The sequence below is a fragment of the Acomys russatus genome, chromosome 24 (genome assembly GCF_903995435.1).
Source record: "Acomys russatus chromosome 24, mAcoRus1.1, whole genome shotgun sequence".
NCBI lineage: Eukaryota > Metazoa > Chordata > Mammalia > Rodentia > Muridae > Acomys > Acomys russatus.
In genome coordinates this window covers 682,273-747,950 of record NC_067160.1, presented here as the reverse complement: position 1 = coordinate 747,950, position 65,678 = coordinate 682,273, and the positions used below count along the sequence as shown (strand labels likewise).

The 65,678-nt window shown below is 35.2% G+C and overlaps 4 protein-coding genes and 2 pseudogenes across 5 annotated transcripts; 1 reads left to right on the top strand and 5 right to left on the bottom strand.

The window, feature by feature from the left end:
- Positions 1–6,795: 6,795 nt before the first annotated feature.
- LOC127207369 (olfactory receptor 10AG1-like) lies at positions 6,796–7,718 on the top strand (annotated as a pseudogene).
- Positions 7,719–17,584: 9,866 nt separating this feature from the next.
- LOC127207391 (olfactory receptor 5W2-like) lies at positions 17,585–18,517 on the bottom strand. Its single transcript, XM_051166783.1, has one exon. It carries the CDS (start codon positions 18,515–18,517, stop codon positions 17,585–17,587), a length of 933 nt encoding a protein of 310 aa, XP_051022740.1.
- A 15,517-nt stretch (positions 18,518–34,034) lies between these two features.
- Positions 34,035–34,970, bottom strand: LOC127207377 (olfactory receptor 5W2-like). Its single transcript, XM_051166772.1, has one exon. It carries the CDS (start codon positions 34,968–34,970, stop codon positions 34,035–34,037), a length of 936 nt encoding a protein of 311 aa, XP_051022729.1.
- Positions 34,971–43,352: 8,382 nt separating this feature from the next.
- On the bottom strand, positions 43,353–49,041 carry LOC127207604 (olfactory receptor 5W2-like; annotated as a pseudogene).
- Positions 49,042–51,283: 2,242 nt separating this feature from the next.
- Positions 51,284–52,243, bottom strand: LOC127207376 (olfactory receptor 5W2-like). Its single transcript, XM_051166771.1, has one exon. The coding sequence runs from the start codon at positions 52,217–52,219 to the stop codon at positions 51,284–51,286; it is 936 nt and encodes a 311-aa protein (XP_051022728.1). The 5' UTR covers positions 52,220–52,243.
- A 7,892-nt stretch (positions 52,244–60,135) lies between these two features.
- On the bottom strand, positions 60,136–63,079 carry LOC127207374 (olfactory receptor 5W2-like). 2 transcript variants are annotated; one of them, XM_051166770.1, is made up of 2 exons: positions 62,193–63,079; positions 60,136–60,139 (listed from the first exon to the last, which is right to left on the bottom strand). In XM_051166770.1, the coding sequence occupies exons 1-2, from the start codon at positions 63,077–63,079 to the stop codon at positions 60,136–60,138; spliced, it is 891 nt and encodes a 296-aa protein (XP_051022727.1). The 2 variants fall into 2 exon arrangements, with proteins under 2 accessions (XP_051022727.1, XP_051022726.1); XM_051166769.1 differs by lacking the exon at positions 60,136–60,139 and having other exon boundaries at positions 62,186–63,079.
- Positions 63,080–65,678: the final 2,599 nt, after the last annotated feature.

Sequence of the window (65,678 nt, the reverse complement as noted above, 5' to 3'; positions counted from 1 at the left end):
CAACAGGAAAAAAAAAAAAAAAAAAAAAAAAAAAAAAAAAAAAACAACAACAACAACAGCAAATAGTGCCAGACAGTTGACGGTTTCAACGCATAATTACCAGACCTTCAAGGAAGAGATAATACCAATACTTTCAAACTACTTCACATAATAGAAATGGATGGAACATTACCAAACTCATTCTATGAGGTCACAGTCACTTTGATCCCTAAACTTCAGAAAGACCCAACAAAGAAATAGAATTTGAGACCAAGTTCCTCCCATGAGCATTGATGCAAAACTACTCAATAAAATACTTGCAAACCAAGTTCAAGAAAAAATCAAACATACCATTCACCATAACAAGTTGGCTCCATCCCAGACATGCAGGGATGGTTCAATATATGGAAATCCATCAGTGTAATTCACCATATAAATAAACTAAATGAACAAAGGAAAACAAAACAAAAAACAAATAACACATGATCATCTACTTAGAAGCTTAAAAAGCAATTGACAAAATCCAAAACCCATTCATGTTTAATGCCTTGTAGATATCAGGGATTCAATGCACATATTTAAACAGAATAAATAATATATAGACCAAGGCAATAGCCAACATCAAATTAAATGGAGAGAAACTCAAAGAAATGACATAAAAATTAGGGAGTAGACAAGGCTGGCCACTCTCTCAATATCTTTTCATTATAGTTCTTGAAGTTCTAGCTAGAGAAATAAGACAACAAAAGGAGGTCAAGAAGATCCACATCATAAAAGGGGAAGTCAAATTATCCCTATTCACAGATGATAACATAGTGTATATATGTAACCCCCAATATTTCACCAGAGAACTCCTCCAGTGGATGAACACCTTCAGCAATGTGGCTGGATACAAAATCAACTCAAAAAAGTCAGTAGCCCTCCTGTATATGAAGGAAATCATACTGAGATAGAAATTAGGAAAACTGCACTCCTCATGAAAGCCACAAATAATTTAAAGTATCTAGTTGTAATTCTAACCAAGCAAGTGAAAGATTTGTATTGAAAAAAAAAAAACTTCAAGTCTCTGAAGAAGGAAATTGCAGATGATATCAGAAGATGGAAAGACCCCCTGCATATGAGGTTGGGAGAATTAACACAGTTAATATGGCCATCTTACCAAAAGCAATTTAGAGATTAAGTGCAATCCCATAAAAATACCTACGTAATTCTTTTTTTCTGAGTTGTAGGCATTTTGTTAAATCTATGTGCTAACTTCATCAGTGTCCTCCTATATCTTCTGGCATGGTGGAATCCATTTTGTTTAAATCAACAACTACCTGTTTTACACCCAGTGTGTAAGCCAGGTGGACATGCTTGCAAATCTGCCTATTCTTGGAGAAACTAGCTTCAAATTTTACATCTCCAGTACCAAGAACATTTTTATTATCATCATCAATCAAAACATCATCATCATCATGAATACTCTTTCTCTTGTGCAAGAGTGACATAATATTTATTGGCCTGAAGTTTTCACAGTGAAATGTCAATAGCAGTACCACGATCATTGTCAACTTTGTCCAAAATGCAGGCATAATTGAGGGCATATGTGGCAGCCTTTCCTCACACTTTTGAATGTTTTGTTTGTTTGTTTGTTTAATTTGTTAAGTATTTTATTCAGATTACATCTTGATTGTTGTCTCCTCACTTATATCTTCTTTTATCCTCCTCCCTTCCTCTTTCACCCTGTCCCCTCCCCTAGGCCTCTGACCGAAGGGGATCTCCACACCATATGAAGTTGAGAATTCATCTTTCATGGTCTTTAAAAATTGTGTATGGAGAGGAGGTCCCCTAAACTATTTTTAAAGACCTTAAAAGATCAATTCTCAACTTCATATGACAAAACAAAAAACTCAGAGTAGCTAAAACAATCCTGTACAATTAAAGATCCTCTGGAGGAGTCTCCACCCCTGATCTCCAGCTGTACAATAAGGCACAGTACTGGTATAGCAATAGGCTGGTTGACAAACTGAATCAAATTACAGTCCCAGACATAAATACAAGCACATACGGACACTTGATTTTTGACAATGAGACCAAATCTATACAATGGGAAAGGGATAGCATTTTCAATAGATGGTGCTGGACAAACTGGATATCTACATGTAGAAAAATGCAAGTAGATCCATATTTATCACCATGTGCAAAGAACAAGTCTAAGTGGATTAGATACCTTAACATAAAACTAGGCACACTAAACCTGTTAGAAGAAATAGTGGGGGACTCATTGGCACAGGAGACAACTTCCTGAACAGAACACTGTCCCTCATCCAAAGAATGGATATAGAAACTGTCTATGATGCATGCTTCTCCAAGCAGCTAGGCCAGGGCAACTTCATGATTCCTTGAAATTACCCATGTGATGCACTGTGTGGATGTAACATACATGAGACAAATCTAATGCAACACACAATGTCTCTTTACCTAATATTTAGTTTCAAAATTAAAATATTATATTTCTTTGTACTAATATTAAATTTTAAAAACTGAGCTGTATTGGGGTTTTAAAATGAAAAAAGGAAAAGGAAAAGAAATAATGCTCCCAACCAATAAAGATATTACATTAATACAATTGGGAAGCATTCAGAACAAAGTAGAAATTGGTTCAGAGTAAATGTCACATTAAGTTTTTTTTAAAAATGAGGGTGAGAAGCAGAATGTTTTGCTTTTCTTCTTTCACAATTATAGCTCTCATCAGTTGGTCATAACAGTATTTTGTAGTTTCAGCAGGATTTGTTTGTGGACCATCACCCACTGCCAGGGTCCACAGTATGTATGTTAAATGTGTCCATCTTCTTTCCTATGGTTAGTATAAATTTTCACCATGAGGATAAGAGCATACTATATGACCCAGCTAGGAAATCAAAGAAATATACAATGTGTTCTCGGGTGTATAATAAATTTTAATATTTATCTTCTGGGGCTAGTGACTGATTTGGATGTGTCTGGGGGCAGCGCAGCATTCTATGGAGACATTACTGAGTGTGTAGTCTGTTATACAGGGATTGTTTATAACAAACTTACCAAACTAATTGAAAACTAGCAGCTAATGTGACAAAGGTGGATAAGTATCCCCACGGAAAAGAAGTGTTTTCTCTATAAGTGGGACTGGCTGATTAGGAAACAAATCAGGTTCTGATGTAAATGTGATATAACCTCTTACTTAGATAGATTCAAAACAGTAACTTAAGCAGAACAGAAAAAAAGGTAAGTTGCTAATGTTATTTCTCTCAGAAGTATGAATGTGTGGATCATGAGTCAATACTTCATATCAAACATCTGAAATCATGCATTTTATCATATTGAACTTGGGGTTTTATTGTTTGATTATTCCTGGATTACTCTTACTGTATACTTTAAATGATGAAATAATATATGAAATAAGACCCTAAATATTTAGTTCTTAACATTTTCCTCTATCATTATGATAAAAATATTAAAAATCATAATGACAGAATGTCTACATTTTGCTGATCTGGTAATAATAAATCACTATTATTGTAACTAATGGCGTCTTAGAAGTGCCTTTCCTGTATTAAAGACTCTTCTGGTACAGTGGAAAACTTAAGAAGTTGTTCCATCCATGTTACAAGTGTCATCATTGGTAAGTAGTAGCTGATTTGATTGTTATGATTTATGCCTTAATAATGCATATAAAACTTCTAATCAAAATCATGGCAAAATTTGTAGACAATATGTGTCTGCAAGTGCTTATCATGGTAAAAGTTATTATTTCTCCATGGTATAATTAATATACAAGAAAAAGTAAACAATAATATGTTAGTCTAATAATAAAGAATAAAAATCCCAAATGTCTATTATTTATGCAATACTGATCATTTTAATATAATCTTCAAGAGTTAGTAATATAATTTAATATAAAATTGAACTTTAAGTTTTTATATGCTCATTGATTCATTCCACTAGAGTCGCATGAATCAGCCAACACTAGTGATAAATTCTAGTATTTTTAAAATTTGAAATAACATACCAGATAATATAATAGAGCAGAACTTTTTCTGTATCCATAATATAATTCATCATCTTACATAATATGTAGATGACTGAAAAGACACAAACACATAAGCAGCAGCTCTGGGGGTGTTCAATAGTATACACTGGTAAGCTTTATGCACCAGCCTGGCAATGGGCTACACAGACTAGAAGTTTTTTCAGAAGCCAGACAGTGTGGTTAACAATTAAGTCAGAAATTTGTCTTTGCCAAGTACTCTCACACTTTGAATCTCAGAGCAGTAGGCAAATAAGTACTTTGTGTTTATGTGTCTATACCTATCACTGTTATGTTTTCCTACCATAAAAGACACGTTGTAATCTATGCATACATTTTTTTCCTTTCTTGGGTGGGAAACCAACAAATACCAATTACTATAACATTGGTCTCACTTTCCAACCCCCTTTTCCCATATATCTATTTAAGTACACACCTCATTTAACAAGAAGAACCCCAATAAAATAAACAGATAAAAAGAACAAAAACTTTTTTTTAAGAAAAGAATAAAATCTGAAAATATGACAGAGAGAAAAAAAGTTCCAAAAATTTGTTTTTTTTTTCCATTGTTGTTGTTGTTGTTGTTTGGTTTTTTGAGACAGGGTTATTCTGTGTTGCCTTGGCTGTCCTGCGCTCACTTTGTAGACCAGGCTGACCTCAAATTCACAGAGAGTCACATGTTTCTGTCTCCTGATTGCTGGGACTAAAATTTTAAAACAAAGAAAATGATGTTTAAACAAACAAGAACTTCAGAGAATGTTTTATTTCATTTGACAATTATGAATCTTAGAACAAGGGTTGACTTAAATTCACACCAATACTTTCCTCAGCCTTTGAAAAATATAGATTATAGAACTCCATTACAATACATTGCTGCATACAATCTTTCTATTCTATTCCTTCCTGTGCAACAAGAAATGGGGGCATAAACAATTTATATTTGTTACATAAGATGATAAAATTTAATTAATAAGCACTTAAGTCATCTCTATTAATGCAAATCAATGACAATTTTCCTCCTAAAAAGCAACATGGCTGGACATACATTCACTTCTACATATTTAGTAGTAATCATCATGGAAAAAAAACAAACAAAATAGCAGACTTTAAGCTTGACATTCATAGGACTCTACACTACAAATCAGTATTAAAAACAATAGATCAGTGGATTGAATACCTAGGATAAGGTAGTTATGTAAAGAATATTTAGGGGTGAGGTCTGCATAAATGACTCAGAGATACGGTAAGCTGCTAGTCGGCTTGATGACTTAAATTCAACCCCTGGATTCCACATGATACAAGAAGTTATCCTATGACCTTCACATGTGGCCTATGGAATTTATACAACCCCCCTTAGAACTGTCACACACACACACACACACACACACACACACACACACACACAAGAGAGAGAGCGAGAGAGAGAGAGAGAGAGAGAGAGAGAGAGAGAGAGAGAGAGAGAGAGAAGAGGAAAGAGAGAAGTATAATAAATATCTAGGTTGGACTGAAATAACCCTGTGTATTTCATCAATGCAGGGAATTAAATATTTCAGATATGAGAAGTGAGAAAATATTTTTAATTCAGATTTAAAATAATAGTTTCTAAAGCACTGTTTGTCTTTCATGATCTGGGTATTTTATGCAAGGTACAATTTTATAGTTCTGCTCATATACTGGCAAACTTCATGATTCCATTTTGTCATTACAGCTAAATTACTTCATAGTATATACATACCATATTTTCTTTATCCATTTATTACTACAGAGATATTTAGCTTTGCTGCCAATCTCCTCACTATTGTGAATAAAGTGACAATGAACAAAACTGAGTATTTGTGAAGTAGGACATCACATCTTTTGGACTTATGCCATAGCTCTATCATATGAGAGATTATTTATATTTATTGGTTGGCTGAAATTATAATATAATTACAATACGTATTATTTTTTTATTCTACAGCACCCTTTTGTTATCCCACTCATTGAAATGATCATATGATGGCTGAAAGTAGTTATAAACTGATAAAAACAGAAATATTAATGTTTAATACATTTTAATAATTAATTAAAATGGGTACTGAGATTATGATTAACAACAATAGTTATTTATTACCATAAAAGTGAAAGAAATTTGTGTGAAAGATTGCTAGCCTTAATGGTTTACATATTTAAAGAGAAGAATTAATCCCACACCCAGAAAGGAAAATAGACACTCTTATCCAGTCATTGGCAGATAAAACAAAACCTTAAGTACCATTTAGCTCAGACTGCATGTGAGATTGGAAGTTGATAAGTAAGTTAAAATAAGAATTAAGCCTCCAAGGTATCAAGCTCATTTTTGAAATTCAAAGATAAATAATTTTAAATAATAATAAATATTTTGAGATCTTTGAAGTTTTTTAAAGGTAGCAACTAGCTAAATCAAATTCTGATGCTATGAAAAGGGAAAGAGCCAGGTAGGCTACCAAAGTGACATAACAGTGGAACATCAGGACCAAATCCATGTGTATTAATCCTTTTGCTATGGCAAGTGAATAAAAAAATATACAGTTCTATGAACTTTGTTGATACATTAGAATATATATTTAACATGGTCACTTTATTTGGAAGACGTTATTGGCAAAACTGGTTCTATTTTTATTCTTGTGAATTCATAACTTCTAGTTTCAGAGTACCTCACCCACATGAACAAACTGCAAGATACAGAAAGAAGCTTAAAACTCAAAAAGACTAAAGCACACATCCCAATCAGGATCGAGGAGAGGAAAATGCAGTCCAGACATGTGAACCCACAAAGACCTAGCAAGCTTAAAATCATACAAACAAATCTTACCCTACCTACAGAATTTATTCTCTTGGGATTTTCTGATATTCCCAGATTGCACAGGTTTCTCTTTGGTATCTTCCTGTTCATCTACATGATTATCCTGCTGGGGAATGGCATCATCATTCTCATCACGAGGGTTGAGCCTGCTCTGCAAACCCCCATGTATTTTTTCATCAGCAATTTTTCCTTGCTAGAAATCTGCTGTTTCTGTCACTCTTCCTAGAATGCTTATGGATCTTTTCACAATGAAAGGAAATATTCCCTTTTTTGCCTGTGCTACACAAATGTGCCTATTTCTTATACTGGGGGCCTCTGAATGTGTCCTTTTGGCTGTCATGGCCTATGACCGTTATGTGGCCATCTGCAACCCTCTGCACTATCCTGTAGTCATGAGTCACTAGGTGTGCACCCAGCTAGTGGTTGCTTCCTGGGTCATTGTAATCCCCATTCAGGTGGGACAGACATATCAGATTTTGTCTCTGCCCTTCTGTGACTCTAACCAGATCAATCACTTCTTCTGTGACATACCTCCACTGCTCAAATTAGCATGTGGAGACATCTTTGTAAATGAGCTTGTGGTCTTTATATTTGCTGTGCTGGTTGTCACTGTTCCGTTCATGTTGATCCTTGTGTCTTACAGCAGAATCATCTCAACCATCCTGAAACTGCCATCAAACACAGGAAGGGCCAAAGCATTTTCTACCTGCTCTTCCCACCTTATAGTTGTGTTTTTATTCTATGGATCGGGCAGCATCACCTATTTAAAACCTAAGTCCAATGTTCAATCCCTTCATATATAGCCTGAGAAACAAAGATATCACAGGGGCACTGAGAAAACTATTTACCAGATTGTTAGCATTATGAGACATTTAAAGTCAGATAAATTTACATTTAATAAGAATATAATTTCATTTTGAAAATGAGAAAATAAATTGATAATATGGTTACCTCTTATTTGCTCTTTTTTAAAATTTTTTTATTAATTTATTCTTGTTACATCTCAATGTTTATCCCATCCCTTGTATCCTCCTATTCTTCCATTCCCCCCCCCCCATTTTCCCATTATTCCCCTCCCCTATGACTGTTCCTGAGGGGGATTACCTCCCCCTGTATATGCTCATAGGGTATCAAGTCTCTTCTTGGCAACCTGCTGTCCTTCCTCTGAGTGCCACCAGGTCTCCCCCTCCAGGGGACATGGTCAAATGTGAGGCACCCAAGTACGTGAGAAAGTCATATCCCACTCTCCACTCAACTGTGGAGAATGTTCTGACCATTGGCTAGATCTGAAATTTGTGAATAAATGGATTGAGCTAGAAATGATCATAATGAGTGAGTTAACCCAGAAGCAGAAAGACTCAAATGGTATATACTCACTTATATCTGCACACTAGCCCAAGGGGCATGTCCCATGAATGCCTTCACTTACCAGGAAACTGGGACAGAGGGGAAGACATCTTATTGGGACTCTAAATGAGAGAAGCATGGGAGAATAGCAAAGTAGAAGGATACAGAGGGTCCTAGAAACCTACAAGTAGAACATGATGATAGGCAGATTTGGGCACAGGGGTCCCACTCAAACTAAGGCACCAGCCAAGGACAATACAGGCTGTAAACTTTAAGCCCCTACCCAGATCTAGCCAATGGTTACCTCTTATTTGATGCTATGTTTCAAAACTATCTGCCAAATCCTTAACAATGTTCTGCTTTTAAACATGTGTTTCTCCTGCTCTATATTGGTAAATAGAGCTATGTGAGTCAGCCAAAAAGGATTGTGTTTTGGCTATGACAAAATATCCTTACAAAACCTCTGTTCTTGGGTTCGTTAAATTATTTTTCTTTTACTCTTTTACCTGTTCTTGGGAGACTTTACTCCTAGTGGTTGCCTCCTCCAGCTGGATGTGAGGGTTTGTGCCTTGTCTTATTGCAACTTGTTATGCAGTATTTGGTTAACATCCCTGGAAAAACTGTTCTTTTCTGAAGGGAAACAGAAAAGGAGTGGACCTGGGGCAGAGAAGAAATGGGATGAAGGGAGTGGGAGGGGTGGAGGGAGGGGAAACTGAGGTCAGGATGTAAAACATGCAAGAAAAATTGTTTAAGAATTCCTTCATTTTGCATATAGTTTGCTACTGTCAGTGCAAGGTTGTGTTAAGCATCAGGACTTACTTTTTCTAAGGGAAACTTTTCTATGAGGGAAAATCCTCTCCCTAGGCTTTTTCCAGACAATAAGAAAGTATACAGAAAGAAGCTGCTGTTTGGATAAACAATGGGATTAAAATATGATGTAATCAAGTTTGTAATATAGTATCCAAGTTATTGATATGATTTCTTCCACATTGTGTAGTGGTTCCGTGATATAAATTATTAACCTTTGAATTTTGTTTATACTTTCTAATAGCACAATATAATTTATATTTTCTAAGATGCTTTACAGAGTTATTTTCTTAGTTCTTCACACATTTGAAGATTTATTTTACCAAATAGAACACTTCAATTTGAAATAAATATATTACCTTCATCAATAATGTAGACTTAATGTGAAAAATAGGCATCTATAATAAAAATTCTTATATCTTGCCACTAAGAACAAAACACATGGGTTAGGTAGTTTTAATTAAGCACTCCAAGCAATACTATATTTATAGATTAAAGAAAGTTACTCAGTGTAAAAAAATAGTAATTTTATTATCAATATTTTATAAAACCTAAGATATGATACATTATTTTGCTATAGAAAAATAAATTGTTTTAATTTCAATATTTGGGATTTGAAGGGAAGAAACATGAGAAAATTTCTGGTGAAATGGACATTTTGTATCTAGACTACATAAGTAATAGTACACACACACATGTGTCCTTAGAGGCAGGTTAAACAAGCCATAAATAATGACAACTTATCAGCAGCCTAATTTGTACACAGAGGCTTATATTTCAGATATTATAAAATATTCCTACCTGATGAAAGCTAATCATGCATTAGACAAGACATTTGAAAAGACTTCATTTTCAAACTTAGTATTCTTTCGAAATCTTCATGGATATTTAATAATAAAATCCATCTAATTATTGGTAAAAAATCTTTCCTTATGAATTAATTAATTTATTTACTTTACATCCCGATCACAGCTTCCCCTCCCTCCTCTTCTCCAAGTCTTTCCCTCTCACCTCCTCTTTACCAATTATCCCTCCTTAAAGTGAGGGGAGGCCTCACACATATATCAACAGGCCTTGCATATCAGGATGCAGTAGGACTAGGTACTTCTTCTCCTACTGAGGATATAAAAGCAGTCTAGCTAGGGGAAAGAATCCAAGACAGGCAATAGAGTCAGAGACAGGCCTTGCTCTTGGTGTTATAGTTCCTGCACGAATGCTTTCTGTTTGGAGGTTCAATCACTGTGGGCCGATATGGGCTCAGATTAGTTGATTATGTAAAATTTTCTTGTAATGTCTTTGACCTCTCTGAATCCATCAATCTTTCATCCCTCATTCCTAAGGGCACTGCCTAGTAGGTAGCTGTGGGTCTCTATGTCTGTTTTCATCATTACCTGCATGAAGGTTCTCAGCTACACTCCTGTCAAGTCTGTCTTTCTGGGTTTGGGCTACCTCACTCAGGATGACATTTTCTATATAGAGAATTCAACCATTCGATATTCCTTTGTTGAGAATTCTTTGTTTAGCTCTGAACTCTATATATTTCTTTTTAAAAATTATTTAAGTAATTTATTCAGATTTTTTCTCAATTGTTATCCCCTCACTTGTGTCTTCCCATTTCCTCTCCCTCCCTCTTTCATACTATTCCCCTCCCTTAGGTCTGTGACAGAAGGGGCCCTTCCCCCACTATACGATCACAACCTGTCTGGTATTTTACTGCTAGCCTGTTTGCTCTTCATCTGAATCTTACCAGATCTCCCCACCAAAAAGAAATGTTCAAGTAGGGGTCACCAGAGTTCATGTCCAAGTCAGTCCCTTCCCACCACACAATTGTGTAGAATGTGGTGTCCATTGGCTAGATTGGATAGGGTCTCTAGGTTTACAGCATGCATTGTCATTGGTTGGCACAGTAGTTTGAGCTGACCTGACTGGGTACAGATCCTCCAGCCTTAATGGTTTTCTAAGATGTTTCTAGGGCCCTCTGGATATTTCTATTTCCTCATTCTTCCTTGGCTCTCACACCTAGAGAGCCAATAGGAATTCCCAGTATCTATCCCTTTCTGCAGCTAAGTGAAGACTTTCAGGGGACATCTCTGTTGAGCTAGTGTCCAAATATATGTGAGTATATACCATGTGCATCATTCTGGGTCTGGGTTAACTCACTCAGGAAGATCATTTCTAGTTCCATCCTTCTGCCTGCAAATTTCAGGATTTCCTTGTTTTCAATAGCTGAGTAGTATTCCATAGTGTAAATGTAAGACAATTTCTTTATCCATTCTTCTACTGAGGGACATATAGGTTGTTTCCAGATTCTGGCTGTTATGAATAAGGCTACTATGAACATGGATGAGCATATGTCCTTGTATGATGGAGCATCTTTGGGTATACTCTAAGGTGTAGAATAGCTATGAACACCATTTCTTAATTGGGTTATTTGGTTTAGTGGTGTTTAATTTCTTGAGTTCTTTGTATAATTTGGATGTTAGCCCTTTGTCAGATGTAGGGCTGGTGAAGACCTTCTGCCAGTCTGTGGGCTGTCATTTTGTTCTGTCCACAGTGTCCTTTGCTTTACAGAGCTTCTCAGTTTCATGTAGTCCCATTTATTAATTGTTTATCTTAGACCCTGAGCTATTGGTGTTCTGTTAAGAAAATTTTCTCCTGTGCCAATGAGTTCAAGACTCTTCCCGAATCTTTCTTCTAATGGATTTTGTGTCTCTGCTTTTATCTTGAGGTCTTAAAACCACTTAGACTTGAGTTTTGTGTGTAGTGACAAATATGGATTTACTTTCATTGTTCTACTTTGGACATCCAGTTAGACCAGCACCATTTATTGAAGATTCCATCTTTTTTCCATTGTATAGATTTGGCTTTTTGTCAAAAATAAAATGTCCATAGGTATGTGGATTTATTTCAATGTCTTTGATTCAGTTCTATTGATCAACCAACCTATTCCTATGCCACTACCATGTTGTTTTCTCTCTTGCTCTGTAGTATAGCTTGAGATCAGGGATGGAGCTAACAAAGAATTCTCAACAGGGGAATATTGAATGGCTGAGAAACACTTAAAGAAATGCTTAATGTCTTTAGTCATCAGAGACATGCAAATAAAAACGACTCTGAGATTTCATCTTACACCAATCAAAAACTCAGGTGGCAGCACATGTTGGCGAGGATATGGAGAAAGGGGAACACTCCTTTATTGCTGGTGGGAATGCAAACTTGTACAACCACTTTAGAAATCAATCTCATGCATTCTCAGAAAATTGGGAATAGGAATACTACAAGGCCCAACTATTTCATGTCTTAGAATATACCCAAAAGATGCTCTAGCACACAACAAGGACATAGTTCAACCGTGTTCATAGTAGGCTTATTTCTAATAACCAGAACCTGGAAAAAAACCAATATGTCCCTCAGTCAAAGAATGGATAAAGAAACTGTGGTTTGTTTACATTACGGAATACTACTCAGCTATTAAAAGCAAGGAAATCTTGAAATTTGCATGCAAGTAGATGGAACTGGAAATGATCCTCCTGAGTGAGTTAACACAGAACCAGAAAGATACACATGGTATATACTCACTACTAATTGGACACTAGCCCAATATGGATGTCCTCTGAGAGTCTTCACTCAGTGGGGAATTGGGACAAAGGCTGGGACTTGCTACTGAGGCTCCAGGTGACAGAGGTATGGGAGAACAGTAAAAACAGAAGGACCCAGAGCATCCTGAAACCCTACAAAAAGACTGTCAAGGCTGGCCTGCACAAACTACTGTACCAACCAAGGACAATGCATGCAATAAATCTACCCTCCTATTCAGATCTAGCCAATGGATGGCACATTCTTGACCATTTTGTGGAGAGTGGGAACAGACTCAGACATGAACTCTGGTGCCCCCTATTTGACTACTTCCCCTTCTTTGGGAGGCCTGGCTGCACACAGAGGAAGTGGAAGCAGGCTATTGGGATGTGACCTGATAGGCTGTGGTCATATGGTGGGGGAGGAGGTCCCCTTTTGTCACAGACCTAGGAGAGGAAAATAAGGTGAAAGGGAGAGAGAGGGGAAACGGAAAGGTACAAGTGGTGGTATAACAATTGAGATGCAATTTGAATAAATTATTTAAATAGTAGAAAAAGAGAGTAAAACTTAAACCACTAAACTTAGGGAACAAAGAAAGAACATTAAAAACTACTAGTGGAATAAGATGAAGTAACATATTAACATAGACCTTCTAGAATAATTTATTCCTCAGTGGACACTCTAAAAGCCAACTGGGCCTCACAGATAGTCTACAAAGTCTAAGAGGCCATAGACAATAGCCCAAACTATATATCTTGCAAAAGATTTAATGACAATGCAATGTAGAGAAAATGTTACCTGATAAAACCAAATTTAAGCAGTATATATCTCCATAGCCAAGCCCATAACCGGGAATAGAAGGAACAATTCAACCTGACGAGCCTATCTATACTCAAGGACACAAGAGGAACAAACAATTACAGAAAAGCAAATCAAGTGGGAACACACACACACACACACACACACACACACACACACACACACCAATAGAATAACAGAAATCGACAAATTCTCATAATTGATAACTCAGTATCATTTGTGTCAATTCCCCCAATAAAAGGTATGTACTAAAAGAATAGATAAGAACAAATCCATCCTTCTGCTGAATCCTGAATCCAAGAAATAGACCTTACCATTGAGGACAGACATCACCTCAGTCGGTAACAATGGAAAGGACATCTAATCAAATTAATTTTTATAAAGTAATCTAGTGTAAATTTTAACATTTGAAAACAATAGACTTCAAACCAAAACCATTATAATAGGTAGGGAAGGATATTACATGCTCAACTCATTTTTAAATATTTATGCTATGCATATACCACAATTCTTAGCATCTATTACCAAGCACAAGAGCACTGAAATTTGTAAAAGAAACACTAGTATAGCTTAATCACAGGTTGACCCTCACCAATAGACAGGCTATGTAGACATAAATTAAACAGAAAAAAGCTGAAACTATCTTAAATTATAAAAGAAAGAAAACATAACAGATATTTATAGTACATTTCACACAAACATACAAAAGTGTATGTTCTTCTGAGCATGTCATAAAAGTCTTTAAATTTTACCACATAGTCAGATATAAGGCAAGTCTCAATAGAAGAAAACGATAATAACACTATGCATCCTTTCACACCACTATATTATATAATTGGATATCAACAACTGAACCTTAAAAACTTACAAAAAAATGACCACTCACTATTTAATGAAAAATTGGTAAAGACAGAAAATAATAAAGAAATGAAAGGCCTTCTAGTATTAAATGAAAATGGATATACCTATCTTATGAGAGACAATGAAGGTTGTTCTAAGATGCAAGTTCATAGAACTAAGTGCCTACATAAAAAATATTGAAGACGTCTCACACTAGGAACTTAATAGAACACCTGAAAGATTTAGAAAAAGAAAGAAGAAATCACACCAAATAGGAGTAAATAGTAAGAAATCATCAAACTCCAGGATCAATCAATAAAATAGATGCAATGGCATAAAAATACCAAGAATTAATGAAAAAAAAAAAGAGTTTGTTTTTTTTAAGGAAATCAATAAGATTGAGAAACAATTAGCCAAATAAAATAATAGGCAGAGAGAATTTCAATTAGCAAAATTAGAATTTAAAGGGGAATATTATAACAGAAAACAAGAAAATCCAGAGAATCATGAAGACCTATTGTAAAAATCTACACTCAACCAAATTGCAAAACCTAAAATAAATGGATAGTATATACTACCTACAAAAATTAATTCATTATTTCATAAGCAATTTAAATGGATCAACAATACATGTTGAAAAAGAAATAATAAATAAGTACATAAAAAGATTTTAGAACTGATTTAGATTTAGAATTCTACTAGCCTTTCAAAGAAGAGAATAGTTAATACCAATACTCATCAAATTATTCCATAATATAAAAACAGAAGGATAGTTGCCCAGTTTTTAAAACCATGGTGACCTTGATTTCTAAATCACAAACCACAAATTTCAACAAAGAAAGAGAATTATAGGCCTATTTTCCTCATGAACATAGTTGCAAAAATTCTCGATAAAAAATTTCAATCTGAATCCAAGCATATATGAAGATCATCCACTATGATCAAGTAGACTTCAGTCTAGACATATAGCAATGGTTCAATATACATAACTTAATAAATGAAATCCACCATATAAACAAATCTTCAAACAAACAAACAAACAAACAGTCTTCCCATTTGAGGCAGCAAAGGACTTTGGCAAAATCAACACCCTTTCATGACAAAAGTCCTGGAGAGATTAAGGATGCAAGGAACATAATCACCATAATGGTAGTTTATAGCAAGCTCATAGAAAAGATCAACTTATATGGAGGGAAACTCAAAGTACTCTCACAAAAATCAAGAACCAGTGAATGCAGTCCCTCTCTCCTTACATATTCATTATAGAACTTGAAGTCTTAGCTAAAGCCAGAAAGCAACCAAAGGAAATCCAGGATACACAAAGTGTAAAGGAAAAAGTCAAAGTATATTTATTCAAAGATGATAAAACCATGCATAAGTGACCTTTAAAATTGTATTGGGAACCTCTACAGTTGACAAACAATTTAGCCAAGGAGCTGGATAAAAAAAAATCAACTCAAAGACAAATAGCCTTTCTATATATATTTAGAATACAGACTAAGAAAAAAATCATGTAAACAGCCGCCCTTCACACTCTGCTTCCAAGCCCATCATAGCATGATCAACTTATGATTGTAACTGATTGTGACTGGTAGATCCTGAGGGAGGAGGAAAGGCTGAATGGCCAGAGAAGGAAGAGATCTCAGGGGGCTGTCTCAGTGAACACACATTAGACTTCATGGTTAGAGGAGAAAATCCATTGACATATAACACTAAGGTGTTGGGGTTTTGGATTTCTGTTTGTTTGTTTTTTTGGTTTTGTTTTTTGTTTGTTTGTTTGTTTGTTTTGTTTGTTTTGTTTTTTGAGGAATCCATATTTACTTAGTTAATGCTGCTTTCTCTGCTATGTCCACTGTCATAGGTGTCTTGTGTTTGTATTGAAAGTCTCTGTACAAGATGCAAATTCCCTAAAGTTGGGAAAGATGGAGAGACTGAATCTCATTCAGCTGTGTAGTCACCATGATGTTTTAGCAGGGATTACAAATAGGTACTCAGGGAGCTAATTCTATTCCTTCTCAAGTCTCTGATGGGATTGAAGACCAGGTAGTTTAGTTTTACAATGAAGCTTAGTTGTTTAGGTATTAAAGTGTTTTAGGTCTAGATAGATGGTTTAAGTTGATAATGATGAGGTATGATAGATATTGATTTACATTCAGAATTTTAGACTCATCAAGATAGGAAAGATGTTTCCTTCAAGTTTGCCAAATATACATAGCCAAAACACTATGAATGTAATAGCTATATATAATTCGTGATTGTTTCATTGTTCCTCTTGCTGTAGGTAGTTTACTGTGTATATGTGTAATACTATAAATGCATATGTAAAAATATTTAATGAAAAATTGTGGAAAAAAGGAACACTGGAAAATATACTCAATGAAATCTTGAGAATTAAAAATAAAAAGATGCTCTAAGGTATTTTATTAATTTTCTTAATTACTGATAAGGAAGTTTCCAGCCCATTGTGGGTAGTGCCATCCCTGAGCTGGGTTCTATAAGAGAACACGCTGAGCAAGCTGTGGGAAGCAAACCAGTAAGGATCCCGCCATGTGGAGTTTCTATCCTGACTTCCTTTTGTGATAAACAGCAATGTGGAAATATAAGATGAATAAACCCTTTCCCCCACAATTTGCTTTTTGGTGATGGTGTTTTGTTGCAGCAATAGAAACCCTAACTACGACACGTAGCTCTATTTTTAATGAAAATCTGTCAGTTTTTTTTTTCATCATTTGATTCCAAGTATCATGAACTTGTCCACATTGAGACTATTTCTTTAATCATGAACTATAACACATATCCAGATATTTAGATCTAAGAAGAGGCAACTCACATTAAAGTCATTTTTCTTTTCCTGAAAAGTAGACCATCTCTCTCTCTCTCTCTCTCTCTCTCTCTCTCTCTCTCTCTCTCTCTCTCTCTCTCTCTCTCTCTTAAAATGGGATTAAATTAAACTTCAAAACAAAGTTTAGAGTACACACTTTAATTCCCCTGGCACATAAGCATAGCCCTTAAAAAACTACTTGGTTTGTGAAGAAATTCAGAATACACAAATGTAGAAAACTGCAAATAAATCACATTATAGTATATTTAAACTTGAATGACACAATAGAGAAAAAATACAGTTAAACTGGTAACAAAAACTTCATAACATGAAACTTCAATATTAGAAAAATACACCAGTATTGTAGGACATATTTAGAATCTAAACCAATAATTTTATTATTAGGCTATGCTACAAAAATGTCAGATTATTTAACAAACTGATGCTATTGCTTAATGTAAATGGTAAAATATAAAAAACTGCAACTATGAAAAGTATGTTTGTGTACATGTGAGACACCTTCTTAAAGCCACCTTTTGTTTCTGAATCTGAACAGGGCTTCTTTGACATCCTTGTTTCTTAGGCTGTAAATAAGAGGGTTCATCATGGGAATAATGAGGAGGTAAAAGATTGAGGTCATTTTGTCTTGGTCTAGAGAGTAGGCAGAACTTGGTCTGAAATACATGAAGAGCATGGTCCCCTGGAAAATCCCAACTGCAGTCAGGTGGGAGGCACAGGTGGAGAAAGCTTTGAACCATCCACCAGTAGAACTGATCTTTAAGACAGATGAGATGATGTAACAGTATGAGACAAGCACTCCAGAGATAGTGCTCAGCTCAATGAATCCAAAAAGAATGAATAATACAAGCTCATTAACCTGCGTATCAGAACAGGAAAGAAGTAAGACTGGAGGTAAATCACAGAAAAAATGATTTATCTGAGTAGAGCCACAGAAACATAAGCTGAATGCCAGCGAGGTATGTATGAAACCATCTATAGTTCCCAGTAGGTAAATCCCAGTTAAGAACTGATAACAAACTCTACTGGACATGTCCACAGCATACAGCAGGGGGTTGCTGATGGCCTTGTACCTATCAAAGGCCATCACCGCCAGCAGCATGCACTCAACATCTATAAAAACAGAGACAATCAAGAGTTGGAGAAAACAGCCAACAAAGGAAATTGGATTATTTTCTGTAAGAAAGTCTATCAGCATCTTTGGTCCAACTGCAGTGGAATAGCAGAGGTCAGAGAAAGAGAGGTGGCTGAGGAAGAAGTACATTGGGGTGTGAAGCTGGGGATCCATTCTGATCAAAGTGATCATCCCAAGATTTGTTAGCAGTATAGTGAGGTAAACAAGCAGAAACACTGTAAAAAATACTCCTTTCATCTCAGGTTTGTTGATAATTCCCAACAGAAGAAATTCAGGTACAGATGAGCAGTTTCTCTTGTCCATTCTTCTGTGTTCATGACCTAAGTAGTTAAAAAGGCTTATTAAGGACTTTTAGGGTTTGATTTTTTTCTGGATACATGATGCAGAAATAATAGCAATGTACTAGTTATCCAATCAAACTAAGAAAATAGCTAATAAAAGGTACAGTTTTAATGTGGTATAACCATGGAAAAGTAGTCACAGAGAATATTTAAACTAAATTTTATATATCTTTGTCTATGTCACCTGGCTATCTGCCTATCTATCTATATTTCTAACTCATGATGTATCTGACTTACTCTATCTCCGTCACCCGTTATTCAGTAGCATATTTGAATAAGCAATGATAATCTATGATAAACAATGGTATAAAGGAAATGACAAAGTATAGACAAACCCTAATATAAGCTGTATTTTATATGTTTTCATTATAGACTCTTAATTCCTACATTATATTTTTATACTACTCACTATAATATGTATATATGAATCAATTAATATTATCAGACAATAAATGAGTACAACTGTGGTACTATTTCAGATTCTAAATTCTTTGCATAAAAATGAAACACAATTTATTACAATTTCTATTACTCTTCACTTCGGATTTTCTATCCTCTTTTATTACTTTTGCTCAACTACAAAACTTTTGCAAATCAAACTAGAATTGGCCAGAAATGTGATGACTTATTACTGAAAATATTAGTATAGCTCTTAAGCTGGAATTTTTCATTTAAACATGAATAAAAAGCTTTTGTGTCCAGCGTTAGCATAAGCAGTCCAAGTGAACATTGTGAGATTTCTTTGTGTTCCATTGTTTTTGCCTAAAAGGGGAGAGAGAGAGAGAGAGAGACAGACAGACAGACAGACAGACAAAGAGACAGACAGAGAGACAGATAGACAGACAGACAAAGAGACAGACAGAGAGACAGATAGACAGAGAGACAGACAGACAGACAGATGAAGGAGAAATTAAAAGAGGGATATAGAAGAGCTGAAAGAAGAATGAATCACAGAATAACATTTTGGGGGAAAATGTTATTGAATAACATTCCAATTGAAAGGTGAGAGTATATCAGAGAAAAAATTTTGCACAGTAATAATTAAACATAATTGAAAATCTACTTATCCATAAAACAATTAGAGACATTTTTCTTTCCAATGTATGTCATTTTTTTTGAAATCACTTTAGTTGTTGATAGAACACATATTTTTGAATAGTGCTAAATATATTTATAATGAAAGTTTTCAACTAACAAAGGCATGTACGTATTGTGATATATATTTCTTCAACACAGTATGGCTTTTTTTCTTAATGGACTTGAATGTACACATATTGCTTTATGTAATGTGTAACATTCATTATTTTGGGGACAAAACTAGATGAATTATAAATTTGCAAGTACCACATGGTTTATAGATTGATTTAAAATATTTAGATATTTTAATTAAAACATTGTATTTAAAATTTTACAGTCCTCACACATGACAAATCAAGAGTTAAATTTATTAATCTTAGTAAGAAAAAGTTACCTATAGATAAATGGTAGAATTTACTTCATATAAGCAGGAGAAAAGCTATTAATTCATTCTTGAAGTTTAGTTAGTGTCCTAGAAAAATATATTTGCCTTACATTTTTTATTAATAACCATGTAGAAACCTACCTGTGATGAGTCTTTCTGTCTTTCCAATGGTACTTCAAGATATGTTTATCATATTTCTTTTCATCTAAAACTGTTGAGATTTAATTCTCTCGAGGATCATATTTTTTCAGTTGCTCTAATGTGATTAATTATTCTCCTTACTCATTATTTCCTTGGGAATATCCAATTATGTCTCCATATTGATCATCTTTATTCTTTATCCTTGATTCCATATTGATGAATGACAGACATTGTCCAGGATTTCTAGTAAAACCATACATTAAATGAAACTGAAATTGAATTTTTAAAAAATGATGCCTACATTATTCCTTATTTTCTTAGATTCCTCAATGTCCATGGTAATCTCATCAATACCCAATTTTTTAAAATGCTAGTTTTACCATCTGCTTTTGTTTTTTTTTTTTGTATTGAGATTATAAAATAGATATATCCCCCCTTTCTTTTCTTCCTTTAAACATTGTTTCCATGCATTTTTCTCACTCTTTCAAATTAAAGGCCTGTTTTTCTTTAATTCCTGTCACAAACACAGTCTCTCTCTCTCTCTCTCTCTCTCTCTCTCTCTCTCTCTCTCTCTCTCTCTCTCTCTCTCTCTCTCTCTCTCTGAACATTCCTTAGTTACCTGTATTTCTCTGTTTAGTGTTGTTGAGGTCTTTTGTGCTTTCCCTGTCAACATTTGCATGTTTATTGGTGTAGCCCTTGTTCAGATCATGTTTATGCAGTCATGTTAGTGATACTTTATGAGTATAGTTCTTGATGTTTTCAGAACACACATCCTCACAGAAAATTTGTTTATTCTTCTGCCCCCTTTTCAGTCTTCCTATCACCTTAGTACAATGGTCCCTGAACCTTAGATGCAGACATAATGTTTCAGTTCTATCAGTTGAGACAGGGTGCCACAATTCTGCTTATGGTTTTTTGTAATAATCTATGTTGCAGAGTGTAAAGGAATTTTAATTCAACAACACGGCTGCTATGACAAGGAATCACATCCAAAGACCCCAGATGTCTGTGTAATCCAGTTGGAATGCAGGCACACTATGGATTATAGATGATATAGTTGGAATACAGAGATGTCCTCTGCACACACTTTTAATCCCAAACAATGAAGGTAAGTTTAGTTAATCGAAGGAAGCAGCCATTTTTGGAAATGTCATCTAACTGAGGGCAGACAAAGTGATGATTAAGAGAAAAGTTTGACAAAATGAGTCAAATATCAGGAGAACAGTACAGGAAAGACAGATGACTTAAGAACACTGCCGGAAGAAAGAAGACTTTTTACTGAGAGTTTCTTTCCAGGAGAGCTTTGAAAAAGGGTTGCAGAGAGAACAAACTAGATGCAAGTTAAGGCAGAATTAGACTGCCAGAATCAGATTGAGGCCAGGCAGAGCAATTCAGTCAGAAGCCAAGAAAAATGGGGTTGAATCAGTCATATTGGAGAAGAGTTTAGGCCAGAACAGCTGAGTTGGACCAGCAGTATGAGCACAGATTTGGAAAGTCTTGATACTAGCTCTTATCTCAGCCCCTCACAAAAGGAAATTAAAACAGCATTTACATCACAGAGAAGTAACCCTTTCCAAATACTTTGTTTTATTTTTACTTTTACATTTCTCTGTCTAAGAAGCCAGGCACCTTGATTTGTAGTTCTATTTCAGAGCTTATGGTATGAGAACAACCTAAAGAGTGTCTGATAATGATTCAGCTTGGCAAGGCTGAAAAGCATTGAGTCTGGTAGCCATAAGTAATGACAGCTTTCATAGAGGCACTCACACAAAAATATACACCCAGGCCTATATTACTGTCTTTTCCAATTTTCTTTTATATGGACACCTAGAGCACTGGGAGACAGCATTCATATTCAGAATGAGTCTTACCTTCTGCCAAGCAGTCTCCCATGTGTCAACACCCTCCTTAAATGCTGCCTAAAAACACTAATAGAAGTTTCCAAAGGTTTTAGAAAAGTCTAGAATCTAGTTAAATTGATATCAAATGGGCAACATCTCATATTACTGCTGAGAATAGGTAAAGAAAATTATTTTTCCTCTCACTGGAACACCTTTACATATGAGCATGATGTAACATATTCTCAAAGAAGAACCACTTCGTTAAAAATATAGTCGATGGATATGACTAATGCATCCACCTCTGTATTTGAGCAAGATGGCAAATACAAAGAAGTGACATGACAGCCAACAAAACAAAAGCAAAAAAATAAATAAATAATCTGGTTAGATTTCTAGAAGCAAAGTGGATGCTTCCTATTTGTAATAAATACTATTCTTAATTTAATCATAAATACTAGAGTTATAAGCCAGTATTTTGGACATAATGAATTTATTCACCCACTTCAAACTTTTCTTGATCCACTACAATGATGAGGTTCCATGATATTATAATACCAATTTATACATATAAACTGTGGTGTCTGAAAAAATGTAAAACACTTACTACTCAGATACTGTTTTGTAAAATAAGATTGGAATGGACTCTGATGTTCATATGTCCAAATAGACCATAAGATATGTTTTCGTTCTTACATTTAGCAGAGAATTATAAAGTTAACCCCAAACCTTTGAATAGATTGAATATTTTGACATTTCAATCAACTTCTTGATACATATAAAAGATGTTACTTTAGAGAATAAGCATGGAAGGAAGTAATAATAGCTAAAATGAGTGACTTAATGTATCACAAAGCTTGTTATATTCTGAACCACAGAGCAGAGGAGTAGGACACCATCTGTCAGAGCTACCACTTCAGTCATCTGTTCTCTAAAAAACATTAAACAATACATTTCTCAATCTAAAAAATTCAAAGAAATTAGTTTACAAATAAATTGTTCTTTGTTTTGGAGTTTAAACCCTCTTTTCACTTATTCCATAATCACCACAATGGATAGTCTTCATTACCACATGACTGCGTCTAGAATCAACTAAACCTCAAGAAGCTGGGTGCACTTATAGGGTATTATGTCAATCACACCACATGAGGCCTCAAAGCCGCCATAATTTGGGCCACACAGTCTCATGACAGCCAACACAAAAGAGCAATGATGAAGGAAAGTATTTTCCTGCTTCCCTCATTGTTGATGGCAAGTTTGTTTATACTGTTGCTGAGGGAATCCTTTCCTGTCACCAGGACCTCCTTCTTCAGATTCCAGTGTAGACTGAAGACATGAAGCTGGAGGTCAGCTGAGTGAGACATTCAGCCTTGTAGAATATACAACTAATGGAATTCTGCTTTTATGTCAGTGGAACCCATTGTTGGACATACCAGACCATAACCTATGTGTCATTAATAAAGCTCCATTTTTATATAGGTTTTATAAATTATTTTTCTCTACCTCTAAAGAAGTCAGATTAATGAAGTCACTTTGACAGATCCATGGTTACACATATGTGGATCCAAGTACAGTTAGCATGTAATAATAAAAAAGGATGTCCTAATGGGATGTGAGTTATTTATATGAATATAATATCTTCTAAATTAGTGACAATCCTTTTCCACACCCATAGTTAATATTCTAATTTATTACATTTAGTGCTTTCCACCAAGAGTACCATAATTCTCACCATATTTCTATGAGTTTTTTTTTTTTTTTATCAGAAAATACCACAGTTGAGGTCCATTTCCAGATATAGATCACAATTCTGAAAGGTGGCATTCCAAAGTCAGGAGTCTTTGGATAGTATCTGGGAAAGTCCACACTGTGGTTCACAGACAACCCATTTCTTACTATCTATATTTGGAATAAATAGGCAAGGTTCTCTTCTGTTTTTCATATGGGCAGAAATATGTTCATAAAGTATTATACATTCATGACTGTTCTGACTTCTCAGATATTATATACTAATACCATAGCTCAGGGATATAAATCCTCCACCCAAGGGGATATTAATGTGAGTTTAGGTAAAAAAAAAAAAAAAAAAAAAGCACAATTTTTTTTTAAAATATTTTTTTCAGTAAAATAATTTTTTTTATTAATTTATTCTTGTTACATCTCAATGTTTATCCCATTCCTTGTATCCTCCCATTCTTCCCTCCCTCCCATTTTCCCATTATTCCCCTCCTCCAGTATATGCTCATAGGATATCAAGTCTCTTCTTGGTAACCTGCTGTCCTTCCCCTGAGTGCCACCAGGTCTCCCCCTCCAGGGGACATGGTCAAATGTGAGGCACCAGAGTACGTGAGAAAGTCATATCACACTCTCCACTCAACTGTGGAGAATATTCTGACCATTGGCTAGATCTGGGAAGGGGTTTAAAGTTTACCGCCTGTATTGTCCTTGGCTGGTGCCTTAGTTTGAGCGGGACCCCTGGGCCCAAATCTGCCTATCATAATGTTCTTCTTGTAGGTTTCTAGGACCCTCTGTATCCTTCTACTTTGCTATTCTCCCATGCTTCTCTCATTTAGGGCCCCAATAGGATGTCCTCCTCTCTGTCCCAGTTTCCTGGTAAGTGAAGGCTTTAGTGGGACATGCCCCTTGGGCTAGTATGCCAGAACATGGAAATAGCCTAAGTGTCCCTCAGTAGAAGAGTGGATAAAGAAACTGTGGTACATATACACTATGGAATATCACTCAGCTATTAAAAACAAGGAATCCCCTAAATTTGTGGACAAATGGATTGAGCTAGAAATGATCATAAAGAGTGAGCTAACCCAGAAGCAGAAAGACTCAAATGGTATATACTCACTTATATCTGCATAAAAAGCACAGTTTTAAAAGTTGATGGCTATGTGACAGAATACAGCATGATAGAACATAAAAGTCCTTCCCTACCAGCTATTTTAGAGGTCAGGGTTTTTAAGTTATTTCATGAAGAGACTATTGTATATTACTAGAAACAATAAATTAATGGGACACATTTTGTAGTCTCATATTGTTTCTTCTTATTAGACTTTGGTACAGATATTTTTTAGTAAGCTAAAATTGTGATAGTGTTGGTTTTGTGTTTTTAAGTACAAAGCCAACAGCCATTATACCTATCTGTATATTCAATACATTTCCTTAAAGCCACCTTTTGTTTCTGAGTCTGACCAGGGCTGATTTGACATTCTGTTCCTTAGGCCATAAATCAGAAGACTTTTTCATGGGAATAATGAGAAGGGAAGACTGAGGTAATTTTGTCTTGGTCTCAAGAGTACACGGAACTTGGTCTGAAATACATGAAGATGATGCTCCCTTGGAAAATTCCATCTGCATAGGGTTTTTTTTTGGGGGGGGGCATCTGGATGGGTAAATCATAAAGCAAAACATAATACCACTGTAGTAATTTATTAAGTGTATGTATTATACTGAGGAAGCAGCCCAGAGAAGAGGCACTGTGTCCACTTAGAGAAAACTTCTATGGTAAAAATTTGATCCACATTGAGTTAAAAATGTGCATATGATTGATTATCTCTCTGACTTGACTAAGAATTTGCCACTCAGTATTGGTGAATGTATTTGCAAGAAATAGAAGCGCATATAGATACAGCATAATAGAAAGGAAATATTTACTGACTTGCACACTGAACTTCTCCCAGAGCCAACAAGGTCAGAGTTACTGCATTTAAGAACCTTAATTTTATTATCTACATTATTTGATTAAATTAATTATGAAACAAAGCCAACTTTTCACGTAACAAATGAACTTTATTCTAGCATTGTTTGTGGTTACCAGAATTTGTCATGAATGAAAAAGGGTTCTTTGAAAGTTCGATTTTACATTTTGTTAAAAACTGTGAACAGAAAAAGGTCTTGTTCATTGTATGTTTCCTATCTTAACATGTGATTTTGTGTGTTCACATCATGAGGTGTCATTCAGTTTTTTTCTGGTGGCATGAGGAGCCAAATGGATATTGTGCTATATAATCCCAAAATAATATAGGCAGTGATATATAGTCTTGATTTCTTACATATTGCTATTTGTAAATGTGAGTGTACAAAAACATTCATACATACACACACATTTCCATACTCATTATATATTTAAGAGGTCATGTTAAAAACACACAGAGAATATTTTGGTAAATATGAGTGAACTGGGTACATATTTTCAAAGAAATCTTCATGCATTGGTACCTGCCATTTATAAGTCTATCTTTTTCAATCTATGCTGATTTGGTTCCTTTACTGACAGAAACATGGATTGAGATTTTGAGAAAATGTGGATAATGTCTAGACATATTAGACAATCGGTTAGCTGTTGTCATTATAGAAGCTGAATGGTGCTGAGACTACAAAATCCATGTCTGTCTCTTTGGATTTTTGTTATCTTTCAAAATAGAAGAAATGTCTCACCTTTCAAGTTAATGTGACAATGGAGCTAGAAAGAACAATATATCTACACATTCACAAACACACATGTGTGTTCTTGTACAACAAATACACTCTAATGTAATCATGTTTAAAGAACTTCAACTGTACAATTAAATTGCTGTTTACTTGAAATTTGCATATTTTCCCAATTTGTCAAAGGTATTTTGGTAACTGACACCATGCTCCATCTTTGAGACATTTTTAAACCCCAAAATTCTATTGAAGCTTTATTTTGAAGAAGTGCATCAAATCCCTGAACAATCATAAAACAGCCAACTATATTTTTAATTTAGATCTTAAATGTTGTTCTAGCTCTCAGAATTCATCAGATAAGGTTACTTTTGTTGTTGTTGTCATTCTGTGTTTGTCTGTGTGTGTGTGTGTGTGTGTATGTGTGCACGCGTGTGCAAGCGCATGTGTGCACAAGAAATTAATTAACCACCCTTCCCCAGTGACTTTATGCTGTATCAAGCTGACAAGAAACTAGTCATCAGTGTATTTAAGAACAAAATGAGTGACTTCAGACGTTCTGGACTGAGATGGCCTCTTGGTGTACTTCTCCTTTGATGAGTATCAAATGTACTTTCCTGCCTCTGTTGATTAAGTCTCTTTTAAAGCATGTTTTAACAGATAGTGGAGTGGGTCATTCAGCTAGGGTCTTGGGTCTGTTTGCTTGGAATACCTTTTCAGCCCTTTACTCTGAGATGATGTCTATTTTCATTGCTGAGGCATTTTTCTTGTCTGCAGCAGAATTTTGGGTCCTGTTTTTCCATCCATTCTGTTATGCTGTGCCATTTTATTGGAGAGTTAACACCATTGATGTTAAGAGATAATAATGACCAGTGGTTATTAGTTCCTATTATTCTGACATTGCAGGTAAAAGTGTGTGTGTGTGTTTTGTTTTTGTTTTTGTTTTTTGTTCTGTTTTGTTTGTGTGTGTGGTGTGCTTCTCTTCATTTGGTTTTTGCTGATGTGCAGTTATTTAATTCTGTTTCCCTGGATGAACTTAGTCTCTTTGGGTTGGGCTTTCCTTCTAGTATCTTCTGGATTTTTGTATAGGTACCATTTAAACTTGTTTTTGTCATATAATCTGTTGTTTTCTCCCTGGTTATAGTAGTCAGGGCTGATATCTGTGGTCTTTTAGTGTCTGTATGATATCTGCTCAGGTCCTTCTGGGTTTTAAAGTTTGTGGTGAGAAGAAATGTATAATTCTGATAAGTCTACCTTTATCTGTCATTTGGCCCTTTCTTCTTGCAATTTTTAATATTCTTTCTTTGTTCTGTATATTTGATATTTTGATTATTATGTGGAGGGAAGATTTTTTTTTCTGGTCCAATCTATTTTTGTGTTAGGTAAATTTCTTGTAGGTTTATAGACATCTCATAATTTTGCTGAAAATATTTTCTGGGTCTTGGAGCTGGGTTCCTTCTTCTATTCCTATTATTCTTACTTTTTGTCTTTTTATAGTGCTCCAGATTTCTTCGCTGTTTTGTGTCAGGAGTATTTTAGATTTACTATTTTCTTTGACTGAGGTATCAAGTTTTTCACTCGTATCTTCTACAGCTCAGATTCTCTCTTCCATATCTTGTGTTTTGTTGGTGATGCTTATGTCTGTAGTGCCTGTTCTCCTCCCTAGGATTTCCACCTCCTGGATCGCCTCAGATTATGTTTTCTTTATTGCTTCTATTTTCATGCTTAGGTCTTGAACAGTTTTATCCATGTCCTTTTCTTGTTTGATTGTATTTTCCTGTGTCTTTTTGAGGTATTTGTTTTCCTCTTTCAGTGCCTCTACTAATTTCATAACATCCGATTTAAGATAATATTCTTGTGCTTCGGGTTTTTTAGACTATCCATGGCATGCTGAAGCAAACTACTTGGATTCTGGAGGTGCCAGATGGCCTTTGGTTTTGTTGCTTGTGCTCTTAAACTACTCTCTAGCCATGTGGTTAACATTGGTGTTAATAAGTCTGTGGTGCCTGATAGTGTTACAGGATTATAGGTACAGTTAGTGGTCCTAGGTGGTATCAGAATTCTAGTTATCCTTGGTGAGTCCCGTTTTTCAAGGCCACCAGAGACACAGAAAGAACTAGTAATCTCTGATGGCTGCTAGTCTTTGGGATTGGAAGTGAAGACGGGGTCCAGAAAAAGACTGATGGTTTTCTGTCCTGCTGCTCCCTGATGGTTGGTGCTGTTCTCTGATGGCTGCTGGTCCCTGGAACTGTTGTTTCCTGATGTTTGCCTGATTCTGAGACTGTTGATCCCTGATGGTTGCCTGTCTCCAGGACTGCTGTTGCCTGATGGCTCCTTACCTCAGGACTGCAGATGGAGACGGGGCCTGGAACATGCAGTGTGCCCAGGAGATGGAGAATGGCACACACTCAGGAGCACGGGTGGGTGGGTGATTCTGGAAAAGATGGCCTGGAGAAGACCATGCATCTGATGACAGGTTCTCTTGTTACCTGATGGCTGCTGGTCTTCAGTACTGCAGGTGGGATGGGGTCCCAAGAGGTGAAACACACTTGGGATAGAGCAAGGAGGGTTTTGGAAGATCCTGCTTTGGCAATCAGGCTCTTGTAAGCCAGAAGTTGGGGGAGGGCCCTCACCTGTTGTTCCCTGATGGCTGCAGGCCTGCTGGACTGCAGGAGGAGATGAGGCCCAGGAAATAAAACAAGCCTAGGAGATGGAGAGTGGAGCACACCCCAGCACAATTCTTTATAGACCTTGAGAGCAATTATCAACTTCATTTGGAAAAATTAAGCACCCAGAATATCAAAAATAATTCTGAATAATAAAAGAACTTCTGAAGGTATCACTACCTCTGATTTCAAGCTGTACTACAGAATAATAGTATTAAAAGCCCATGGCATTGGCATAGAAGCAGACAGACTGATCAATGGAACTTAATCTAAGACCAGACATAAACTCACACACCTGTGGTCACCTGATATTTTATGAAGAAGCCAAAACTATACAATGGAAAAAAGAAAGCATCTTCACAAATGGTACAGGTCTAATGGGATATATGCGTGTAGAAGAATGTGAATAGATCCATATTTATCACCTGCACAAAACTCAGATCCACATCTAAACAGACCCTGAGACCAACAGCTAGATATTAGAAAAAGCTTGAGTCATGTAGAGTAATGGAGGTAAGAGTATAAGGACCCAGAGTAGAGAAGAGCTACTCAAGAATACAACCAGTGTCAAGTAACCGGACCAACAGGGACTTACTGAGACTGAAGCACCAGCAAAAGAATATGCATGGATAGGATCTAAGCCCAGGAAAGCTATGTACCTGATGGGCAGCTTGGGTTTACATCAGTCCCCTAGCAAGTGGAGCTGGAGCCACATGTGATGTGGACTCTGCTGCCTGCTTTGCAGTCACTTTCCTCTAGTTGGGATGCCTTATCTAGTCTCAGTGGAAGAGGAAGTGCTTAATCCTAATGCAACTTGATTTTCTAGGGTGGATTTGTAGGGGAAAAGGGGTCCCGTTTTCAGAGGAGAAGGAGAGGGGCTAAAGAAGGAAGAAGGCGGAAGGGGCTGTGATTGGGATACAAAATTACTAAACGAATAAATTTATTCATATTTATAAAGGAAAGAAAAGGTCATGATAATTGAGATTAAATCTTCTGGGAAGAGTTTTCTCAGAATCAGTACATGCAATCTGTATTCCAGAGGTAACTAAGGTTGTACATCATGCTGGCAGCAAGCATTTATAAGAGCCTCCCAGATTGTAATTGCTTTGAAGGAATGAAGTGATTATTTAGAATATAGAATCCAGGAAAGGCACCAGGTAGGGGGCAGCTGGACTAGTAGTAGAAGCCATGGATAGAAGGTGTCATGGAACAAAACTGAGGCTTTGTACCAGGAAAAATGCTCAGGAAAGGTGAAAATATTGTAGGAGATGACCCCAGATTTTAGAAGATACCAGTAACATTGCTGGACAACCAAAATGAAATTAACTGTGGGGTAATGCCATCCAGAGCCTCGAACACAAGCTCTGTGTTCTGAAGGAGGCAGAGCCGGAGAAATGATCCAAGTCCTTTGGAAGAGTCCAGAATATAATTAATGAATCCCAGATATTGAGCATTTATACTGTTGGAGTATGTTTTTTCATTCAGATTGTAACGTTGGCCTAGTTCTTCCCTCTTGTAGTAAGAAAAGATATTTTATTGATTTGAATAGGAGTGGTTCCCATAGACTCATGTGTTTGAATGGTGGGTCACAGTGAGTGGCACAGTTAGGAGTTGTAGCATTGTTGAAGTAGGTTAAGCCTTGTTGGAGGAGGAAGTGTTACTGTGAGGGCAAGATTTGAAGTCTTCTATACTCAAGCTCTACCATGTGGAATCCAGTCTACTTCTGCTGCTTTTGGATCAAGATTTAAAAGTCTCTATCCCTTCAGCACCATGTCTGCCTGTACACTGTCATGCTTCCCACCATGATGATAACGGACTGAACCTCTGAAACTGGAAGGCAGCCCCAGTGAAATGTTTTCATTTATTAGAGTTGCCTTGGTTATGGTTTTTTTTCACAACTAAGGAATGTCTGATTTTGAAGATGAAAAGATACAAAAAGATTGTACTTTAACAGTGAGAAAATGTGTGTCAAGTTGAGAAGGAATCCATTGTGCTGGTTAACCTTACATAGACTTGGCAAATCGTACAGTCATTGAAGAGAAGAGAGCCTTAATTGAAATATCAATTACATATGAATGAACTGTATGGGAGCTTTTAGGGTGTTTTTTAAATTAGTTCTTGCTGTAGGCAGACCCAGTCCCTTGTGAGCAGGGCAATCTATGCACAAGTGGTCCTGGGTTCTCTAAGAAGCAGGCTGAGTAAACCAGGGGAGCAAGATAATAAGCAGCTGCCCCCCATGCTCTCTGGATCAGCTTCTGACTCCTATTTTCTGCCATGCTTGTGTTCCTGTCCTGACTTACTTCAATGATGGACTACAATGTGGAAGTGTGATCCCAACAAACCCTTTCCTTCTAACTTGATTTTGACCAAGGTTTCATCATAGGAATAGAAACTCTAAGTCATAAACCACCAAACAAGATAATGAGAGCCTAACTCACACACATACACACAAAAAAACAGCAATTAAAAAGGGTAATAAAATCAATCTAAAGACTTTTTTCTTTTAAAGCAAAGAATGAAATAGAACGTGTATCATATAGTTATAATTGTGACATATCTATCACTTGTGTACTTAGGGAATTTAAATATCAGTTCAGAAAGGCTATGTCAAGCATTAGAAGCACAGAAAGCAATAGCATTATGCTGAGATATATTCAATAGCATAACAGCAATTCAGGAATTATATGTGTACAAGCTCTTGGGTGACATGAAAAGAGAATAATTTCATGTCCCATCTGGTGATAGAAACAACAAATATCAAATTACACAGTTGATGTAGGAATGAAGTCAGTATTGGTACTTTCTTCCACATTTAGGTTGGATCCCAAGGCAGAAGAGTAATAACAACTTCTATTTCAGATCTGAGTACCAAACTGGTGCATATTTAATAGTATGTATTTGGCAAATTGAAGAGCACACTTGATTTAATATGTTTATTTTAGCTTGTGGCATTTTATAAGGTTTTGAATTTGTTCCATTTTGATTCATATCATAGTGTAGTAACAATGTGGATGATATAATAAAACAATATATGAGAAGAAAATATGTTCAGGACTGGCAATCCATTATCACATCTACATTGTCTTACATTAATACATACCTATCAATGTTTTCTCATACGTTGCTATCTTGTAAAATTTTTAATTACATAAAATTATATCAAAGACTAGTTGGTATCCCAACTATAGATTTTTATATAGTGGAGTATATTGTATTCCCACATGCAAAATGAACAGGATAAATGATGAGCTCATGATTTTAAGGCAGCAACCATATCTAGATAACTACTTAAGGCCACACTGCAAGAGAGCCAAGGAGAAAGCTACAGAGACACAGAGACAGGTACAGTGACAGAGATAAAGAAGGGAAGGTGGAAGATAAACAGAAAGAGAGAGAAAGATAAAAGGAGATAGGGGAGGAAACAGAGGGATGGGAAACAAGTGAGTAAGGGTGTAAGATAGAGACAGAAAAAGGAGGAGGAGCAAATGGGAGATATAGGGAGTGAGAGGAGAAACAGAGAGCAAAGAAGCAAGGATCTGAAGAAAAAAGGACAGAAACAATCATGGTATGGTGACAGAAAACCTTAAATTATATAATTAAAAAACAACCATGCTCACACATATTTTTAACCATGTCTTAATTCACTATTCTTCCTATTTTAAACTTGTTCAGTTTGTTATAATTGCAAGCCCTGTGATGAAGTCACTTCTTTCCATATATGTGTACACACACACACAACCACACATACACATACATACATACATACATGTGTCCCTATTTTTATGCAAGATTATTCTGTGCATTGGATGTATAGACTTTTTCTGGATTGTAAAATAATTATTGCAGAAAATACTATCTTATTGTTTCCTAAATATTATGAGAATTTGGTGTGACTGTTTAGGCTGCAAACTGTCTCTAACATCTTCTCATTTGGGAAGCTGCCAACCTGTACTCCCTGTACACTCAGATAGTTAATTTTATTCCTTCTCAAGTTTCTGATCAGGTTGAAGAACAGTTAGTTTGTTTTTACAATGAAGCTTAGTTGTTTATGGGTTAAAATGTTTTTAGGTATAGATAGATGTTTTAATTCGATAATGACAAAATATGATACATACTGATTTTCATTCAAATTTTTAGACTCATCAAGATAGGAAAGATGTTTTCTTCAAAGCTGCCAAATACAAATAGCCAAAATACTATGAATGTAATATTTATATCATTCCTGATTTTTTCATGGTTCTTCTTCCTGTAGGTAGTTTATTGTATATATGTGTAATAATATAATTATATATGTAAAAATAATTAATAAAAATATGAATGTTCTGAGTACATAGTTTAATATCTACATTGTTCACATGAATAAAATATTCATCTTTAATAATCTAAAGGTTTCTCTGAGATTTCATAAAAAGAAATAAAATATTAAAAAGGCAACCATTAAAGTTCAGGAAAGACTAATGCTACTAAAATGGAATAAAAAAATAAGTACTATTCTCTTTACAATGAAATAATGAGGAAAATTTTCTCAGACATGTCCTACATACAAATTAATAAGAAATAACGATACCCTATGATCATTAAAAGATGAGGAAGTCCCCTTCAGACACAGTCATTGGGGAGGGGAATGAGGTGAAAGTGGGCGGGAGGGAGGAATGGGAGGATACAAGGGATTGGATAACAATTGACACAAAATGGGAATGAAGTAATAAAATATTAATAACTAAAAATATATAAATTATATTACAATAAAATTAATTTACAACTCAAAAAAAAATAATGATGCATAAATTATTGGTATATTCACATTGTGTTATCTCTAAAATTTATCGGATATATGTATTATAATCCATGAAGTTAGAAGACACTGCTTTCTTATGATTTGTGCAATATAATTTTACACCTATCACTATGATAATGTGCATATATACCAAAACTATATAATTATTTAAATGACCATTTATTTCTCAGTTTATAGAGGGCTTCTTTCACATCCTTGTTCCTCAGGCTGTAAATCAGAGGGTTGAGCATGGGAATCACCAGGGTGTAAAACAGTGAAGTTATCTTGTCTTGATCTAGGGAGTAGGAAGAACTTGGCCGGAAATACATAAAGAGCAGAGTTCCCTGAAAGATGGCAACTGTAGTCAGGTGGGAGGCACAGGTGGAGAAAGCTTTGAACCTCCCCTCAGCAGAGCAGATCTTCAAGACTGAGGTGATGATGTAACAGTAAGAGACAAGGAGTCCCGAAATGGTGCACAGCTCAACAAACCCAGATAACACAAATATTGCTAGTTCACTGGCATATGTATCTGAGCAAGACAGTGTCTGGATAGGAGGAATATCACAGAAGAAATGATTAATCTCATTTGACCTACAAAAACATAACCCAAAGGTTGTTATAGTATTCATCAGAGTATCTGTCATTCCTAGTACATACACTCCAGCAAGGAGTTGGTAGCAAAATCCCCTGGACATGTCTGCAGCATACATCAGGGGATTGCTGATGGCCTTGTACCGATCAAAGGCCATCACTGCCAGCAGCACACACTCAGCATCTATAAAGACACAGGTGAAGAAAAACTGCAAGGCACAGCCAAGAAAAGATATAGATTTTTGTTTCGCCATTAGGTCCACCAGCATCTTTGGTCCAACTGCAGTGGAATAGCAGAGGTCTGAGAAAGAGAGGTGGCTGAGGAAGAAGTACATTGGTGTGTGAAGCTGGGGGTCCATCCTGATTAAAATGATCATTCCAAGATTGGCGACAAGAATAATGATATAGATGAGAAGAAATATGATGAATAGAACTACTTCCATGACAGGATTACTGGTAATTCCCAATAAAAGAAACTCTGTGAATGAAGAGCAGTTTCTTTTGTCCATTCTCCTTACTGTTTGTCTTAATTGTTACAAAATGCATTAAAAACAGACGGGGATTATTTTATCTAGGCCAAAAAGTTATAATCAGTATTCAGTTTAATTATGTTAAAAACATTCTCTCTATTCATAAATAGTCTAGAAACAAATCATTTTAAGGGAGCCGCTCACCAAAACTTTCCTCAAATACTTAAAAGGGACAGCCTTTTATACTAAATATTATAAGCTTATTTAATAACATATTAATAATATTAATTCTAAGGTTTGAACACCAGACTCCAAGCACTAAGTCCTTATAAAGGAAAGTGATTAAGACAGTGTTACAAAATGCCTTCATATCATTGGTTTGTAAAGAACCTGAAAATGGTGAAAACATAGAGGTTCTGACAAACTTGGTTCTGTCTCCTTTCTTTATCTTTGTCAGAAAAATCTTGTTCATGTCCATTCATGAATGTATATACATTTCTATACTGAGTCCTTTCTATGTGTAATTTGTATGGATTGGAATTTTCTGGGATTTTGTTTTGAAATGCTTTGATTTTATTATTAATTGTGCAACTGTGGAAGAAATAAGATTGTATATGCTTATAATATTACTTACACTGTCGATATAAAATGAATTTTTAATACTAATTGAATCGATGAAACTTTTTCAAATTTTCATAAGTGAAAAATAAAGTCAGTAAAACTCACAAAATTATACCAAGAAAACACCAGGGGTCACTGGATTTTAGAGTGTGAACCTCCTGGTTCATTCTAAGCATTCCTACATTTTCCAGCAGATTCATGACATAAATAAGCAGAAATACGAGGAATTAATGTCAGGCTTACTAGAAATTAACAAAAGATAACATTCTGGAAATGAAGAAAAGTTCTCTTTATTCATTGTTTTGTTCTTGGTAAAAATATCAGAAAAATTTTTCAGTGCTCTATTAAGATAGTGTATTTTCCTGAATAAGGGAAGTTCTTATCCATAAATCAAGACATAATGGCATTGTAACGTAATGTATTAAGGATTAGTAACTGAACTGCAGAGCAGCACAGGTAAGGGCAATTTTGCAAACTTGACAAGTTTCTATTGTAGAGGTTTACCGATACGGAGCTACAAATGTAGATATCATTCATGATTTCTCTGACTTGTCTAATTCTCAGCTAACTATTATCTGCAAACGTATTTGAATGAAACAGAAACTCACCCTAATGGAATACAACAGACAGGAAATGCCAAATTAACAGGCAAGCCATACAGAGCTTATTGTTATCTTACCCGAGAAGGTAGGAGCTGCTGCTCTTCAGTACACTAGCTACATATGTTACAGTATTTGCTTAAATTAATTATGAAACACAGATATCTTCTCAGATATTTAATGAAAACATTTGGGTACTGTTAGTAGTTTTATACCATTCACTGAAAATGAAAAAAAAAATGTATCTAAAAGTTTGACCACTCCTCTTTAATGGTACATAATTTCTAAACTCCTAGGGTTTTGTTCTTGTTCTTGTTTTAACCTTGGAGCAACTTGTGAATCTTCATAAGATTTAATTACCAAGAAAAATATTTGGTTACAACAGAGTTTAACCAAAAACACTGATTACTTTGGCTTAGAATTGCTTCATTTCTCAGGAAATGAGAACAGAAAATAAAATCTATCACATTGCCTGTCTCCTGTCTTAGCATGTGAATTTTTGTGTTCACATTGTAAGGTGTCTGAGTTTCTTTCTTATTGCCTAAAAAGAGAATGTAGATTGTGCTGTATAATCTCAAAATATTGTGGCTAGTAATACATAGACTTCAGTTGTTATATATTACCATCAGTAATATGGAACATTTATTATTGTTATTTAAATGAAATTACAGGAAAACAATAAATTGCCCATACCACATCATGATGCACAGCTTTGCAAAGAGAATTGTGCACTAATAAAATATGTCTTAATAAATTTATAAAACTGTGTGCTGTGTGTTCTCATTTGTCAAGTATGCCTCAATAAAACTGGGCCCAAGTTTATGCAGTCAAAAAAAAGTATAAAAATATCATCTACATTTATCAACCTTATACAAGAAAATGAAGGCACTCAGATTCACAAAGACATAAAAATATAAGTCTTTGATCATTAGCTGGCCAGATTTAAGTAACTATATAAGCAGACAAGCCATGTACTTTTTATTGGTCAATTATATTGATCAGTTTTTAAAAATTTTTTTGATGTTATTTTTCTAGCTTTGCAACCAGCTGTTCATAAACCTACCTGAGCCGAGAGACCTTTCCTTCTTTACAGGCAGTGTGAGAACAGCCTAAATGATTACATTTATTTTCAACCGGGGCTGCTGGGACACAATTCTCTTGAGGTCAAGCCTTCCTATTTTGCTTTATCCTAATCTGGCATTTAATTGGTTTCTTGGCTCAATGTTTTCCTGGGAATAGTCAACAACTGCATTCCTGGTTGTAATACACACATTTTATGCTTGATGCTATTGATCAGTGATAGACACTGACTTAGAATTATAGTGAAACTCAATGAGACTGAAATTTCTATGACCTTAGTATCTTCCCCAGCCCACTAACTCCTTAGTGTGTTTAAATACACGTTATCTAACGGTCTGAGTGTACTCTCAACTCCATAGTAACTATATTCATTTCAATTATTTTATGAATGATCAGACTCTTGAACATAGGATACATTCCTTGTGGTTTCTCATATCTCACTAATCAGCTTATCTAATTTTTTCAGAGCTATATTACTGCAACAACAAAGTTCTGTATGAGCAATGGGTCATTAAAAGTGTTTTGTTACATAATATTTTGATTAACTTTGTGGACATTCAAAGGTTGTTATATTTTCATATTTTTCATTTTTAAAAAGAAAGTCTTCTATATTCTTATAGATTTTAGTGGAATTAAAGTAAATTAAATTTCTCATTTAATTTGATGTTGGCTATTAGGATGCTGTATATTTCCTTTATTGTGCTTAGATATGTTCCTTGTATCACTCGTCTCTCCAAGACATTTAACATGAAGGCATGTTGGATTTTTGTCAGTCCTTGTCAGCATCTAATGACATGATCATGTGTATATTTTTCCTTTCAGTTTGTTTATATGATTTTTTTTATAATTGAACCACCCCAGCATCTCTGAGATGAAGCCTACTTGATCATGGTGGTTGGTGTTTTTTATGTGTCCTTGGATTCAGTTTGTGAGTATTTTATTGAGTATTTTTGCATCAATGTTCATAAGAGAAATTGGTCCAAAGTTCTCTTTTTGGGGGGAGTCTTTGCTTGGGTTATGTATCAGAGTGACTGTCATCTCATAGAGTAAATTTTGCAATGCTTCTTCTTCTTCCATTTTGTAGACTAGTATGAGGAGCATAGATACTTGCTATTCTGTCTGGTAGAATTCTGCATTGAAACCGTGTGGGCCTAGGTTTTATGTGTGTGTGTGTGTGTGTGGTGTGTGTGTGTGTGTGTGTGTGTGTTTGTGTGTGTGTGTGTGTGCATTGAAACCATGTGGGCCTAGGTAGTGTGTATGTGTGTGTGTGTGTGTGTGTGTGTGTGCATTGAAACCATGTGGGCCTAGGTTTTGTGTGTGTGTGTGTGTGTGTGTGTGTGTGTGTGTGTGTGTGTGTGTGTTTCTTCATTTGTTGTTTTGTGCATTTTGGAAGTTTTGTTTGTTTTATTTTTGTTGTTGTTTGGGGTTTTTTGTTGGTTTTGGTTGGGAGGCTTTTAATGACTACTTCTATTTCCTTAGAATTTACAGGATTATTTAAATTGATTAACTGATCATGAATTAAATTGGCAAGTGGAAATCACCTAGAAAATCATCCACTTCCTTTGAAGTAGGACTTCATGATTCTTTGCATTTCCTCAGTGCCTATAGTAAATTATTGATTCAGTTAATTTGGATGTTTTCTTTCTGCATTTTAGTTAGTTTGGCTAAGGTTTTGTTTATCTTATTGAGTTTCTTAAAGAACCAGCTCTTAGTTTCATTAATTCATTGTATTAATCTCTTTGTTTCTTATGTTTTGATTTCAGCCTGAGTTTTACTGTTTGCTGCCATCTACTACTCTTATGTATGCTTGCTTCTCTTTTCTTCTAGCTCCTTCAGGTATGCTGTTGAGTTGGTATTATGAGATCTCTCCAATTTCTTTATGAAGGCACTTAGTGCTATGAACTTCCCTTTATTCCAGTTAACTGCCATTCTATGATGCTGAGTCCATATCCTTAGAGCAAATTTTAAAAAACAGTCTTTTATTGCCAGTTAGGAAAAAACAATGCATGATTATATAGTTAAATATCATCAGTACCTTACTTAACAAAATTTTAAGTTGATTCTTAGGAATATGGGTAAACTTTTTAATTATATTTTATGCAGATACTCATGCCCAGGCACACAGTGAGGGAACTCTGTGGCTTTTGTTTTTGCATATGATTTGGAAGACCAATAGGCCGCTCATAAGGTACAAATTGTTCACATTGCTACCAATATGTTACTTGGGCATAATGTTCAACTCCAATTAATGAAATGTATAGTGTGAGAAGTTATTCACTGGAAAGTGAAGGGAATATTTAGGATGGAATCGGACATGATAGTGAAGGTACATAAAGGCCTCTTTACACTCATTTGCAATGGCTTTCTCTGAAATATCAAGTTAGGAAAGATTTAGGTATCATATGCGCTAGCCCCTAATTTAACCAGAAATGTCAAAAGGTTCTCTTAAGCATACATAGGCCATCTCATTGACACATTTAGGAACAGATCCTATACACATTTTATAAGGGAATTTATTCTGGTTTTTTTTTTTTGGATGTATAAATGTGAAGAATCTACTAATAATTTTACTTTCCTTTCGTTTTTATAAATATGTCATTGAATTCAATTTAGCTAACCTATTAGAAACACTTTGCCATGTCAGAAACAATATATAATTAAGATACAATAAAGATATACCTCAATAGCCTTATGGAAAGCAGTACATTAACACAATTGAATACATACACACACACACAATTTCCATGTCTTCATACATACAAATATGCCTGATTTCCAGGGTTCACTGTGGTTTAGCTTGCCAGTAGACACCCCTCCTGGTTTACTATGTAGTGTTTATTCTACCTTACTGTAGAAATCCCAAAGGCATGGCAATATTTGGGAAAAGATGATGATCAGGAAAGTCATCACCCTAGCCAATTGTTTCCTACATCTAGCCATATATCATTTAAGAGCTTTGAACTTACAGTGCCTGATATTGAACACTGTGAAATTGATTGTACATTGATAATACGCTGCCTTATAAAAGCAACTTTACAATTCTTGATTAAATTCACATGATGCCAGAAAAAGTATGGTACACATATTGTTTACGAATACTAATGCATGACTAGAACATGGAAGCCTGGCAAACTACCACTCTTGAAATTTTCCACAGGAAGCTAGTACAACACATAAACAGCAGAAATAAAATGAGACTGGGAACCAGGCCTCACGGTATAGGCATTTACTATAGGATAAGTCAGGAGGATTGCAAGTTCAAGCCTTAGTTTATCTACAGAATGACAACAACCCAAGCTTAGGAAATATTTAAGGGTCTATTACAAGTAAGTGAAAGAAAACAAACAAAAACTAGGCCATGAGTACATTAGTGGTAGATAGTTGCTTTATCATGCATGAGGCCCTTGAGTCTCTACTATTGTAGAGGTGGGTGAGGGCAGGTTGGGGGGAACATGGTAAGAAGAAAACATGAAAGGGTAAAAAAAACAAAATTTTTTTTTTTTTTTGCGGTGATCTAGAGATTACAAAGTGATCTAGAGATTTCAACACAGTTGTAAATAAAAAGAAGTTACTTGATTTGCTTATAAAATATGGTACTGAAAGAGTACAAAAATGAATATCTGCACGCTAGAGAGGCAGAGGTCCAATGATAGCCTTGTTAAAAATGTTAAACACCTAAGTAATCACATTCCATTGCTGAAGGCCGGAAAGCACCCTGGAGACTTGGTGATGTTGATCGACTCCAGGTGGAAAGGCTGAGACATATGGAATCATATACCTGCAGGTAATGACAATCACCAAAACAAAACAAAACAAAACAAAAAAACAATGCTCACAAAGTATGAAGTGACTTATCCTCGGGCACATGCTGCCTTCTTCTTCCTAGTCCTCCAGTTTACACTGTCTCTGTCTGCATTCCTCGTTACCTTTCATCCCTCCAGTCATTATCCCCTTTAACTCTCACTGGAACTCCTCTCAATCCACACTCCTATGTGTCTTTCACTTAATTTAACACTGGATAAGTTAACCAGTAACAACCATGTCATGAAGAAACATGAGGAGTAAAGACAAACATTTGAGAATCCCTGCTCTGCCAAGCATGGTCGCGCATGCTTTTACTCCCAGTACTCGGGAGGCAGAGGCAGGCAGATTGTTGTGAGTTCGAGGCCAGCCTGGTCTACAAAGTGAGTCCAGGACAGCCAAGGCTACACAGAGAAACCTTGTCTTGGAAAAAAAAAAAAACAGAACAAAACAAAACAAAACAAAAAGTAGACGAAAATCCCATCCCCAGAGTAGTTATCACTGGCAGGATGAAAAATAATAAGAAAAAAACTCATCAAAAAAATACCAACTCAATGGAATTAGACATGCTGAATACCACTAATACTACTTACCTTTATATTTGAGAAAGACAACAAATGGAGAGAAGCATATAGAAGAATGAAAAATATGGTTAAATTCCTAGAATCTTAAGTAGAAAACTCCATAGTTTTATTGAACATTATTTTTATTTCATGAAGGAAGAAACAGGAAAATAATGCAGCATTATATAAGGACAAGAATAAGTATCATAATTTTCAAAAGCATGCAATTTTTGTTATGGTTTTGCAATATCGATATACACAGATAATGTGGTAGCTGAAAAATATATTAATGGCTATATATTCAGATCCATGAAAAAAGATTAAAAATAAAAAACTGTACTATAAATATATCCGATAGTGTAATTTTTTCAATTTTTTTATATTTAGTATTATCTTTGGTGAGGATAAAGGGCAGGATAAGATACAAAATCACAATCTTCTAATAAACATACTCTGCCAATTCACTAACATAAGATTTAGAAATTATGACATGGAATCAGTGACTGCACAACATAAAAAGATACAGCTCTTGAGGTTAAGAATGGAGGGAAACAGTGAGGATTAAAATGCATATTTAAGATATGTTGAGTCTTATAGTATTCTGTACCACAGGTTTTTTTGCCACCACCAGGCAGATGACTCAGATACCACCTACATAGCTTGAGTTATGAATGTCTTAAAATAATGCCCCAAAATGTGAAGTCAGACATCAAATATTCAGGGAGATGAACTATACAATCAAATAATTTTACTGTGTTTTAGGACATTCTTGGTAGTTTTCTAATGGTTGAAACTGCAAAGACAAGGGACAAGAAACTCTATTGCCAATTGCTGATTCACTCTCTTGTTCACAGTCAACTTTTCACTGTGCTGATAGGGCATAAATGTTCAGAGATCTCTCCTAATCATTTTACATACATATATGCATGTCTGTGTGTTTGGGTGTATGTGTAGGTTTATAAACGTGTGTGAGTACAACCTGATCAGTCTGTATCATATTACTTTCATGTATCTATTCCATATTGACAGTGTGATACTGGGTAGCTAGTTGTGGTCTCTACCTAGGGGAAAAACCTTTCTCCTACTCTGAGCATTCCTTTCTTGCCTGTAATTCTTTGTGCAGCACTGAGTCACTGTGGTCTTTCCCTGATCCATTCTAGCTTGTCTATCATTGTTGTCCTGGTTCAGCTCATGTTTAGATAGTAATGTTGATGACATTTGTGATATTATCCTTCAACATTTATAGGAGAAAGAGTCTCAATGCAAACTTCTGAATCTCTAACTCCTCTGTATATCAATACAGAAAGCTACAATCAATCACGATGCAGAATTCTGAGGGCCACTTACAAAGGATGCATCTGCAATTCTACAGCCCAAAAGAGATCATTGTGAAAAATATCAGCATAAAGAAGGTAAGAACTACTTTATTTCTGGATTTTTACCTCTACATAGGAGCAAAACTAACAAACAGCACTCATAATGTAAGTCACCACTTACAAAGGTTAAAAACACTTCAGAATGTGCTCTGGTGGAAATACATATATTGTGTTTTAGTACTTTCTTATTTTGCTCTAATCTGTTACCAATTACACTTTAAATGAAATGTAACTTAATATATACATGGTCTCCAAAGCAGTTTCTTATTATTAGGTTTTAGTGGATATATTCAATTTAATAAATATTAAATGCGACATTCATGACTATTTTGTTTTGTATGCAATATAAACAACAATAATTTGTCATTGTAAACATTTATATTAAAGACACATTTTATTTCTGAGCCTAACCAGAGAGCCTAACACATCCTTGACCATAGGCTGTAAATCAGAGGATTTATCATGGGTATAATGAGCAGGTAAAAGACCGAGGTCATTTTGTCTTGGTCTAGAGAGTAGGCAGAACTTGGTCCGAAATACATGAAGAGCATGGTCCCCTGGAAGATCCCAACTACAGTCAGGTGGGAGGCACAGGTGGAGAAAGCTTTGAAATGACCCCCAGCAGAGCTAATCTTTAAGACAGATGAGATGATGTAACCATAAGAGACAAGAACTCCTGAGATGGTGCTCAGTTCAATGAATCTAAAAGGGGTAAATACAACCAGCTCATTAATTTGTGTGTCAGACAGGAAAGGAGGTAAGGTGGTGGTAAATCACAGAAGAAATGATTAATCTCGGTAGAGCCACAAAAACACAACCTGGATGCCAATGTTGCATGGATCAAACCATCTACAGCACTTGCCAGATAAATTAAAGTTAAGAATTGGTAGCGGACTTTGCTGGACATGTCCACAGCATAAAGCAAGCGGTTACTGATGGCCTTGTATCGATCAAAAGCCATCACTGCCAGCAGCATGCCCTCAACATCTATAAAGATATAGACAAACAAGAGCTGCAAGAAACAGCCAACAAAAGTAATTGAATGTTTCTCAGCAAGTAAGTCCACCAGCATCCTTGGTCCAACTGCAGTGGAATAGCAGAGGTCAGAGAAAGAGAGGTGGCTGAGGAAGAAGTACATTGGGGTGTGAAGCTGGAGATCCATTCTGATCAATGTGATCATCCCAAGATTTGTCAACACATTAGTGAGACAAACAACTGAAAACATAGTGAATAAAAACATTTTCATCTCAGAGTTACTGGTAATTCCCAAGAGGAGGAATTCTGGCAATGAAGAGCAGTCTCTTTGTTCATTTTTCTCTTGGTCAAAATGATCAGGAATATTATCAGTGTAGTTTTAAAGTAAGTTTTTGGGTTTGTTGTGTTTTCTTCTTTGTTTCTTTGTTTTTTGTTTTTGTTTTTTGTTTTTGTTTTTGTTTTTTTGTCTGATGGGTAAACAAAATAGCAAATCATAATACACTTTTAACAGAATTATTAAGTATATGAATTATACTGAGGAAGTAGCCCAGACAAAGGGCATTCTGTCTACTTAGATAAAACTCCTGTGGTAGAAATCTGATCCACATTGAGTTAGAACTGTGCATATAAGTGATTATTTCTCTGACTTCACTAGTTCTCTGCCACTCCATATCAGTAAATGTATTTGAATGAAATAGAAGTGTGGCACCCGCGCCACCGGGTACCGAGTCGAGTGAGAGGGACTGCGGATTTAACACACACACACACACACACACACACACACACACACACACACACACACACACACACACACACACACAGAGAGAATAACACAGCGGGTCCTTCGTGCTAAGAGAGAAGCAGCCGCAGCAGCAGCAGCCACGGCAGCGGTTTATTATTCTTCTCCCAGAGTTCCAAAGAGCCTTCTCACAGGCAGCAAAACAGGAATCCTCCTCCCAGGTGAAATCTATCCTCAAGAGGTGATTGCACACAGGAGGAAAAGTCTCGAGGAAGGGAAGGGTTTGTTCTCAGAGCAGTAAACGTGACTAACTAACCAAGATAAACACAGACATAGAAGCTGCTAGAAACAGGACATGAAACAGCAAGACAGGCAGGCAGCCCAGTCGGGCCTGGTTCCTACATAGAAGCTCATCCAGATGCAGTATTATTATATCAAATAAACTGAAATATCAAATAACCTGACAAACTGCAGTGAGCTTTTCCTATTGCCAATGAGATCAAAGTTACTGAATTTAAGAACATTAACATTATTTACCATTGATTAAATCAAACTTGTAAAATAGATAATTTTTCAGATAATAAATGAAAATTATTCTGGAATTATTTGAAGTTTATGGCATTTTCTATAAGTGAAAAATCATTTCTTTATATTTTGATCACTCTTCAATTGTGCCTAATTTATTAACTACTCTTTATTTACCTTGTGCTAAACTGTGTTTAGGACACTAAAAGACAACAAAAAGTGAATTGTGAGCAACAGATTGCACCCAAAACCTTTGTTCATCTCTTGAGTTATGAATTGGCTTTCCATTTCTCTGAAAGTGAAAACAGAAAAAAATATTGATCACTGCCTATTTCCTGTCTGAACATGTGATTTTTTTTTGTGTTCACTTCATGAGATGTCTTTGAGTTTCTTTCTGGTTGAATCAAAAGCAAACTGGTGATTTTGGTGTATAATCCCAAGTAATGAGTTATGTAATATGTTGACTTGAGTTGTTATACATTGCTATCGCCAAGGTGCAACATTTATTACATTTTAAATGAAATCACAAGAAATTATTAAGTTGATTGCACTACATCATGGGTCCATAGCTTATAAAGAAAGTTGTATATTAACAAAATATAAAACATATATAAATAAAATATGCCTTAACATGTAAAAATATTATACATTTTTTACAAACCTTATATAAGCAAATGAAGACACTCAAATTCATAAGTATATAATAAAATGTGCATCATATCAATAAGTGCAGGATTTATGTAACTTTATAAGCTAATTAAATCATGTGGTTATCTATTCTTTAACTGCATTACATGTTTCAAAGGGTTTTTTTTTTCTATTTTTGCAAGTAGTCATCCATAAACCTACCTGAGCATTTTCTTCTCTGCTGTCAATGCCTATAAAGAATGATCACTTTTATTTTCAATTAGAACTTTTGGGCTATAACTCTCTTGAGTTATAGCCTTCTCTTTTGGTTTATTTCAGTGTGGTATTTAATTGGCTTCCTGCCTCAGTATTTTCTTGGGAATACTCAACAACTGCATTCCTGGCTGCCATCTTTACATTTTATGCTTCACTCTCTAATGAGTGATAGACTGGGACATACAGGAAAATTGAATGAAACTAAAATTTCTGTGTATTCAGGGACTTCCACAGAATTCTGGTGGCATCCTAATTCTTCATCTTTTAAGCACTCTCCTCCACCTCTAATTTACAAATATAGGAATATTGCAAGCTCTTTTAAAAATCATAGTATGAATGTACACTCATCTCAGCCACCACCCACATTTAAATTACTTTACATGTGGTCAGACTCTTGAACACTCGTTATTTTAATTTTTGTGACTTCTCTGATATTATTTCACCTATATATTTCTCTATTAACACAGGAACTACCACAGATTTCTGCAGTAGTAATGGATCATTAAAACTATGTTTCTGGAGTGAGTTAGTAAGGAGAGCTCCTTTTTTCTGAGGGGTACAGGAGGGGATATGGATGAAGAAGGAGGAATGGAGGCGGAGGACTGAGAGGAAAGGTAGGGGGGGACTATGATTGAAATGTAAATAGCTAAATAAACAAATTTAAAAAGAAACTATTTTCTTATACAGAGATAGGCCTTAACTTTCTGGATTCACAATGGTGCTTTATTTCTAAAATGTGCATTAACAAAATTCTGAATGTCTGGCACATACATGCATATCAATTTATAGGAATAAATATATGGATATCAGTTTTTAGAATATGTGATTGGCATTCACTAGATTATAAATGTGATCTTCATAACTAAAAAAAATATGATAAAATAAAAAAATAAAATAATCATTCATAATTGGAATATCAGAACATAATTTATATTTAAAATTTTATTATTATATTTCTTTTTACATATATTTACATTATTATACATAAATAAAACAAACTCCATAAAGCAAGAAGAACCACAAAAATATCATGAATTATATAAATGATACAATCATAGTGTTTTGGCTCTTTGTATATGGCAATCTTGAAGAAAACATCTTTCCTATCTTGGTGAGTCTAAAAATTGAATGTAAATAAAATCTATCATATCTCATCTCTATCAACATAAAACATCTATCTAGACTTTAAAACACCTTAACCCCTAAACAACTAAGAGATACAGAAGAATGGGGAATGGCAAGAGAGATAGGTAGATGGTTAACAACAAGCAAGGGTCTAGAAAGATTGGCAGCAGCAAGACAGTTAGAAAGACAGTAAGCAAGTAAGTGGGCAGATGGCAAGGGAGGCAGAGATGGAGACAGATAGACAGATAGAGAGCCGGGAGAAAAGTTCCCCTGGGCTTTAACCTTCAACTGCTGTGACATATGCCTGAGTCTCTGAGTATTTCTTTTTCCTCCATTCCTAAACATCTCAACAATGAGTTCCTCCAGCAAGTTCTTCAACTGATGGTTCATTTTCCTCAACCAGCCGTTCACTGCCTGCACAATTCTCTCTATCATGGATGCACCTCTCTTCTCTCCTCTTTGCTGTTCCCAGAGCTGGTCTTGGGGAGTAGCAGTTATTGGTTCCTGTTTCTTGGTTTTTGGGGTTATTTTTTTGTGTTTTATTTTGATGTTTGTGGACATGGGATTATTTATATTCTTAGTTTTCCATGGTAAAGTTACCTTCTTTGGGTTGGAGCTTTCCTTCTAGTATCTTCTGCAGGGCTCAGCTTGTGGTTACCGACTGTTTAAACTTGGTTTTGTCGTAGAATATCTTCTTTTCTACATATATAGTGACTTAATGTTTTGCTGAATATAAATAGTCTGGGTTTTCATCCTGGTCTTTAGTGTCTGCATGACATCTGTCAAGGCCTGTCTACCTTTTATAGACTCTCTTGACAACTCAGGTGTAATTTTGATAGGTTTGCCTTTATATGTAACTTGGTCTTTTTCTTTTTCAGCTTTTAATATTCTTGGTACTGTATGTTTAGTGTTTTGGTTATTATGTGATAGAAGGATTTTATTTTCTGGTCTAATCTATTTGGAGTTCTGTAGGATTCCTGTGTATTTATGGGCATTTCTTTCTTTAGGTTGGGGAATTTTTCTTCTATCATTTTGTTGAAAATGTTTTCTGGACCTTGTAGATGGGAGTCTACCTTTTCTTCTATTTCTATTATTCTTAGGTTTGGTGTTTTCATAGTATCCCAAATTCCTTGGAGGTTCTGTTTCAGGATCTGTTTAGATTTAACATTTTCTATAATGCTTGTATTGATTTCTTCAGTCTACCACCCAGTAAAACCAGAGGTCTGCTGCCACCCAGGAAAACCAGAGGTGTGTTGACACTCAAGACCACCAGTTCTACCTACAATCCTTGAAGTCTAATACTATAAGGCACCAACATATTTATACTCCAGAATCAACCAGATGGCAAAAGTTCAGTGTAAGAAAACAAACAACAAATCCAGGGCCATATGACACCTCCAGTACACAGCTCTGCTACTTCAACAAGCCTTGAATACTCTAACATACTGGAGCACAAGAAAATGATCTTAAATCTGATGTTATAAAAAGGGTAGAGTTACTGAAAGAGGAAAATAAATCCTTCAAGAGAAACAGGAAAGGTTCAACATAGCAGTGATGAATGCACATCTTGTTTAATCAGCAAGGCAACAGTGACTATACAGTGATCTAAGTACCTATCCGAGAACTACGAAACACCAGGGCAGGTGATCCTTAGGTGAAAGATGTCCAAAGTTTGTGGCACATGTTTGTGTCTGGCCTAAGGCTAATTCACAGAAAATTCCTTGGGTCACAGCAGGCACAGGCAAGAGCACATGCTTCAAGGACTAGCAACATACCTGGCTGGCAAAAGCTTCTGAACTCCATGACCCAGGGAGAGCTGTGGGCTTCAAAAACACCAGTGTCTGGAGCTTTTATCCCATGGGAGAAACCACAGCCTGGTACACTCAGGTCACTCGGCCAATCCACAGAAAATTCCTGGTACCCTGCAGTCACATCCACATATTCCAAGGGTAAGCTGTTTGCTTGGTGGGCTGGTAAACATCTTTTGACCTTGAGGGTTCAGAGGGAGCCATGGGCTACAAAAACACCAGCATCACACATTGTCTTTTGTCCTTAAAAGTCAAGAAGGCCCACCTGAGCATCTCTGCTCATATAACTTTCCACCTGTCCCTTAACTGCCTGGCATACCTGGGTCACAAACAGGGAGCCAAGAGAGACGGTGAACTCAGAGTAAGCTGTGCTTGGCACAGTTCCCTCTCCCAATGAAGCATATGAGCCCACCAGAGCAGCTCTCTGCTCCTATACCTTTCTGGCTGCTCCTCAGTTGCCTGGCCTACCTGAGTCACAAACAGGAAGCCAACAGAGACAGTGATCTCAGCAGAAGGACTGAAGCCCCGTTATCTCTATCTACCCCCAAACACTCTGACCAAAAGAGATCACCAAACCTGCTAACACCAGTAACATCACAATGTGAAAATCTCAGCATAAGAACACAAGTAACAATTCCTAGGGCCATTGGATACCACAAGAAACCAGCAGTCCCACCAACACCACAAGCCCTTCAGACACTATCACGCTGGACCTTTATGGACAAGAGAAAGATTTCAAAACTGAGATTATGAAAATGATAGAGCCTTACCATAGGAAAATAAATACCTCACACTAGATCAGTAACACACAAAGAGACAAAAATATTGAATAAACTGCTTAAAGAAATTAGTGAAAGACAGGAAACTACAATAAAACAGGAGAAGGAAATGAATAAAAGGATTCAAGATCTAAAAATGGAGACAGAACCAATGAACTTAACACAATCTGAGAGAGTCCTGGAAATGGAAAAGCTAGGGAAGACGATAGAAACTACAGACAGAAGCATCATGAACAGAATTCATTTTTCATAATTATATTACCTACATCTTCATAAATTAATTATATTAGCATTTCAAACTATTATGTGTTAAGACACATGTATTCTATGTGTGTTTATGTGTGTTTTTCGTGCAGTTAAATAACGACTCACAATATTAGGTTTTCTGTCATTTCAAAATTTATTTTTCCTGCTTTATCTACAAAATTTTATACATATTTATTATAGAGCTAAATGTCTGTTTTTAAGCAAACATATTTATAAGCTCACCTGGGGATAATATTAAAATAAAGAGTTATTTGCACAATGCTTTAAGGGTATAATGATAAGAACATAATTTAATAGGCAAAGAGAATAAGAGAAAAAAATGTTTGAGTATCAAGTATCATTATGCCAGATTGAGAATGATAAGGAAGGAAAGGCACAACATTGCACTAAATGACATATTTGATAACTTATGATTCATGCTCACACATGTCTCTAACCACGGCTCAATTCACTATTTTTCTTACTATAATGTGGTTCCGTTTGTTTATTTTCTATCCTGTTTGGACTGGTACTTTTAAGCAGTCCTATAATTGAAAGCCCTATGATGAAATCACATACATATATATATATATATATATATATATATATATATATATATATATATCCTGATACATATATATGGACATAAATACACATACAAACATATACATATATATATATACTTATATATGTGTGTGTTCTGATTCTTATGCAAGATTATTCTGTACATTGAATATAAAGACTTTTCTAAATATTATTATAAAATGATTATTGAAGAAAATACTATTGTTTCCGAAAATTTATAAATATTCTCAGTATATATTTAGTAGCAATGTCTTTCATTTGAATAAAAAGTTCATCTTTAATAATCTACAGGTTCCTCTGTGATTCCATAAAAAGAAATAAAATATAAAAATGCAATCAGTAAATTACAGAAAGACTACTGTACTTAAAATGAAATAAAAGAATAAATACAAATCTTTATACAACTGAAATAATTAGGAAAATGTCTGCAGATATATGTCACATACAAATTAATGAGAAACAATGAAACATGAACTATTTGTATATCCACAATAGCTTATCTCTAAAATTTAGAGGAAATATGTATGTTTATCCATTAAATTAAATGACAGAGCTTTGCTATGTTTCACATGATATAATCCTATACCAATCACTACTATAATGTGCATATATACCAAAACTATATAATTATTTAAATGACCATTTATTTCTCAGTTTATAGAGGGCTTCTTTCACATCCTTGTTCCTCAGGCTGTAAATCAGAGGGTTGAGCATGGGAATCACCAGGGTGTAAAACAGTGAAGTTATCTTGTCTTGATCTAGGGAGTAGGAAGAACTTGGCCGGAAATACATAAAGAGCAGAGTTCCCTGAAAAATGGCAACTGTAGTCAGGTGGGAGGCACAGGTGGAGAAAGCTTTGAACCTCCCCTCAGCAGAGCAGATCTTCAAGACTGAGGTGATGATGTAACAGTAAGAGACAAGGAGTCCCGAAATGGTGCACAGCTCAACAAACCCAGAAAACACAAATATTGCTAGTTCACTGGCATATGTATCTGAGCAAGACAGTGACATGATAGGGGGGAAATCACAGAAGAAATGATTAATCTCATTTGACCTACAAAAACATAACCCAAAGGTTGTTATAGTATTCATCAGAGTATCTGTCATTCCTAGTACATACACTCCAGCAAGGAGTTGGTAGCAAAATCCCCTGGACATGTCTGCAGCATACATCAGGGGATTGCTGATGGCCTTGTACCGATCAAAGGCCATCACTGCCAGCAGCACACACTCAGCATCTATAAAAATACAGAATGTGAATAATTGCAAGGCACAGCCAAGAAAAGATATAGATTTTTGTTTCGCCATTAGGTCCACCAGCATCTTTGGTCCAACTGCAGTGGAATAGCAGAGGTCTGAGAAAGAGAGGTGGCTGAGGAAGAAGTACATTGGTGTGTGAAGCTGGGGGTCCATCCTGATCAAAATGATCATTCCAAGATTGGCGACAAGAATAATGATATAGATGAGAAGAAATATGATGAATAGAACTACTTCCATGACAGGATTACTGGTAATTCCCAATAAAAGAAACTCTGTGAATGAAGAGCAGTTTCTTTTGTCCATTCTCCTTACTGTTTGTCTTAACTGTTGTAAAATGCATTAAAAACAGATGGGGATTATTTTATCTAGACAAAAAATTATAATCAGTATTTAGTCTTTAATTTCATTATGTGAAGACATTTTCGCTATTCATAAACAATCTAGAACACATCACATGTCAGTGGTCCATTGACCAAAACTTCCCTCAAATACCTAAAGTGGACAGTTTTATACTTAATGTAATAACCATAATTAATAATAGATTTAAAATGCAGGCTCCTAGCAGTAAGTCTTTATAAAGAAAAGTGATTAAGACAGTGTTACAAAATGCCTTTATACCATTGGTTTGTAAACAACCTGAAAATTCCTGAAAACAGAGGCTTCTGACAAACATGCTTCCTCTCTCTTATTTATCTTTGTCTTTATAGGTCTTTGTCCAAAAATGCTGGTTCATGTTCATTCATAAGCAAATCTGCTTCTGTATACTGAATTCTTCCAGGATGTAAATTCCATGGACTTGATTGTACATGGATATGTATTTGTAATGCTTTTATTTTACTTGAGCAAATATGGAAAAATAAAGTTGTATATGCTTATTATATCAGTTAAACAATCACATAGAAAACGATTTTTTTATTACTAATTAAACCACTGAAACTTTTACAAAATTAAAGAAGTAGGAAATGAAGCAGTCAAGTTAGCACAAATACAGCAAAAATCAACACTGGCCACTGGAGTTTAAAGTGTGAACTACGTTGCGCATTCAAAGCAGTGTAATCATTCCTCGGTTTTCCAGCAGAATCATGATGTGATCCAGCAGAGACACCATGAATAAAAACACTTTAATATCAGGCTTACTAGTCAGTCACCAAAGAAAACATTCTGGAAATGAAGAAAAGGTCTCTTTATTCATTCTTTTTTGTTCTTGGTTTAAATCATCAGAAAATTATCAGTGCTGTGTTATGATAGAGTTTTATTCTGAATAGAGGAAGTCCTTACCCATAAATCAAGAAATAATCCCATTGTTTTGTAGTTTAATAAGGATATGAACTAAAATGGAGAACCAGCACTGGTAAGGGCATTTTTGTGTAGTTGACAAAAACTCCTGTTGTAGAAGTTTGACTCATATTGAGGTTTAATGTAGATATCATCTATTATTTTTCTGACGAGTCTAAGTCTCTGCTACTCACCATCAGTAAATGTATTTGAATGAAATAGAAATGCATCCAAATGTATTACAATAAGAAATATCAAATTAATAGACAATCCATACAGAGCCTCCCGTATTCTCATCCAAGAAGATTAGAGTTTCTGCTTTTCAGTACATTAGCTTCATTTGTTACATTATTTGCTTAAATTAATTATGAAACACAGCTAACTTCTCAGTTATTAAAGGAAAAATTTTGGAAACTGTTAGTAATTTTATAGCATTTACTAAAAATTAAAAAATTATTTAATATTTGACAACTCCTCTTCAATGGTACATAATTTCTCAACTGCTGTGTGTTGTTGTTTTTGTTGTTGTTGTTGTTTCAATTGTGGAGCAATTTTGAATCCAAGAACACTTAAAAGCAAAGAAAACTAAATCTACTGATAATTTATTCTTACAAATTGATTCTTTTTTTAGGCAATGGGAACAGAAAAAAACATCTATCACTTTCCTGTACCCTGTCTTACAAGCGAATTTGTGTGTTCATATAATAAGGTGTCTTTGAGTTTCTTTTTTGTTGCAGGAAAAGAGAATGTGGACTGTGCTGTGTACTCCCTAAATACTGTGGACGATGTAATATTGGCTTCAGTTGTGATATATTACTATCCATAATATTGACCATCTATTATCATTCAAATGAAATTACAAGAAATTAATAAATTGTCCATACCACATCATGAGTGCATAGCTTTAAAAAATAATTGCATACTAATAAAATTTGCCTTAGTAAATGTGAGACTATCACACACATTTTCGAAAATTATACAAGAAAATGAAAGCATTCAATATCACAAACACATAAAAATATACATCTTTGATTATTTGCCAGACAGATTTATGTAACTGCATAAGCAGACAAGCCATGTACTTTTTATTGGTCAACTACATTGATCAATTTTCAAAAAAAATGCTGTTATTTTTTGATCTTTGCAACTACCCACTCATAAACCTACCTGAGCCCAGAGAACTTTCCTTTTTTACAGGCAAAGTGAGAACAGCCTAAATAATTACATTTATTTTCAACCGGGGCTGCTGGGACACAACTCTCTTGAGGTCAAGCCTTCCTATTTTGCTCTATCCTAATCTGGCATTTAATTAGTTTCCTGGCTCAGTGTTTTCCTGGGAATAGTCAACAACTGCATTCCCAGTTGTAATACACACATTTTATGTGTGATACTACTGATCAGTGATAGACACTGATTTAGAATTATAGTGAAACTCAATGAGACTGAAATTTCCCTGACCATAGTGTTTTCCCCAGCCCACCTACCCTTTAATCTATTTGAACACACTTTACCTAATTGTCTGAATGTACTGTTACATCCATGTGATAGATTCGTTTTGGTTTCTCATATATTATTGCACTAATCCTCTCATCTTTCGTTACACCCATAAGATTATGCATGAGCAATGAGTCATTAAAAGTGTTTTGTTACATAATATTTGTCATTAACTTTGTCGATATACAGAGATGCTTTTATTTTCAATTTATTTTATTTTATTTTATTCTTTGTTTTTAATTTGTTTACTTTAGATCCTGATTGTAGCCCCCTCCTTCACCACTTCTAGTTCCTATTCTCCTTCCCTCATCCATCCCCCCACCTGTACTTAGTTCTCAGAAAGGGAGAGCCTTCTTCCCCAAACATCTGACTTCAGACTATTAAGTCTCATTTAGACTGCCTGTATCCTCTTCCTTCTTGGCCCGGCAAGGCTGCTCAGCCATGGGAAAGTGATGAATGTGTGGGCCCCAGAGTCCATGTCAGAAGTACTCCCTACTCCCTGTATCATGCACCCACAAGGAGACTATACTGCCTATCTACTACATCTGAGTGAAGGGTCTAGGTCCTCACTATGCACGGTCCTTGGTTGGTGCATCCGTCACTGCATCACCCCTTCCTATGGCTGGATTTGAAAAGAAAGACTTCTGTATTCTTAAAATGTATTATTGGTAGCATCTTTCTATGAATTGGAAAATAAAATAAAATAATAAGTAAATTAATTAATTAATTAAAATATTTTCTAAATGCAATATTCACCCTTCCATATTGGTGGAATTCCTTGCTCTTGGATTTCAATCTATTTTACTAAAAAAGAGAGCTGTTAATTCACCTCCTATTAACCAGAAAATTGCCAATACTCACCCTTGTACAAATGTATGAGAGGAGTCGAATAAAACTTTTTTTATTTTACTGTATATTGCTGTGAATATGCTATCAAAGATGGTATTTTTATTTATTTTAAAACATATGTTTATATGGATTGATCTCCAGGCATGTTTGAACGTTCATAACTTACTATGTATTTTAACAACTGTATTACATGGAAAGAAAATTTGATGTGAAAATTCACAGAATCTTCCTGAATAGTGTAGACATCCTGTTTATCTAACTACAATGTACCTGGTCCTCAGAAATTTCTCATACCATAATGAATACAAAAACCTTTTCAAATTATGATGATGGTGATGATGATGGTGATGGTTGTGGTGATGGTGGTTCTAGTGATGGTAATAGTATTTTGGACAAGATAATGTTTTATTTTGCTTTTAAAATAATAAATAATGGTCTATCTAGTGTTATAGATCCAATATAATGATGTTTTTAAAAGTCCCCTGTTTGTACCAGCAAGTAATCACTGAAGCTTAAATATTCAAAAAATCAACAGGAATTGGTTTCAGAATAAAATATAACTTCTCATTTTATTTTATATGATTATTTTCAATATTTTTATTACTTATAGAATACATCATTGGGATCCCAAACAATCATTTATTCCTTCATATTTCCTTATACCTCTCTTAAATGTTCCACAAAATAAATTACCCCTTAATGTACTATATTATGATGCCATTTCCTATTTTGATATTTTATTCTAATTTTAATGTTTAATATATATTGAGAATATATTATATAATATTTACACAAATTGTTCACCTCATATCTTCACCTTATACCCATCCATGACTATATCCTCTAATTTTCCTAGTTTTGATAGCACATCAAGTTACATTTATGCTGCCTGTATATTTTTTTGGTTTGTGGACATACCCTGGATGACAGCTGACTATTCTCTAGGACCCATCAACTGCCTCTCTCACCTCAGCTAGTACAAAGTCTGCCTGAAAACCTCCTTGATCTCCTCTGGAATGTTTTATGACTTGCTCTTGTGCAAACAAGCACAACTGCTGTGAGGTAATGATGCCAGGAGTCCGTGTAGATTCAATATATATTGCTTACTCCAGTCTGTTCCCAGCCTCTAATCTCAGTCTCCCCTCTGACTCTTTCATGATATCCCTTGATCCTTGCATGGAACAGTTGGATATTCACATCACATTTATGGTGAATAATTTTAGTATGCATTGACTTTAATCTAATAATGGGATGACTTTATATTTTACTAAAATTCCACTAAAGAGTGTTTTTACAAAAATGAAACAAAACTTATAAGAATAAGTCACGTTACCTGGAAAACAGTTTCATGTATTTACAAAGTCTTCGCAGGTGGTATGAGGGGGAAACGACCCTCTCATAATTATATTTAGTCATTGACCATTTGAGGGAAAGAAGTATAATACAGTTAACTTTTTGAAGCTTTTGATTGACATTACAGAAACAAAAAGAGTGAAAAAAATCTTTGGAGAAATACTTCACCTCTCAGTGTTATGTGATGGTGTTTCCAGAGTTAACCCACCATGGAGGGCTTGGTTTTTCTAACTCTTAAGTTTATTAATGGATCATCCAATAGCTAATAGACTATTTAGAGTCCATATGGAACATCCTAGAATGTGGCTCTTGATTAGAATTGTTGCACCATGACAATTCTGCCTTCATAGACTAATTATAAAATGATGATCAAAGTAATTTATTCCTCTCAAATATTGTTCTTGCTGGGTATATTATCACATTAACAAAAATATCATTGCATTCATTCTATACTTAAAAATGAAAGGAGATACAATTCTTCTGGAATGAAATATTCTGAAGCAGAGAAAATTAATACCGACAGATAAAGACCTGGAGCTCAGTGCCTTTAGCCTCTATAATGGCAATGGCTAAATAATAGTGTCCAGCCTACTTATATGGATCTTACAGTCCATAGACTTATTCTCATTTTGCATGGAGTCCACTCAATGTTTTGATCATCAGGAACACAAATGATCTTACCTTAAAACAAAGACATTACTAACAAATGTCCATGTATAATATCATCTTCTTTGGAAATTAACACCCTTTTATTGCATTTATACCCAAAATATTTTCCTGATTTTTAAACTTACTAATTTCTTAACATACAGTGAATTTGGAAAGCATGTGTATATGTGTGAATGTTCATAAAGACTCTCAATGTATACAAATGCATTTCCTTCCCCAGAATCTTTCTTTCCATCCAAAACCATGTTTCTTCTATCTCTCTTAAGGAAACCAAAACAAAATACAAAAAATTTATACACACAAAAAAGCCATGAAAAATCACATAATGCAAAGAATAACAACTAAAATGGAACCACCATGTAGATTTCACCTTTTGCAAACCTACTTTATTGTGGGCTCTTTAATGTGTACACCTCCGTTCCAACACACCTACCCTAGATGAGAGAGAAAAGAGGTTGATGAGAACAGGAGAAGTAAATCTAGTTGAATTCAGTTCCTGGGAGCAATTCCCCTGGCATAGTTGGCAGGATTTCAGCAGACCAGCAGCAATTCTACCAAAGTTGCTGCTGGAACCTTGAATAGCAACCCAAGCCTGGAGCCTCAAAGCCTTCGCTGGAGTGGTTCTCTCTTGGAGTGTCTTGAAGTGGAGCAGTGAACAGCCAAAAAACCCCACCACCTCCTGCTTTGTGCTCATGTGTGTATCTCCTCTCAGAGTCTGTACTAAGATGTGTTTCAGCTTGCAAAAACCAAGGCCCCACCCAAGGTGACTCATCTTCTAGTGGTAAACATCACCTGAACTTTGACACACCTGTTCCCCATCCCACACTTGGGATCAAAATAAAAACATGTTTACACCCACTACACCACCACCCCAAAAAACAATGCACCCTGTCATTTGGGCACCTACTCCTCAGCAAGGAGGCCGCTCTGGTATATAGTCGATGTACCCAGTGACAATTGGTTGGGGAAAACTGATGTTTCCTTTCCTGGGCAATGTCATACAGATGGTCATGAACAAATTTTGTCTGTTGTTATCGTTATTCATATTTAGTTTTTATTAATTAAAAAGATACCTTTTGGATAAAAATTATGCACTTATTTATCTTCATGGTTGAAATATAAAAGTTAAATTTTTCCAATTTTGGGGTTTCTCTTGAGAGTCTGATGTTAATCTGATACTGTTCTTTTGTATGTTGGTACTTATCTCTGATATTGCTTAAATACTGAGTATAATATAATAATTTCATTGTTACCCTTTATTCCAACCTTTCACACACTCCAAAGCAGCACTCCTTGCTTCCTTTCATATCATGTCCTCTTTTTTCATTTCTCATGCTGTTCCACATTCTTTTATGCTTCTTTCCTGGTTTTTTCCCTACAATGTCTTTGATTATTTAGTCTACATCTTTTACTTTATTTTCAAGTCATGATAGTCTATATTGTACTTCATTCATTTTATTTGCAATGATATCTTTTGATTCTGTAGTTTAGCTATTGGGGATTTCAATTCCATATTCACGGTAACTTGAGTTGCCATCAGTGTTGCTAATTATTGAATGTCATTCTCAGGTATTGCGTTTTTCTTATCATCATTTACATCAAGCTTTTTGTGTGTTTTATTGTGCATTTTATTTTCCTTATACTTCTTCTTTTTAACTTCACTGAACTGTTTCCTTGTATCTTCTAGAAATTCCTTGATATATTTAATGATGTTTACGATTTTTCTTTATATACTGTGTTCTGGGATTCATAAAAGCAACTCACATTGGAAATAGTAATGAGAGTCTTGGAGAAAGGAAACTGGCTTGATTTTTCACATCATTTATGTTTTTCAATGGTTCCTGGACAAATCTACTTCTTCTAAGTCTAATATACACAGAGAAGTTGGGGTATTAGAAGGTGTGCGGAGGAAGACTGAGCCTACAGTGTGAAAATTCCATGAGAGTAATAAAGTTAAGTAGACATAAAGAATTCTATTGGTGTAGATGTGCATACTGGTTCAAGATTAGAACATAAGATTGGGGCTGGAGAGATGGCCCAAACTTTAAAGGCTAGGCTCACAACCAAAAATATAGTTTGTGAGGTTGGATTTTGCTAAGTGGAGAGCTTAGATGCAGTACAGGAGGGATCTGTGGGTGGTGGCATATCCTTCAGTATCCTAGAGGCTGGTATTGGCACAGTACAAAGTAGCTAGACTAGACTAGGGTGCAGATGTAATATCTAGGCTGAATATATATGCTCTGTTACATGTATGCCTACATGACAGGAGAGAGCATCAGATAAAACAAGGTCATCAGATTTGATGATAGATGATTGTGAGCCACCATGCGGTTTCTGGGAGTTAAGCTCAAGACCTTTTGATGATCAGCCTGTGCTGTTACCTGCTGAGCCATCTTTGCAGGCCCTATATGCACCTCTTGCCAAGTGACTGTGCAATGTTAGACCAACTTTCTTCTCAGGCCATGAATTTATGGTGTTATAAATATTTCTACTTTTTACTTGTTAAGTTCACCAGATTTTGTTGTCATTCTAGTATGTTTTAAAAACATTTTTTTCTGTTTTCTCTTTAGTTTTTTCTTTTAACTAATTAACTCATTGTGCTTTCTGTTTAGTTGTGACATAGTTCTTGGTTGTTAAGGTCCAATGTCATATTTATTGTTATTTAATATTTTTGGTTTGTCTTCATTGGAGTCCATTTGTAGCAATTTCCTCATATTTTATTAATTAAAAGTGACATTTTTAGTGTTTACCAATTACAAAAGTACTTCAATAAGTAACAACATCCTGAGCGTATTTGAGAAATAAACAAATATTGAGAGTTTTCTGGCAATATCACATGAAATGTATATGCAAGAAGCAATGTTCCTTTTACACATAAAATATATCACTCAAAAATACTTCATTTTATGTTATTTTCTATTTTTTGAATATTTGATTACATGAAAATGATTTATTAAACATATATCTTAATTAGCTATTACTCATATATACATATATATGTGTATATGTTAGAAATTGTATGGATAAATGTAAACACATATGCGTCACTAAAGCAAAGATGACAAAAACATAACCATTGATATAAATATTTTAATATGACAACTATACAAGAAATATACAGGAAGTATACAGTATACAGAATGAAGAAGTAAAGTTAACAGAGATTTAATTAAGTCTAATAAATTTTTAATTTCTTATGAAATATGAAAATGTATAGAAAATTTTCTGAAAATTTAAATCTTGTTAAAACAGAAAATAATAAGAATATCATCATAACAAGTTAATTGTATATTCTTTAGATGTCTATTTTTATTGGAAACAAATTAATGCATGACAATCTTTTGGGATCTTTGGAATATCATTTGGAATAGAGAAGATTTGACCCATAAACCATTGAAAAGATTGTTCCTCAAAGGCTTCTATCCAGGGTATACTTTATATCTTCTTTAATTCTTTTTATTTTTTAATATTTTATCTATTTTATGTGTATGACTGTTCTATTTGCATGTGCACCTACAGGCCAGAAGAGGACATTAGATGGTTGTGAGCCACCATGTGGTAGCCTGGAATTGAACTCAAGACCTCTGAAGAGCAGACAGTGCTTAAACACTGAGACATCTCTTTGGTTGAAAACCCAAAGACAAGTGACAAGAAACTCTATTGGTAATTGATGATCCACTGTCTTGTTCATAGACAATCAACTTTTCACTGTAGTGATAGGGCATAAAGAGTCAGAGATCTCTCCTAAGAGTTTTTACATGCATATATGCGTGTGTGTGTGTGTGTGTGTGTGTGTGTGTGTGTGTGTAGATCTGTGTAAGTATAATTTGCTCAGCCTGTATAATGCTAGTTGTTTGTGCATCTTCAGTATTGATCATTTGGTATTCGATAGCTAGATGGTGTTCTCCTTCCTTGTGGAAAATATTTCTCATACTCTAAGCATCCTTACTTATCTGCAAGTCTTTGTATAAGACTGAGTCATTGTGAGCATCCATGACCCATTCTAGCTTGTCTACTGGTGTTGTCATTGTTCAGCTCATGTTTAGTTACCATGTTGATGAGACATTATGGTGTTAGATTCCAATATATGTAAGAGACAGATTTGCAAAGGAAACCTCTGATTCTAGGACTCTGACAATTTCTGCTACAAATGGATATAATCATAAAGGACCACAACCAATCAAGATACAAAATTGTGAGGTCCAATTACAAGGGATATATCTGCAATACTACATACCTACACCAACATTATTGTGGAAAAATCAGTAGAGAGAAGTTAAGAGTTACTTCACTGCTTGGATTTTGACCTCTACATAAAGGAAAACTAAAAACTCATTACCCATGTCACCACTTTCAAATGTTAAGACATATTTCAGAGTGGACTCTGATAAAAACACATATATTGTATTTTTCTAATCTGATACCATTTATACTTTAAATAAAATGTAAATTTTATTTACATATAGTCTCAAAGACAGTTTCTTATTATTAGGTTTTAGTGGATATATTCAGTTTAATAATGTGACATTCATGACTATTTTGTTTTGTATGCAATTTAAACAACAACAATTTGTAACTGTAAACATTTATATTAAAGACACATTTTGTTTCTGAACCTAACCAGAGAGCCTAACACATCCTTGACCATAGGCTGTAAATCAGAGGGTTCATCATGGGTATAGTGAGCAGGTAAAAGACCGAGGTCATTTTGTCTTGGTCTAGAGAGTAGGCAGAACTTGGTCTGAAATACATGAAGAGCATGGTCCCCTGGAAGATCCCAACTGCAGTCAGGTGGGAGGCACAGGTGGAGAAAGCTTTGAAACGGCCCCCAGCAGAGCTAATCTTTAAGACAGATGAGATGATGTAACCATAAGATACAAGGACTCCTGAGATGGTGCTCAGTTCAATGAATCCAAAAAGGGTAAATACAACCAGCTCATTAATTTGTGTGTCAGAGCAGGAAAGGAGGTAAAGTGGTGGTAAATCACAGAAGAAATGATTAATCTGGGTAGAGCCACAAAAACATAAACTGAATGCCAATGTTGTATGGATCAAACCATCTACAGCACTTGCCAGGTAGATTAATGTTAAGAATTGGTAGCAGACTTTGCTGGACATGTCCACAGCATAAAGCAAGGGGTTACTGATGGCCTTGTATCGATCAAAAGCCATCACAGCCAGCAGCATGCATTCAACATCTATAAAGACATAGACAAACAAGAGCTGTAGGAAACAGCCAACAAAAGTAATTGAATGTTTTTCAGCAAGTAGGTCCACCAGCATCCTTGGTCCAACTGCAGTGGAATAGCAGAGGTCAGAGAAAGAGAGGTGGCTGAGGAAGAAGTACATTGGTGTGTGAAGCTGGGGATCCATTCTGATCAATGTGATCATTCCTAAGTTTTCCAACAGAATAGTGAGATAAACAACCAGAAACACCATGAATGAGACTGCTTTCATGTCATGCTTACTTGTAATTCCCAAGAGAAAGAATTCTGGAAATGAAGAACAGTTCTCTTTGTCCATTTTTCTATGCTCTTGGTCTAAGTGATCAGAAAAGTTGTCAGTGTTGTATTAGTGTAAGGTTTTTATTTTGGGGGGGGGAGGTGGGGATTGGATGGGTATACAAAAAAACCAAAACATAATGCCATTTTAGGTAGTTTATTAAGTATATAAATTATACTGAGGAAGTATCCCAAAGTATATATAGGTCTACCTTAAAAAAAAAAAAAACTTTGATTAAAAGAAAATTTTCAATGGTAGAAATTTTATCCACATTGAGTTAAATGTGCATATATTCTTTTATCTCTTTTACTTGAGTAAGACTTTGCCATTCAGTATTAGTAAATGCTTTTGAAGGAAACAAAAGCTTTTAACAATCTAGTATAATAGAAATGGAATATCAAATTAACTAACATGTCAACAAAGTCAGAGCTACTGTATTTAAGGGCCTTAAGGTTATTTGCTATACTATTTGACTTAATTCATTAGGAAACATAGCCAACCTATCATATAATAAATGAATTTTTTTCTAACATTGTTTGAGGATTTATAGCATTTGCTGTAAATGAGAAAGGATTTCTTTAAAAGGTTGACCACTCTTCAATGGTGCATAGTATCTTAACTACTGTTTATTCACCTAGACCTAAACTATCTTTGAGAGACTAAAAAAGAACTGAAAAAGGAATTGTGAGCAACTGATTGCAATGAAAGCCATTGCACATGTTCGGATTAAAAATTGACTTTTCACTTCTCTAAAAATGTTAAAAGAAAAAACTGCTTCATTTTCTGTTTCCTATGTTAGCATGTGAATTTGTGTGCTCACATCCTGAGGTGTCTTTGGTTTCTTTATGTTTGCATGAGAAGCCAAATGGAGATTGGGATGTAAAATCCCAAAATAATGTGGTTGATGAAACGAAGACTTGAGTTCTTATATACTGTTATCACTGAGTTTGAACTTTTATTACCTTTTGCATGAAATTATAAGAAATTACTAAGTTGCTCCCACATGTCATAGTTACATAGCATTTCAAAGGAAATTGTATATTAATAAAATATTTTTAAATGTCTTAACACATGTAGAATATTATATATTTTTACCAAGCTTATATAAGCAAATAAAGACATGCAAACTCACCTAATCATTCTCAGGATTAATGTAACTACATAAGCTAATTAAACCACATATTTATCTATTCTGCAACCATAGTACTGATGTTTCAAAGAAATTACAATGTTATTTTTCATCTACTTTTCTAAGTAGCCATCCATAAACCCACCTGAACCAAGTGAGTCTTCCCTTCCTTCCTTGCAATGACAGTACAATCTAGATGATTCACATTTATTTTCACCTGGGACTTTTGGGATATAATTCCTTGGAGTCCAAGCCTTCATAGTTTCCCTTATTCTAACATGATACTTAATTAGCTTCCTGTCTCAATATTTTCTTGGGAATACTCAACAACTGTATTACTGGATGCCATCTTTATACTTTATGCTTCAATCTGCCGATGAGTAATAGACACTGACTAAAACTTAGAGGGAAAATGAATAAAACTAAACTTTCTGTTTGTTCAGTGAGTTCCACATAATGTAGGTTTCATGCTAATTCTTGACTGTTTTAAGCAATCTTCTCCATCTCCAATTTACAAAATAATATTATTGTAAGCTTTTTTCATCAATTCTTGACTCTTTTTTTGTTTTGGTTTTGTTGTTGTTTATATGTTTGTTTGTTTGAGACGCAGATTCTCTGTGTAGCCTTAACTATCCTGGACTTGATTTTTAGACCAGGCTTGCCTCAAACTCACAGTGATCTGCCTGCCTCTGCCTCCCAAGTGCTGGGATAAACGGCGTGCGCCACCACTGCCCAGCAATCTTATCCATCTCCAACTTACAAAAATAGTAATATTGCCAACGTTTTTCATCATAGTCTGATGTACGCTTATCATCTTAGCAACCACCCCCATTTCAATTATTTTATGTCTGGTCAGACTTTTGAACACAATATTTCTTGTGTGATTTCTCTAATCTAATCTTACTTTTCTTTTATCATAACCACTACCAGAGTGTTTGGCATTCATAATGGATCATTAAAACTATTTTCTTAAATATCATTAAGTATTAATGCTCTGGGTCAACGATTATGTTTTATTTTCAAAATGTACATTATGAAATAGCTTTAGAGAAAAAAGCAAGTCTTCTATATTCTTAAACTATTGTATTCTTTGTAGTAGCTTTTTGATAATTGAAAAATAAATGTTTTGAATAATCTAAACTCACAATATTTTGAAATATAATATTCTTTCCTCCTCAATATTGGTGTAATATTTTACACCATGACCTCAGTTTATATTACCAAATTGCTAAAATTGCATCCCCTACAACTCATAGCATTCCACTCAGAGTCTGCCTGTGAGTCTCAGCATCTGTCCTATTTTCCTGCTGGGTAGAGTCTCTCAGAAGGCATCTATGTCGGGCTAATATCGACTTATAAGTCTGTATATACCATGTGTGTCTTTCTGGGCTGGGTTACTTCACTCAGGATGATTGTTTATAGTTCCATTCATTTATCTACAAATTTCAAGATTTCCTTGTTTTTAAAAGCTGAGTAGTATTCCTTTGGGTA

Bases quoted from the DNA above. Each gene is read 5' to 3' on its own strand.
- LOC127207391 (XM_051166783.1), bottom strand. From the start codon at position 18,517: ATGGACAAGAGAAACTGCTCATCTGTACCTGAATTTCTTCTGTTGGGA.
- LOC127207377 (XM_051166772.1), bottom strand. From the start codon at position 34,970: ATGGACAAAAGAAACTGCTCTTCATTCACAGAGTTTCTTTTATTGGGA.
- LOC127207376 (XM_051166771.1), bottom strand. From the start codon at position 52,219: ATGGACAAAAGAAACTGCTCTTCATTCACAGAGTTTCTTTTATTGGGA.
- LOC127207374 (XM_051166769.1), bottom strand. From the start codon at position 63,079: ATGGACAAAGAGAACTGTTCTTCATTTCCAGAATTCTTTCTCTTGGGA.